General features: G+C 37.4%; 2 protein-coding genes across 5 annotated transcripts in view; both read left to right on the top strand.

Annotated features, from left to right (window-relative positions):
- The first annotated feature begins 412 nt into the window (after positions 1 to 412).
- On the top strand, positions 413 to 6005 carry LOC125235372 (brachyurin-like). The gene is made up of 5 exons (XM_048141922.1): positions 413 to 639; positions 4114 to 4387; positions 4639 to 4737; positions 5428 to 5621; positions 5826 to 6005. Exons 1-5 carry the CDS (start codon positions 424 to 426, stop codon positions 5928 to 5930), a joined length of 888 nt encoding a protein of 295 aa, XP_047997879.1. The 5' UTR covers positions 413 to 423; the 3' UTR covers positions 5931 to 6005.
- Positions 6006 to 58960: 52955 nt separating this feature from the next.
- LOC125235539 overlaps positions 58961 to 60948 on the top strand; it is a 6031-nt gene continuing 4043 nt past the window's right edge. The window contains exons 1-2 of one of the 4 annotated variants that reach the window (XR_007178102.1): positions 58961 to 59467; positions 59722 to 59901. Coding sequence is in view for 1 of the 4 variants with exons in the window: in XM_048142131.1 (XP_047998088.1) it covers positions 59971 to 60128 (158 nt within the window). In the remaining 3 variants the exon portion in view is untranslated. The other 3 variants (XM_048142132.1, XM_048142133.1, XM_048142131.1) reach the window with 3 other exon arrangements.

Genomic DNA, 60948 nt, shown 5'->3' with positions numbered 1-60948 from the left:
GATTAAATCGGTTCTATGAATAATGTAGATAGCAAATAGCGGAACATCTAGAAAGTGATGAAATGCTGAATCGAATTTTACCCACTTTACCAACGGATTAATTCTCAGTTCGGGATGAATTTACCACGAACTACCTATATAGATTCTCGGACTCTTGGATTTTACGCCGAACGCCGACGCTCAAACGCCGGGAATTAGGTAATAGGTATTATCGAGTTAAAATAGATTCCCAGAATTGTGTCAAAAACTAGTAAATATACCTAATATGCTTAATATGGCTTAATTAACAACAGATTAAGTGCAGTCATTGATTTTGCAACCGATTAATCATATCAAATCTTGACATACTTAATCTATAACTTTGATCAGAATTCATCGTTATTAAAGAACTTCGCTCATTCCAAGCGTTTGACAGTTGGCATTATGAAGCTGTTACTGGTGGCTCTGTTGGTAGCGTCCGCTTATGCGGAGTTCTCAGAAGAGACTTCGAGTAGTCTAACTGCGTTCGGGTATTTGACCAGGTTTGGTGTGCCTCGCTTGGAAGCGATCAAGGCGGCTGAAGACGCCTACAACAATAGCCCTGAGCAGTCTAGGATCGTAGGCGGTGCTGCCTCGTCACCCGGGCAGTTTCCTCACCAAGTAAGTCATGCAGTCAACAACGGTCGAAAAGCACCTGGGTACCTATTTTTTGTACCCATACATATATAGTATCCTTTTATACATTTACATATAAAGCACTTCTTGTACATAAAAAACATGGGTACGTATCACAATGTCTTAAGTTAAAAAACCTAACGTTAAATGATCTACGTTCAAAATACCTAAAATCAAAATACATAATGGTGTTTCGACCGAAATTCAAAATACCTAAAGTTTAAAATGGTGCATATTATAATGTCTAAAATAAAAACAACTAACGTTAAATGACCTACGTTCAAAATACCTAAAATTTAAAAAACGAACGTTAAATAACCTATGTTCAAAATACCTAAAATCGAAATACCTAATGATTAAATCCGAAAAGCAATAATGTCTAATAAATGGGGCTTAAATAACCGGTTTACCCTTGAATCGTCGACGGACAATTAATCGAATATTATTTCAAAGACAACGTTTCAAATCATTTCATTTCATCGACAGTTCATATCGCAGAATGATCGATACAAGTCAAATTAAACCGTGGACTTTTACTTCGTAGATAAATTATTCCGAGTATACTTTATATCGTGGTATTTTGTTTTGTGTTCTTACATTTCATTTTGTTTTACATTAAATAACATTTATTTCGCGTAATATTATTTCAATTGTGTAATTGTGTATACCTAAGTATTTCAATTGTAATTTTTTCGAAAATTTTACAATTTGTATATTATTTGTTCTTATGTTTGGTGACAACTAACGTAACCTTCTTTTAACCTAACCTAAACCTAGTAAACCTATTTTAAAGGTCGTGCGTTGATATGTAGGGTCGCAGTTCTAACCTAACCTAAACCTTCTCTGTAAACTGTTTGTTTCTGTGTGTGGTCACAGTACTAACCTAACCTAAACCTAATCTGTAAACTGTTTTTGCGCGTGGTCACAGTTCTAACCTAACCTAAACCTACTTTAAAAGCCGTTCGTTGTTGTGTAAGGGCGAAGTTCTAACCTAACCTAAACCTACTCTAATATAGGATTTAAACCAATTGGGTTCCCTCTATTTGGCATGCCTTTAACTGTCCGAAACGATTTTCGGATAACAGACTTCGCATAATCGATTTTCGACGAATGTTAATTTGGAAGAAAACATATTTAACATAATATAAAATAATACTAATATTACTTTGTACGAAAATTAGTTCGCATAATACTTTTTACGCCGATTGTTTTTTTATGAATAACATTGATTTGCAAAATTGTATTAAGAATATTTCTTAAAATCAGAATAACCACCCATACTAAATGCAGTCGGGAGAGTTAGGTTAGGTTAGGTTAGAACTGCGACCTCAAGAAAAAACATAATCCTCATTGAGTGTAATATTTTGTTAAGAATGCACGAATGTCGCGGTTAGGTTAGGTTAGAACTGCAACATCAATATAGCAGTATTTAGCTATGATAAAAATTCTGCGTGATAAATTTCGACTAAACAATGTTATGCATAAAAACTACTCGACGAAAAACCTTTATGCACAACATATATTCGAACAAACAAAAATATGCCTAGATAAATTATGCGTAATTATGACTTACTTGACTTACTGACTTAATGTCCTGTGTCCCCTAGATGGGGCAGAGGGCATCCACAGTGCGTCGCCATCCCGAGCGGTTTTGAGCTTCGCGCTTTACTTCGCTCCAGGTCATCCCTATCGCCTTCGCTTCTGCAGTGATCGTCCTCCGCCAGGACTGCTTAGGGCGGGCACGTCTTCGCTTTCCTTGGGGATTCCAGTCTAGGGCTTGCCTCGGTATGTGGTCGGGGTCCCTTCGGAGCGTATGGCCAATCCAGTTCCATTTGCGGCGTTTGATCTGCTGGTTGATCGGCGTCTCACCGCAGCGTTCCCACAGAGCTGTGTTGGAGATTTTCTCGGGCCAGTATATTTCGAGAATGCGGCGAAGACAGCGGTTGACAAAGACCTGGATCCGTTGCGAGATGTCCTTAGTGACCTTCCACGTCTCACATCCGTACAGCAACACGGGTTTCACGTTGGACCGGAATATCTTGAGCTTAACTCTCCGAGTCAGTTTCCGCGATTGCCATATAGGACGGAGTCGTGCGAAGGTTGCTCTCGCCTTGGCGATCCTCGAAGCGATGTCCTCTTCGGTCCCTCCAGTTTCCGACACTACACTACCAAGGTACGTAAATTTGTGGACTGTCTCCACACCCTCTGTGCCGATGAGCAACGGTACCGAACTGGTTGCTCTGCACCTCATGTCTTGGGTCTTCCTGGTGTTGATTTTGAGTCCCGTCTCCAAAGCCTCTCGCCGTAGGTCGTCCAATTTGGCTTGCATGTCGGCGCGTGTGTGGCTCAATAGGCATAGATCATCGGCATAGTCTAAATCTTCCAGCACGTTGGACAGCCCCCACTCTATGCCGCGGCGCTTTCTATTGGTCTTGACCATGATGCGTAATTATACTATGCTTAAAATCAATACTTCAAAATACCCTCTTTTACGCTCGCGGAACCTACCCTACTACTTCGGTATTTTGATCGGTTAATCATTTTAGGTATTTTGACCATAGGGTATTTCAAATGTTGGTGTATAAAATTTAGGTTACATAGTTTTTGGTATTTCAAACATTAGGTATTTAGTCCAATAGGTATTTTAAATTTCGGTAGTTCGTGCGTAGGTGTAACTTGCTTAGGTATTTAAAATCATTAGGTATTTTGATTTTAGGTATTTTGAACGTAGGTCATTTAACGTTAGGTTTTTTAATTTTAGACATTGTGATACGTACCCAAAAAACATACATGCAAACACCGCGTTTTTTTTTCCCGTTAAATTCGACTCGCAGTTAGGTTCAATTAATTAGTGTGAGAGGACCTTAATCATAACATTAAAGTAATTGTCACGTGTTTGACGGCACATATCAAAACAAATAACATTAGGAAGAGGTAATTAAAAGGGATAGCACACACGTGTTCAGTAATTAATTTTTTTTTTTAATAATTCGATAGCCGTAAGAGTTAAGAGGCTAGTTTCTTAGAGAAATTGATTGTATTGGAACTATAGAATTTTCCCTTAAGTTAACGGAATGCAATAAAAACAGGGTGTATAGTCCCATGTACATATTTGGATGCCTGGATGATGTCAGTGTCATGATCATCGACGGGAAGAAAATAGATGACGAGCATCCGAATAAATAAACTGATTTCAGTCCGATTTTTGGAAAACGTCTTGGGAAAGGGATATGGTAACGCTCGCTGCTGGAGAATTCGTATTCATTTCAATGATATTAAGTAGGTACTTAGGTATTTGTATTAAAAACGTATCTCATCTCTTCGCAAAGGATACCCACTTGTGGTAAAAGGTCAATTTTGATGACATTTTGGTATCTGTAGGTAACTCGCAGATCGTAAATTACTCTGAAGCTCTGAACTCTGATAGTAGGTGTAAACCTAAACCTCTTCCCCACACAGGCTGGTCTCCTAATCGACCTCATCGGCTTTACCGGCCAAGCGGTCTGCGGTGCCGTGCTCGTGAACAACCAGCGGCTGCTGACAGCCGCCCACTGCTGGTTCGACGGCCAGAACCAGGCCTGGCGTTTCACCGTGGTGCTGGGCACCGTGCAGCTCTTCACTGGTGGAACCAGGGTGCAGACAAGTGTTGTAGTGCTCCATCCTCAATGGATCCCGGCGCTCATTCGGAACGATATAGCTGTTATTTACTTGCCGAATGCGGTTCCTACTTCGCGTAAGTGCTCGTCATCGTTATCAAACAAAACACGCGTAAATGCCAGGCATTTTTAAATTACTGAGTAAGTCCGATCATTTGTATCGTTACGATTTTAGATGATAATCCTCGTGGATAAAAATTAATTATCATCAGTAACGCTTCTGTTTTGATCTGCTAATTAGTTCCTTAAGCAGTTTTACTATGATTTCGCGTTGTAGCTAAGTACTGCGTCAATAAGTAGTTGTTCATAAAAATACTGTTATTTTCAGCAACTATTATCCCTGTCGCCCTGCCATCTGGAGCTCAGCTGAACGAAAACTTCGCTGGCGAAATCGCTATTGCTTCTGGTTTTGGTCTCACCTCTGATGGTAAGCTAAAAGTTAACGTGGTAAAATACAAGTAATACAACAGACTTTTACGATATGAATCCGCTTATCTTTTAGATTTAAAACATTCTGAACACAGACCAACCCCTATAGACATCCATTACAAGACGACTCGCGGTCGCCAGCCTTCCTAGTATTTGCACTGATATAAGCGCGGGCGCTCGCCGTGCCCGATCAGTATCGACCAAGTAACAGACCCGAAAGCAGCGCGTGTTCATTTTGAACGACACAAGCCTAGTGCCCGATCAGTATCGACCAAAAAATTGGGAAAGGGTATTTTGATGCCTTAAAGATGTCCACCTGTAGTGTGAAATGGTGTGGAAAGGTAACAAGAAGCTCAAATTTAAAAACAGACGGCATTACATTCCACAAATAAGTCATATTTATAATTTATTCAGAGCCGGCATAGGTCAACTTACATTGGCCACTACGCGTCAGTAGAGGGACAGTCATACTTCTGTCCCTTTTCATCTGGCGCGACTGCCCGCCGTCCTTGAAACGTCCAATCACAGCGCGCTTAACACATTCCCCGCCCGCTCCTCGCACCCCAAACACTGGTGACTCGTATCGCGAACAAAATATACAAGATTGCTACTCTATAGGAGGTTCTCTGTGATTCTGAATTAAGTAGGAGGCAAGCATGCGAATCATAAGTTCCAATTATAATTACAGGTGGTTCTCTCACAACCAATCAGTATCTCAGCCACGTTACTCTCAACGTGATCACCAACAGCGCCTGTTCCATCGGTTTTCCCTTCGTGATCCAAGAGTCCAACATCTGCACCCGAGGGTTCGGCGGCGTGGGCACTTGCAGCGGTGACTCTGGTGGACCACTGATTGTGTACAGGGACGGAAGACCTGTTGTGGTGAGTTGGAGTCGTGGTGAATTTATCCATACCTAAGGTTTAGATAGCGAATTTCAAGGAGACAAGTGAGTTTGTTCGGAAAGAGAAGAGTCGTAAAATTAACGGGAACAAATAGGCATATTATGTATTACGTGACTCTTCACTTTCCGAATAGAGTTATGGTACTTTTACTATTGTTTATTCCTCATTAAATTTATATTTCAGATTGGAATCACCTCTTTCGGTATCGCATTCGGTTGCCAGCTGATTTTCCCTTCAGCATTCGCCAGGGTGACGTCATTTACCGACTTTATCAACACACACCTATAAACAATGTCGAAAGCTACTTCAGCTACTTGTATACCTATTTTTTTTAAATAAAATACACCTACTTATTAAGTTCAATTGTTTTATAAAACTAAGTTTTGGGTACTTGGGAATTTATCTTTAGGAAGACGTTTAAAAATAACTCAATTTTTGTTTTCGTTTTCCTACTTTGGCTTTTGCCAATTTGCACAGGGTGAATTTGCCAATGTCAGTGTTGGCTTGGTGTTACCGAAGTGTTGACTTTCACACGTGAGGAGAATGTTCGGTATTTTTTTTATTATCAACAACTTCAACTCGACTTTTTTATAAATTTACTCAGTGTTGAGTAATTGGAAATTTATCTTTACGAAGACGCTTAAAAATAACTCCATTTATTCTTTGATCTCTTAATTTATTTAATCTGTCAGTCTAAGAACCAAACCCTTCGCAGTAAATTGTCTAAATAGATATTGCTTTTGTTGTTTGTTGTACGATGGCAATGTATCAACCGACATCCGCACAGGGGACTGTCAGTCAAGCATTCGCCTGGAACAACCCAATGTCATTAGACAGCCAATTTGTATGGACCCCCGCATGCACCGTTCGGACCCCTAGCTGATGTCGTAGCGAACCAGTTTGCAATGCAAGGGGTTCAGTATAAAATGGAGTTTAGGCCCACGGCCTGCAGCAAACACCGACAACCTCTTTAGTTATGCCGACAATGTATTCAGATTCAATTCGCATGCTACTCTGTTAGTCTGCCCGTCACTTTTGGGTAGACGTTTTCGAGTGTAAATAAGTGAGTGCATTTATTATGAATTCTTAATTGCTAGTATCTAGATTTTGACAACGAATAGGTAGGTAGGTTTATAGGTACAAATGAAAATAAAATGAATATTTATGTGATGGGCACTTTTGCACCAGGGGTTGCGCGGGGCGGCCTCTTCCAGTAGGTTTTTTTTTATATCAAATGTAAGTTATTTAGTTTTAGAGTTATTTAGGTTTTTTAGATTTAATTTAGTTTTATTGTACAGCCTATTTTATACGTTTAATTAAATAAATTAATAATTAATTATATCAGCGTTTAAAGATAGACCAAATAGGTATTTCATGTTAAGGTAATCAGGCCCCGTAGCCGAATGGAAAAACCGCAGAAATTCAGTCTGGCTCTGTCGAGCCAATACGCAAGAGCGATAGAGATAGATTGCATTGCCATTTGACTACGGGGCCGGTTCATAATCTAAAAATTCTCTTATTCAATTCAGGCCCCGTAGCCGAATGGCATTTCTACGACGCGAAACGAAAACGAAACGCCGCGAAAAGTAGTCTGGCTCTGTCGCGCCAATACGCAAGAGCGATAGAGATAGATATCTTATGAGAGTTTCGTTTCGTGAGCGTTTGTGCCATTCGGCTACGTACCCTGGTTCATATGTGAAATTTCGTAGGCCTCGAGAAAAAAACAAGGTAAAGTAAGGCGCACTCTTACAATAGATAACACTTATTTAGCCTTGGCTATTTCTGCCTAAATATGAATTGACCAATTACTCTGGCATCGACCAATAATTATAGCAATGAATATAGAGTAATAACTCTTAGGAATTTGAAATCTCACCTTAAGTACTATTGGTTTAGTTTAGGCCCACTTGCACCAACTATTTAACTCAGGGTTAGTGGGCTGTCATCTGTCAAATTCCATATGAAATGGTGGGTTAACCCCATCATTTTCGTTGGTGCAAGTGGCCCTAGTGGTTAATATCGTCTTATTAATTTTGTTTTGGTACCGGGCTGTAGTTTAACCAGTCCTGTTGCATGCCTTTCCGTTGAGAATTTGATTGATAAATCGTTGAATATTTAACAGTGCATGCTGAATCGGCTGGAAACAAAGAGATATGATTGGCTGTCTCAGGCTACGACGACTAGGACAAGCTGCGTCGTTCGCATGTTCCCGGTTGACTAACCAAACATGGCCCATACGAAATTCTAAGCAATTTGCTATCGCAAACTCTTATCTAACTTACAAACAGAGCAGAAAAATCTACTTTGTGACTCAAATAATATAGTTGATATATAGGAATGTCTGAAAGAGGTTCGGCGCGGTGTTTGTTTTAGGGAACTATAGGGGCTATGTCGAACCATGCATCGTTGTTCTACCAAGCCAATTAAATGCAGCGAGGAAGTATTGTTCGTATTTTATGATGCATCTGAGACCCCGAGGTAGTATAAATAGGTACTCCATTTAATAATGCATAGCATGATCGCAATAGTAATCATCTACTTTAATCTACATACTGGTGTGAGGTAGGTAGGTACCTAGTATGAATGCATACTTACTTCAACATTTCATTATACTGAGACTGCGCGAAAAAGAAGTTGTGAAACATATCAAACATATTTATGGGATCTAATCTAATGCGTTAGGTCTAATAATTATGAGACTTTAATTTCGCTGTCAACTTAGCATGGTTTTAGTGCCGTTTATAAATACTGATTTGGTTCTAATTGGTTCCGATTTTTTCCCTGTCTCACTTTCCATACAGAACAAACTTGTTATTGATAGAAGAAATTAAGCCATAGACACCGTCCCTCACAAGGGTCCGAAGTAGGAAAGTGCAATCCCGTGTACCAATGATTTTTTAAACAGGCGTTCGTCGATATAACTATGCACAGCTTTCAAATGCAGTTTTGTTTTATTTTATCACGCATAAAACATAAAGGCATAATGAGAGAGTGGATAAAAGGATTGCCGCAACGTTGACTGTTGTATTGTTTATTTTCTTTCGACGGGTAAAAAATCCTTTTGATTTTGCGTGCAGTGTAGGTAATACATTGCTTTACGATTCCTAGAGGTAGATATTTTGACTGGCTTTCTAGGTCTTCCTCTGCCTCTCTTCGCCTCGATTTTTCCCTCCAGGATGCTAATGTTGAGTCCTTCGTGTCTGAGTATGTGGCCTATGCATTTAGCTCTACGTTTTTCTATAACGGACATTAGGTTTCTCTTCTCTTTGGCCTTATCTAGAACCTCTTTGTTGGTACGTTTTTCCGTCCAGCTGATCTTCAGCATCCTGCGCCAACACCACATTTCAAATGCCTCCAAGCGCTGGCGGTCCTTATTTGTAATGTTCCAGCTTTCACAACCGTACAGAACCGTGCTCCAGATATAGGTTTTTATCAATTTTTTCCTTATGTTGATATGTATCTTGCCGTTGTACACATGCCTATTTGTGGTAAATGCCTTTTTTGCCATTGCTATTCTTGTTCTTATCTCCTTCTCGCTTCTCCCTTTCTCTTCGACAATACTTCCTAGGTAGGTGAATGACTTGACTTGTTCCAGCTTCTCAGAATTGAGCGTAATATTTACTTTAGGAGACTGCTTTTTGCTCGTGCACTTTTGCTGTGCACGTTACTAGTTTTTTTTATGGTTTATATGAACACTCTGTTAGGCACTTGTGAAGTAAACTATACAGTGTGTAAATATAATACGGGTAATTTCTAGTTTAAAATATTTAGATACGTAAGTACCTCATATAAATAAAGATTTTTTTTTTAAATTTACCCAGTAGGTACTTAAAAGCACAAGACAGACGTTAAAATCATTTATGATCATAATTTTCATCGAGGATGTGAATTATATTAGGTATAGTAGGTGTAGGTATTATTAATAAGTAGTATATTACATTAAATTAAAGACCCAGAACAATATTATAAAAAAATTGAATGAGTGTCTAGTAGTGAAAAGTCTAGTTTCTCAAGTTACGAAACGCAAAATAAGCTTTTAGTTTAATTAAAGCGGAAATCTCTGTGCCCGGGCCCGCCTTATACCTACCATTTTTTTCTAGCGATTTAAACAAGATTTTCTGTGTGTGCTACCTCAGTTATCGGATATAAATCCCAAAAGAGCTTTCCAAGCGAGACGTCCAAGAATTATAGCAACTGACAAAGAAATTTATGAGATAAATACAGAAGGAGCTTTGTGTCAAAAACTGGAAATTAGTAGCGGAGGTGCGAAAAACCAGGTGCATTATTAAACGACTTTTGAACAAGATTCAATTTAAAACTTTATAAATTAGAAGATTACCCGGCTTAGGAGCTTAAGGCATTTATCCGAGTCCGATTCTTGTTATCTCGGGTTCATTGGCACATTTATTTAACAGTAATATTAAAGCCTGCCAGAAATTAATCCCAAAGAGACTGAAGAATAAAACTTACCCTTTTGTCTTTCAGAAATGTCAAGAAATGTCAGCGATTATGTCCCTTAAGTATATTTATTTATTTATTTACCCATAAGTACATTTATTTATTGTTTTGGGTTATCACTTTTATCAGCTTATATGGTCACCTCCTTTTAATTATTACTTACAGTTAAAAGTGGAAAATGTCTGCCGTGGGTGAGACTTGAACTCACGACCTCTGGATAGATACTCCTGCGTTCTGCCAACTGAGCCACCAAGCCAGCGAAATTTTCCATCACGTAGATCTATTCAAAGCCTAGGGGCGTCGATTGCAGACGTTTCTTCTAATCAAATGTAAAAAATTATTACAGTTATTACATTTAGATCCTGTACAGTAAAACCATTCAAAAATAAAGTGCCTAATAATTTTACGCTCTAAAAACCTCATTGCACATCTAAAAGCCGTGCGTGACTGCTAAAGTCGCTGTACGTCCACGTTTCACGAACGCTTTCCACATTGGAATATTTTCTGTTACGTGCTTTTCTTATGCTCTTATTCTCCTATACGAAATAACCCACATTTATTTAAATTCAATAAGAGCGAACGACGAAAACATAATTTAATTCTTCCGGAATCTGTTCTGGACATCTATCAAAAAGGTCCTTATTACAGCGCAATAAAGATTTATAATAAAATACCGATCGCGTTAAAAACAATAGAAAAACCTAATCTTTTTATGAACTCACTGAAGTCATTTTTACTGGAGAAATGTTATTATGCAGTGTCGGAGTTTATGACTGATGATACTAATTGAATTTTAATAACAAAATGTTTATTGTAACATTTAGGCTAAGTACTTATACTTATAAGATAAGTAAGAAGTATGAATTGCTTAATTGATAAATTGCTATATCCTTATCAGGGTCCATGAGCTGCTGTACATTTTTATTATAACAACTGTGTCAAATACCATGGTCGCAATAAAGATTATTATTATTTCAAATTGAAGCACGTAAGATCTTCTATTGAAATATTTAAATACTTAAGTTCAAGAAGTGTTTTTTGTAACATGCCTTCTTTAGTAAAATTTGTAATTCATTTTTCTTTAATTTTCATACGATATAAAGAACGACCCACCGACATTTAATTAAACAATTATAATATTCTAAAGATATTTATTTTACAAAAGTTTCAGTTTCGGTTTCAGCCAAAACTTGAGTCAAAACCGAACTTTCCGTAGGTAGGGTAAACTCGCCTCATTCGGTGACACGCCTAATTTGGTGATACAAGCTCTGAAGCACTATTCCGAAAGATGATTTTTGGTTGTTTCACCGAATTAGGCGTGTCACCGAATGAGGCGAGTTTACCCTACCGTTTCTTTAATGTTACTGTTTTTATATCCTATACAATTGAAGCACGTAGGACCTTCTAGGTACAGTCACCGGCATAAATAAGTGATTGATTTCTATACCTTGTCACATTAACGTCTTGTGTGAAATGTCATACGAGATTGTTAAACGACTAAAAGCGACGTACTACAAATATCTGAAATATTCAAGCTTTTTAACCGTCGCCTCAAATCTCTCAAGAAGGACGGTTCTCAAGTCGTCTGTATGTTTTTTTATTTTTTATTTTTTATGTTTGTTCCTCGATATCTCCGTCGTTACTGGACCGATTTAAAAAAAAAATTTTTTGATTGAATGTATATGCATACAGATTGGTCCCATTTTTCTCAGAACCCAGTTCTGATGATGGGATCCTGGAGAAATCGAGGGAACTCCTCGAATCTGAAAGGCATACATATGTGATTTTTATGTTTTTAAAGGAACAGCATGCATTTAGGTACGGAACAGTGACATTTGATGCAGTGGAATTGCTGATGATGGCCAGAACGGAACTCTTCAAATCTGAACAGCACGCTTATAGTGATTTTGGTATTTTTATAAGAACAGCATGAACTTACGTCCAGAACAGTGACATTTGGTGCAGTGGAACTGCTGATGATGGTCAGAACCGAACTCCTCAAATCTGAACGGCACGCTTATAGTGACTTTGGTATTTTTATAAGAACAGCATGCACTTTCGTCCAGAACAGTGACATTTGGTGCAGTGGAACTGCTGATGATGGTCAGAACCGAACTCCTCAAATCTGAACGGCACACTTATAGTGACTTTGGTATTTTTATAAGAACAGCATGCACTCATGTCCAGAACAGTGACATTTGGTGCAGTGGAACTGCTGATGACGGTCAGAACCGAACTCCTCAAACCTGAACGGCACGCTTATAGTGACTTTGGTATTTTTATAAGAACAGCATGCACTTTCGTCCAGAACAGTGACATTTGGTGCAGTGGAAGTGCTGATGATGATCAGAACCGAACTCCTCAAATCTGAATGGCACACTTATAGTGACTTTGGTATTTTTATAAGAACAGCATGCACTTACGTCCAGAACAGTGATATTTGGTGCAGTGGAACTGCTGATGATGGTCAGAACCGAACTCTTCAAATCTGAACGGCACTGTCATAGTGACTTTGGTATTTTTATAAGAACAGCATGCATTTAAGTTCAGAACAGTGACATTTATTTAGTTATGTTTGTTAAGCATATTGAGTTTTCAAGTCAAATTTTGTCAAGGTTTGATTTCTTATAATCGGATTCATGAGGAATTGAGGAAACTCCTCAAACCTTAACGTTATACGTATATTCATTTGTGTTGCCATCAAATAATTAAAGCATTAAAAGCAGTTTAAAAAAATACCTACACATTTCTACATAATCCAACATTCGCAAGTAGCTTTCACCGGAAACCCGGCGGCGTTTTTTTTTTCTTAAAAATTATAACATTTATAACATAACAAGCCTTCGAAGAATGAGGAGGCACACTGACATTTTATACCGCCAGGCGGCGCTTGTGCAGGTGCCTATAGACAGGTCACTGTCATTTATGTGTGTGAGTAGGGAATGCAATCTCGACGAGATTGGGGCCCAGGCGAGATCTCGGGAATTCATGAAGCCAATCTCGCGAGATCTCGCCAATTTCGAGATCTCGCGAGATTGGCCGGTTGGTGGGTTTATTCTTGTAAATAATCACAATATAGCAATGAATAACGATAAAAATAATAAGAATGATTGGTATTATGAAACAAATATTTATCTGGACTATTTTTTCATATTTTTAAAATGTATTTTATATTATTTAACATAAATTATATACCTCACAACTCACAATATATTTTAAAAATCTTTGAAGTTTAGATTATCATGTAAGAAAATGAAATTAAATAATTATTCACGAGTGAGTAAAAAAAACGAAGCGTGCCAAAATCGGCAAATTTGAATTCGTTACCATGCCAACCGCAAACAGTACACAGTAGAGACTAATTGAAAATTCCTCAACGTATCACCACACCTCGGACACTAGCGATCAAATATATGAAAGAGGCGCGTTCCTAGCACACAGTCTAAGTTCGTGTAGGTGAACGCGTACTATGCTTGTATGAGTGACATATGACAGGTCGACTCTTCGCGTTTTTGACAGGCGGTAACTGTGAGGTAACCGAGAGGGGGTGGGCGGCACTTTCAGCGGGGAGCGGGAGTGGCCATACTGCTGTACGTTAGTACTCTTTATTATACTGTAGTATCACTTTGTTGATGAAAGGATAAAAAATTAACATTATAAAAGTCAAGGTTATCCCTACCATCAATAAATATACCCACATAAAAACATTAGCTATACTCAATTATAAATAGTTTACTACTAATACATAAAAATATTAGACTACCAATACAATACGCTTCTTAAACCCGACAGTTAAATACGAAACTTAAATAGAAACTAAAAACAGAAATAGATATTTAACAATAACATATTAGGCCATATTACAATATAATTATAGTAGTGGGACTATTTAAATAAGAATTAAAAAATAAAATCAAATGATTTTATTTTTTAGTGTAAAATAGAAATTGTTATTGGTTGCCTAACAAATGACAGCCGAGCCGAAGTATAAGGCTTCTGCTCTCTCGACATCCAACAAACTGCACGAAAAATCGTTACATTTGTTATACACACACCCATAAGTGTTATACCATAAAGAATGGCGAATCATGCAAATTGCCCTGACACCCCCCGAATTCTTTCGAAACGGTCCGAATCTGTCATTCGTCATTCCGAACATTTGACTGAGATAGGTAAATTACTGACTGAAATAAGCGAGTTGAAACTGAGTAGAAATCTAGATCTCTACCGAGTTGACGAGTGCAGTTAAATAATATAATAGTTCATATAAATCACTTACAACTTGCAAACGAAACATGTCTAGTCAGTTTGCAAGCTTTGAATAAGACGTTTTATGATTGAGTTCAATCTCGTTAATCTCGCGAGATCTCGTCAATTTTTCGGCCGAGATCAATCTCGCTAAAAATGACCGAGATCTCGTACAAAAGAGATCTCGCGAGAACGAGATTGCATTCCCTATGTGTGAGAGAAAAAAAATCATCCTCTCGCTCTTACGTACGAAATTCTTTATTTGTGCAATGGACTAATACGGTGGCGCCATCTGTCATAACGTTTGAGTGTTGAGGCACACTCATTGGCATATGTTTCAATTTAAAGTATGTATTCTAGGCCAAATTCTGGATTAATGTGACGTTATTCCTAAAACGGCTATTTCGGTAGTTCCTCAAAGGCTGTGCGGTGTTCGCGTTTCAGTCGCTCTCGCGAGCGGCACATTGTTTCATCTCAGTCGCCGCGTGCCGCTGACGTTTAAGAGCGCTATGACAAAAAAAGGCGATATATTGTAAAATGTACAATATTTATCGGCAAAATTGTACACTTTACTCATACTAAAAGACAGTAAAAGTACTTGTTTCAGTTAGAAAATCTAATTAACTGTCGGTTCATTAAAAAACATATGGAAGAAAAAGCATTTTCAATTAGTAATGATTTTTTTTCTGATGCTCGTTTAGGAAAAACCGCGCGAAGCACAGATTTCGGAGCTCTTATTATGTACAATTTGATAAGCTCACTCTCATAAATGCGGTAAATTTAAATTCCGAGTATCTTGTACTTTAGGCCCATTAAACAATATTTATCATTTAATCCTTTGAAATTGAGAAATTGAAAGTAAAACGAACTCAATTTTGTCTTGAAAATACATCGAAACAAGTGATCATTTCTCCGAAAATCTACATGTTATCGAAGTTATTTTAGTATATAAATAATCTGCACAATGTGCTTAAATTGCTGTTATCCATTTGTCGTTATAATATTTTATCATGATTTTTTGCCAATTTTTTGAAAACTAGCCTTCCTGTCGCTATTTTACCGGCGACGGACGCCTGCGATTTCAGTGCCGCGCCGGAGCTCGAGGAGGTGAGACGTATGTCGCTTCGCTCTCCGAGTTTTCATCGCAAACGTCGAGAATATTTATCGTTGTGTGGGTCGGACGCCTTGTTTATACACGGGCTATCCTCGCATTGTGTGTGTGTAAACAGCGACCAACGAATTTGATCCTAGATCCGTTAAATATTTGCTTTTGTAATATTTTGTTATGTTTGAATGTTAAAGTATTACAACGTTATGATGATAAATATGCGAAAATTACAATACGGTCAAGATGATAAGACACATCGAGATGGTACTGGGGATCTGATGATGGAGCCAGAAGGTGGTCACCAGTACCAGTGAACCATGTAAGTAAACGACTTCGTGTTTAGGCTCGTTGGGTTCGTCTCAACAAGACCTTTGACAAGAGGTGGTATTCAGGGTCTGATGATGGAGCCAGATGGTGGTCACCAGTACCAATGAACCATATGACTAAACCACTTCGTATTTAGGCTCAATGGGATCGTCTCAATAAGACCTTTGACAAGAGGTGGTACTCGGGATCTGATGATGGAGCCAGAAGGTGGTCACCAGTACCAGTGAACCATGTAAGTAAACGACTTCGTGTTTAGGCTCGTTGGGTTCGTCTCAACAAGACCTTTGACAAGAGGTGGTACTCAGGGTCTGATGATGGAGACAGATGGTTGTCACCAGTACCAATGAACCATATGACTAAACCACTTTGTGTTTAGCCTTATTGGGTTCATCTCAATAAGACCTTTAACAAGAGGTGGTACTCAGGGTCTGATGATGGGACCAGATGGTGGTCACCAGTACCAATGAACCATGGAACTAAACCACTTCGTATGTAGGCTCATTGAAATCGTCTTAACAAGACCGTCGACAAGAGGTGGTACTCAGGGTCTGATGATGGAGACAGATGGTGGTTACCAGTACCAATGAACCATATGACTAAACCACATCGTCTTTAGGCTCATTGGGATCGTCTCAATAAGACCTTTGACAAGAGGTGGTACTCAGGGTCTGATGATGGAGCCAGATGGTGGTCACCAGTACCCTTGATCCATGTAACTAAACCATTTAGTAATCAGGCTCATTGGGTTCTTACTTCTTCTTAATAAGACCTTTGACAAGAGGTGGTACTGAGGGTCTGATGTTGGAGCCAGATGGTGGTCACCGGTACCAATAAACCCATGTAACTGAACCACTTCGTTTTTTTATGTTATTCAAATATGCGAGTTGATTTTTGGTGACCACAATCTCTCTCCATCATCAGACCCTGAGTAACACCTTGAAGTAATTAGAATTATATTTGACTTATTTTATCATCATATTAATATATACTTTACTCTAATACTTAAATAAATAAATAAATAAATATTACAGGACATTCTTACACAGATTGACTGAGCCCCACGGTAAGCTCAAGAAGGCTTGTGTTGTGGGTACTCAGACAACTATATATATAATATACAAATACTTATATACATAGAAAACATCCATGACTCAGGAACAAATATCTGTGCTCGTCACACAAATAAATGCCCTTACCGGGATTCGAACCCGGGACCGCGGCGTAGCAGGCAGGGTCACTACCGACTGCGCCATACCGGTCGTCAAGACCTATCATATAACAAAAGCAAACATTTGGGATGGGATCTACTTAAATATGATCACAGTTTATAATTATTACTTTAAATTTTTAAATAAATTTTAACGTAATTAATATTATTTTGCGCTATATTCTAGTCTTTTCGTACAAAATAATGTTTATTAGAAATCAAAAGTTTATATCGAGATAGTAGATTGTGGTTGTTATCAAAATTCCATAGGAAGGATCAAGATTGTTTTGTCCATTATTGTAGTGCGAGCGAGTGATAAGACGTGCTAGAAAGGGTCGGCATATTGGGCTCGCGCGGCGGGTAAAATACCTAATTTCGCCCGACGCCGAAATGTTATAACGCTCTTAATAAACTTGCCGGGAATTATGGAGTTCACGGTGATACGTTTTTGAAAACGAAGACCAGACATTCTTGATGCTTTCCCGAGTAATGTTTGACGCCAGAAACAACGGCACCTGACTTTTTATTGATTTAATATTTATATGATGTCTATTAATACTTCTATTTCGGTCGAAACTAGAGTCGAACCCCAATTTTTGGTTTCAGTATCTGCCGAGACTAGAGTCAAATCCCAACTTTTGGTTTCGGTTTCAGCAAATTAATAATTTCGGACAGAAACTAATGATTTTACACTCCTATGGAAGTGCTTCTATTCTTATAAGTAGTGATACTATCCGTAAAATGGGTGTTTCAGTAGTTCCTCAAGGCCGTACGGCACATAAGGTCAGTATCGGGAAGACCGCCTACCCGGAAAAACCGTCTACTGAATATAACTTTTGTGCCTATTTATATATCTACCACTTCTTACACCTCCGAAGGTATACATTCAGTTCAATAGATATCCCTAGAACCTAGTTAACAATAAACTTGATTCGTGTTTCGAACTCGAACAGAGTTCAACATGGTTACGCAAAAAAATAAAATAAAATAGATACAGTCGGAAAATATGTGTATTATTGTATGTAACGTAATAATTTAATAATTGTTCTTCCTGTCTAGTACTATTAATGCTCTTAAAACGAATTCAATTTCTTGCTTTATGTTCTGAAATATGTAACTTCGAAATTGTGCCGAAATAGTGTCGGAAAGACCGGCATATAAGAGTACAGGCACCTTTTTTAGGCTCTATGGGAAATAAGTTGAGTGTAAGTGGGTAGGTTAATTTTAATTGTAAGTTTCGGCTTTGCTTTTGACCAGACAAAGATCCCGTACGACGTCTTACCTTATAAATAGAAAAATGCTGATATGTTGAAAATATCAACGTTATTTGTTTTAATATTTATCACATTACTCACTGTTATTATATAATATAACAATGAACATGATTTTGATACTTATTCCCATATGAAATTACGCGACAACGAGCACTAGACGGTCTTGCCTTACTCAGCGCGTGGAGACGATCAACCCGAAAAAGTGATTTTTATCACATAAGTTGACTTTAGTTCACCAAAGTATTATAAAAGCTCTATAAAATATAATATTTGCTAGCCCATAGGACCATGCGGATTACTCCAGACTACTTTGATTGTCTAGTTTTATTCACTCAAACTTTATTTCAAATAAAGTATGCCGGTCTTGCCCACACTGACCTTACATATAATGATTTAGTACAATATTTCATCTAAGAATATTTCATCCAAGTATCAAGCATCAAGTATCAAGTGCCACAAGAGGCAAGTTGGGCATGAGTGTAGGCACTCGCGTCTACGCAGGGCTGCTCCGATACTGCTAATTTAATATAAATACATTTGCGATTTACCTCAGTGCTTACTATTACTATTTACGGTGTTTTCAAATCACGATGTTTCGAATCGAAACAATCTACTTTTAACTTTAAAGGGAACAAGTATCAAGTATGACGTAGCCACAAGTGTCGAATTCGGCGCGAGTGTATAGGCACTCGTGTCTATGCAGGGCTGCCCCCATATCGCTAATTAAAACTAAATAATTACCTATGTAGATTTCCTCACTGAATGGGAATATTTATTTCAAGTTTAACTCCCTCACTTATATTTTAGATTTTGGAATCATTATAAAAGTTCAGGCCCCGTAGCCGAATGGCATTTCTCCGACGCCAAACGAAAGCGATACGCCGCTGGCTCTGTCGCGCCAATACGCAAGCGCGATAGAGATAGATATCTACTAGCGCTTCGTTTCGTGAGCGTTTCGTGAGCGATTGTGCCATTCGGCTAGCCACCCTGCTCAGAAGCACGGGCTGTTGTGGAGGAGGATTTTGTTTATGTTTCAAAGTGGAAGAAAAACTTTGGGCCATATTAATAATATATTACAATACAAGTAAGAAAAAGAGAAACTTCAAAGGACCATATTTACTGATAAACGTACCTATGATAAACCTATAATACTTACACGAAGGGAGAGGAATTCGTAACACATGTCGACTTCGTCGTTTGACGACCGGTCTGGCTCAGTCTGTAGACGGTAGACGGTGTGGAGTGACCCTGCCTGCTAAGCCGCGGTCCTGGGTTCGAATCCCGGTAAGGCCATTTATTTGTGTGATGAGCACAGATATTTGTTCCTGAGTCATGGATGTTTTCTATGTATATAAGTATGTATTTATCTATTTAAGTATGTATATCGTCGCTTAGCACCCATAATACAAGCTTTGCTTAGTTTGGGGCTGTTGATTAGTGTAAGGTGTCCCCAATATTTATATATTTATATTTATTATGTCTCATGTCTGTATCGTAATATACTATTTTAGGAGTGCACTGTACGGTCTGTGAATCACATTCATGTCTATTAACATAATATATTTTCCCCTCACTAGATCGGAAACACGTGTTTTGTCCTTTAATACCAGCGGGTAAAAACGCATTTTATCCACTAGTGGGTAAAGTACTTTGACCTTGAATAAAGTCAAATTTACTGATTTAAAATTGATAAAAGTAGGTGAATCTAGAAATAAAGATGATTTACCACCTGTGGAACTACTGGAAGCAGTGATAAACGCATTTTTTGCGTTGTAGTTTCCTCGCTATAGTCAGGGGAAAAGTTTTGTGTTACACTCGGGTGCAACACAAAATTTCTTGTGTGTTAAAAAACTCGCAAGTTCAGGATTCTATTCTCGAACCACTCGCTTCGCTCGTGGTTCAACTATAGAATCCTTTCGCTCGTTTTTCAATTCCACACTCGGCGTTAAAATACAACTTTGCCCCCTTGTATAACAAATAACTATTACAACATATTGTATACTTCTTATATATTACAAAGAGATTATAATCCATCTTATTCATCTATCTAACTCTTAGTTTTACGTGTTATTTACGAATCTACATGTCGAATGTTAAATCCATATCCATACTAATATTATAAATGGGAAAGGTGTGTGTCTGTTTGTTTGTTCGCCTTTCACGGCAAAACGGAGCGACGAATTATCTTGATTTTTTAAGTGGAGATAGTTGAAGGGATGGAGAGTGACATAGGCTACTTTTTGTCTCTTTCTAACGCGAGCGAAGCCGCGGACAAAAGCTAGTAAACTATAAATACGACTCGCAGCCCTAGTCTAGTCGCGAGCATACGTTTTGACGTGCCGCCAATAATATTAGCTCTCTGAGATGTAGGATGTTCATGACAGCACGGTACCAGGAAACTTTTTAATTAAGAAAATAATAATAGTTCTATTAATTTATTTTTGGGACCAAAATATAAAATAAATACAGATACCTTTTACTTAGACATGGTGAAAACATCGTCACTGTGCCTGTGTGGCATACTCGTATTTCGTTTTCCCTTTAGCTTGAAAGGTCAGTCGTGCGATTGGATTATAATAAAATAATGATTGTAATGATTTTAAATAGTTATTTTTGCTTTATGTCTTTAATTTTAAGGTTATATTTTTGTAAATGTATTCTATAAAATTAATGACCAACAGGACCAAAACCCAGCACGCAATTGCTAACACGCAACAAGTCCCAACATTTTTTTTTTCTTTCACTATCAAGAAGCATGGCCAACTAATGTTTAATCGAAACAATTATTTCTTTCATTATCGAGCAACATTGCCAACTAATCTCAAACCAGCGGGCGTAGCACACTATTTCGATAAACTTTATCGCATCTGTGCGTTCCTGTCGCACTTACAAATAGTGCGAAAAGGGCGGCCTGACGTTATATTGTTTATCACGCGACCATGCTTGCCTGCCAGTTTGTGGTAATTGAGTGAAGGGTTTAGGTGAAAACAGGGGTTTTTCATGGAAACCGGGGCAGCATTAGCGATACGGCAATTATCGCTCTTTAATTAAATTTACCCGCCTTATGACTAATTTATCCGATAACGCGCCCTCTCCGCTAGACCAGAACGCTGGTGAAGGACGAACGTGTAGAACTGATTAAGAAAATAGTTTTTTTAACCCCCGACGCAAAAACGAAGGGGTGTTATAAGTTTGACGTGTCTGTCTGTGTGTGTTTAGGTATACGTTAATAGTTATGACTGTGTCTCAAAATACTTGGCTCTAGCTTACATTTATTATGATTATGAAAAATAAAAGACCTGTCTTAGCAAGAGTAAAGAAGAGTAAATCAAAAGGTCTTTGTATGTCTTTTATAAATAGACGCAAGTCCCGAAAACTAAAGCACTCAGCATAATTCTTTACGTATGTAAATAATTTAATTCCCTAAAGGGTACGTGCGCATATCGTATGATAATCCGTTTACCGCGATATTAACATTCGTACCTGCGTATTCGGAATTTAAAATACAATACTAATTCAACGCCATATTTGCTAGGTATGAGATAGTGTCTTTATGCCATTCAGCGTCAGGTGCCGTAGCCGAATGGCATTTCTACGACGCGAAACGAAAACGAAACGCCGCGAAAGGTAGTCTGGCTCTGTCGCGCCAATACGCAAGAGCGATAGAGATAGATATCTACGAGCGTTTCGTTTCGTGAGCGTTTGTGCCATTCGGCTACGTACCCAGTTCTCCTTAACGCATCAACAGCCAAAGTTCTCGTAGCGAGGCTCACTCGTAGCAAATTACAGCGCTTTCCTTCAGAGAACCAATGGGTTTCCGGCAGTCGACGCGTCTTTTGAAAAGTACTAGGTATTCACATTATCCGATCCGATATCGGATGTCGGAAGGATTTTAATGGAAAAAATCCAAGATGGTGCCTGTAATCTATGGGATATCTGGCCTACATCCGATATCGGATCGGATAATGTGAAAACGTACTAAGAGACATTTGTACTGAAAAATAGCCATCGTAGGACAGACAAAGCCCGTACAAAGCGTACCCTTGAAATGTATGGGCCTTTTAGGCTTAAAACTAGATGACGCTGGTTCGCAGCCTGCGTGTTTTTATTTCTTATAAGAACAAATAACATGCTTCTTTATTATAATATCATGATATCACGTCAATACAGATTTTGCAAAAAAAAAAAATTAGGCATCATCAGAGTAATTATGATGGTATTTAATAGGTGGCGCTAAAAAAATGAGGTACGATTCTTAGGTGAGCGCGTACTATGCTTGTATGAGTGAAATATGACAGGTCGACTGTTCGCGTTTTTGACAGGCGGTAACTGTTAGGTAACCGAGAGGGAGTGGGCGGCACTTTCAGCGGGGAGTGGGAGTGGCCATACTGTACGATAATACTCTTTTCCCCTCACTAGCTCGGAAACACGTATTTTGTCCTTTAATACCAGCGGGTAAAAACGAATTTTATCCACTAGTGGATAAAGTAATTTGACCTTGAATAGAGGCAAATTTTCTGCTTTAAAATTGATAAAAGTGGGTTAATCTAGTGATGAAGATGTTTTACCACCTGTGTAATCACTGGAAGCAGTGATAAACGCGTTTTTTGCGTTGTACTTTCCTCGCTATAGTGAGGGGAAAGGTTTTGTGTTACACACGAGTGCAAATGTATTTTACTTCTCGTGTGTTGAAAAACTCGCAAGCTCAGGATTCTATTCTCGAACCACTCGCTTCGCTTGTGGTTCAACTATAGAATCCTTTCGCTTGCTCGTTTTTCAATTCCACACTCGGGGTTAAAATACAACTTTGCACTCTTGTATAACAAATAACTATTATTACACTGTGCTGATATTTTACATTTATCACATAAAACATTGTTACATTTCTGAAATATATTCATTGTATGACTTTTGTGAGTGGCGTGTATTATAAATATCATTGCAATCAGCAATTCAGATGTGTGCAGATATTTCAGATGTAGGTTTTACTTGCTGTATCTATCTGGACCCGGATGGACCCGACAAACGGAACCCGTTTTCCACAAATACGATTCTCATGTCATTATGCTACACTAAATACACATCCCAGAATAAATCCAAAGAAAATCCCTCTCGGGAACAAAGTTGTGAGTATACAATTATCATATTTCAAGACCAGCGAAAATAGTGTGAGACTTGTTGCATTACGAGTGTTTTAAAATATTCAATGGGAATGTAGCACCTGAATATGACTGGAAAACTACTCTACCTTCGCGAGATATTAAAATTTTCTAATATAATGCTTTTTTATGACGAAAAATCCCACATATACCTACACTGGTAAGTTTTCAATTTAGGTACAAACATAAGGTAAGTGGATCAAGAACGATTTTCTATAGATCGAGGCCTTATATATTAATAGCCATATTATCATAGTTACTTGGCTAAAATCCCGAAGTACATTTATTAGGTACTGAAAATCTTGCATCAGGATTGTTGCAATAATTTTCTTGGGCTGCTCAGCAGGCCTAGCACATGATGGCCGCGGGAGTATGTCGCCGCGAGATAGACTACCTGTCCTTATGTCATTAATACAGTTAGAGAAAGACGTGTCATCTATCTCGCGGCGACATACTCCCGCGGCCATCATGTGCTAGGCCTACAGATTTAAGTAATATAACATTCCTCTTTAAAAAAACACAGGAAAAATAATTGCAGTGCTTCGTCGTTCCGCGGTCTATGGTCTAGAGCCGAGTGGGAACCTTTTTAATGGAGTTAGGTGTTGCGCGATGGCTCGGCGCGGCTTCTAATTGGGCCCGGTGTCGGGCTGCGTCGGCCCGTGCGGTGCGCCCGCGCGAACCACTGCGCCCGAACACCATCCCGCCATTAAAATCTGGATTTACAGGTTACAGAAAAAAACCTACGCGTATAGATTGCCAATTAATAGAATGAATCTTTTTGGGATTAGGGCTATTGCTTGCCATGTCCAAAGCCAAGTAATGGTGCTACCGCACTGGGCTGTTATAAATGTTATATAACAGCCAGTGTGGGAGCACCATAACACGAAGTATGAACATACTTAATAGTATATTTTTCACCACCCCAACTGGTAAAGGCTCTCTTTGCTGATCGAGAACTGATAGTAAAATTGCATTTTATCCGCAAGAGTGCAAAGTAGGTAATTTCATACAAATTTTAACTTTATGTCTTAAGCGGGCTGGTAAATTTTACCTACAAATGATGATTTTGAATCATAAATATTGAATAAATTGATGGATTTGATTTAGTTTCATGTTTTATAGTCCGTATTTTGTTCGTGTTGGTGTGGTAAAAAATTCTGTGTTTCACTCGGTGGCAAAGTTTGTTTAACCTTCGTGCCTTGAAACCCTCACAGCGCTCAAGATTCCACTTTTTGAACCACTCGCTACCCAGTAAAAGCAGTATCAGGAAAAAGTAGCTGGGTATTTTCAGAATTTGGGACCCCCCAAGTAAGTTGTTAACAAAAATTAACTCGCTGTCAGTTTTATGACGACAATTAAGCATAAAATCTGTCTAAAAATTTACTTTTTTCACATCCTGAATGTAGATTATCGCTTAAAGTGTATGTAATTAACACAAAAACAATATTTTAATAGAAATTCTTGCTTATTTATCGTCACAAAACTGACAGTCAGTTAATTTTTGTTAACAACTTGCGCTAATTGGGGGTCTCAAATCCTGAAAATGCCCAGCTACGCGTAGAAGTGGAATCGAATGATCATTCGGTTTTGCTTTTAGGAAACTATGGTTTGATTACCTGATAGCAATATGGATCACTTTTTAAAAAAACGCCGCCTCAAATCTCTCAAGGAAGGAAGGTTCTCAATTCGTCTGTTTTTAAGAACAAATGACATATTTCTTTATTTTAATATCATGATATCATAAATAAATAAATAAATAAATATTATAGGACATTCTTACACAGATTGACTGAGGCCCACGGTAAGCTCAAGAAGGCTTGTGTTGTGGGTACTCAGACAACGATATATATAATATATAAATACTTATATACCTACATAGAAAACATCCATGACTCAGGAACAAATATCTGTGCTCATCACACAAATAAATGCCCTTACCGGGATTCGAACCCGGGACCGCGGCGCAGCAGGCAGGGTCACTACCGACTGCTCCAGACCGGTCGTCATGTCAATACACATTTTGAAAACAAAAAAAAATGTAGGTAATTAGGCATCATCAGTGTAGTATACATATGATAGTATTTTAATAGGTGACGCCAAAAAATTGAATACGATTCTTAGTATGAAGATTGTCAATCCTATGAAAAAGCTTTTACGAGTTAGATTTTTACTGGACTAAGAGCCCAGAGCCACCAGCGGCGGCATTAAACGTCGATATGAACTCTATCCCAAAGTTTCATCCATGAGAAAATGAGGAAGGTCTGGCGGCTCTGGGCTTGAAAAAAAAAACAACGAACGTAAGCCTTTAAAAATAATTTTTAATTTCGGCCATGACCACCCCCGCGTGTTCCCGAGATTGGACTACGCCTGATATTTACAATTCAGCTTAGTAAATTTTGTGGGCAACTAAGTATTTATACCTATACAGCCTATAGGTACATTACACAGTTGGGGCTTTTAGGATGCCTAGGGGTATTTTAATCGGCTTAACGACTACCATAGTCTACAATAAACGTTCGAAAAGGATTGTTTTAAAAAAGTACGGAAGCCCTCTGTTAGTAAAATATTTTTCCCCTCACTAGCTCGGAAACACGTGTTTTGTCCTTTAATACCAGCGGGTAAAAACGCATTTTATCCACTAGTGGGTAAAGTAATTTGACCATAAATATAACTGCTTTAAAATTGATAAAAGTAGGTGAATCTAGTAATAAAGATGATTTACCACCTGTGGAACTACTGGAAGCAGTGATAAATGCATTTTACTTCTCGTGTGTTAAAATACAACTTTGCCCCTTGTATAACAAATAACTATAACCAGTAAAAAAACCGTTTGACCAGAATTAATGATTTCCTACAATATTTATAATCTATTTTTATAAGACTTTGATTGACGGATGCCATTAAGTGATTCGGAGGTTGATATGAAAAAAAGTCTACATTTATATCAATTTGGGATCGGTACCACTCTCTTCTATGTTCGGCGAACTGTATCCAAACATTAAGGGCTTTAAGTAAATCAAGTCATATGCGATTATCAACTACTTAATCAAAGTTAATGCCTGCGTGAGAGTCTATTTGGCCCCAGCTCTTCATATCGCAGACAGGTCGGGTAACAGGCGAGGTAAAAGAATTTAACCTCCTAATGGACATCCTTTTAACACATTAATCGGTTTTAAAATTCGTCTAAAGCGGTGGTGAGGCCGAGAGCGGCGTTAATGCAAAATGCGGCTTACTCTGTCGTCCCGTGCGGTGCCCCGGGGGTCTGTTTCGAAAATTGAAACGTTTCCCGTTCCTTTCACTCGCTAGTACAAGTGGTACACGGTAAAAGAGACAGTGAATAGGTTTTTGAATTTTGTTATTTGGCGATTCCCCGCGCGGCGGTTGCGGCTGGCGGCCGCACGGTCGCCAGGGGATTTAAATTCTAGCCCGTTATTTTACCACTATTTTGTTTATACTTAATGCTTCCTATTATTTGATAATGGATGTCCCGACCTACTACCTAGGTACGCGGCTAATTTACCGATATACCCTAATTTAACCTTTTTACTAGCGATTTGAACAGCATTGGTCAAAATGGTAACATTCGTGCATAATAACCAATTTAGTTCGCCTAATTTTGGAGTCAACTTTAGTGACTTTCGCTCGTCACCCGACGAAACACAACTAATAAATTTCTACCCGATAAACTGCAATGTTTATTGAAAATACATAACCAACTGGGTGTACCCTTGTTTCGCCGACAAACTTTTCATCGAATATCATTTCATCGACAACAAATCATCGAAAGTTTAGTTCGAGTAAAATTGTTTCGAGTAATTTGGTTTCAACTACTATTTATTTGAAATTTTCTTAGTTTTAATAAATACTATTCAACTAATATTGTTCATCGCTGATTCATTTCAAAGTACTTCAAATAGCAGAAATACAAAACATCGCAATTCATTTAGTCGACGTATTATTACAAAACTTTCTCATTTGTCGTACTACACATTTATGGATGTTTTATTCTAGGAAACTTCAAATTGTCGATTTTATCGTGGCACATCACATACGTCCATAATTAAACTATGACCATTGGCTTTAATCCTATATTAGAGTACCAGTAGGTTTAGGTTAGGTTAGAACTGCGATGCTACAACACGATGAACGTGTTTTAAACTAGGTTTAGGTTAGGTTAGAACTGTGACCACACACAAAAACGACCAGCTTACAGAGTAGGTTTAGGTTAGGTTAGAACTGCGACCTACACGACAACGAATAGCTTTTAAACCACACACAAAAACGACCAGTTTACAGAGTAGGTTTAGGTTAGGTTAGAACTGTGACCACACAGAAACAAATAGTTTACAGAGTAGGTTTAGGTTAGGTTTGACCTGTGATTTACACAGAAGCAAACGTATTGCAGAGTAGGTTTAGGTTAGGTTAGAACTGCGACCCTACACATCAACGAACGGTTTATACATATAGTAGGTTTAGGTTAGGTTAGAACTGTGACCACAGACAAAAACAAACAGTTTACAGAGTAGGTTTAGGTTAGGTTAGAACTGTGATCACACAGAAACAAACGGCTTGCAGAGTAGGTTTAGATTAGGTTAAAACTGCGACCCTACACAACAGCGAACCTTTTTTAACGTAGGTTTAGGTTAGATTAGAACTGTGACTAAACAAACAGTTTATAAATTGTAAAATTTTAGAAGACATCATAATTGTAATAATATTATTCGTAATGAATTATATTTAATGTAAAACAAAATAAAATGAAAAAACACGAAATGAAACACCACGATATAAAGTATACTCGGAATAAGTTATCTACGAAGTAAAAGTCTACGGTGTGATTTTACTTGTGTCGATTGTTCTACGATATGAACTGTCGATGAAATGAAATTATTTGAAACGTTGTCTTTGAAATAATATTCGAACAAGTGTCTGTCGGCGATTCAAGGGTAAACCAGCTAACTGAGATACCCATATATTTTAAAAATACGTTACATATTCTAGTTATACCTAATAAATGCATTCACTTCATTTTAGATTGGACAGCCTACGCCGGTCCTCCAGTGGCCAACCCTTGAGCCCATTCACAGCTGCCAGGCTAGATAAACACCGGATTGATATCAGTAGAAGCCAGATACCTCATTCACAAAACATATCGTCTCTATTCTGAACTCATCCACTATAACGCGATCTCAAAATCTCTAAATACTATGGCTTTCAGGGATCTCATTATACAGGCTCATCTGAGGCGATGCGTTTATACGTGTTGAATAATAATCTAGGACACACGACGCATGATCGAATAGTTGGATCCTACGGCCTCTCAACACAAGTCAGTACCGTACAGTGTACGACTAAAATTTCACAGCCTAAATCAATAAGAACAACCATACACCAACGGCTTTAAGGCCCACAAAGGAATGCAGATACCTATATGTGTCGAATGTTGTACATATCTATTCTGTGCAAAATGAAGTGAGTGCATCAACCGCGTTGTATTCGGTCATCCCGTCCTCTGCTCCGACCCTCGACATCCCGATCCCGATATCACTCTTGGCAGAGATCTCGAGTTCGACTCCGTACTCCGTACGGCGTAGACAAGTATCGAGTTTAACTCGAGAGGAGGGTAATGTGAACTAACGCATACTTGATCGCCCGTCAGACTCGACTACCAAAATTCGATTAATGTTTGAGCCCGCAGCCACTCGCTCCGGTTCGAGTTGACTGCGACTAATCGAAACTCGAACGGCTCTTGATAATTGGAAATATCTAAATCCCCGTTAAGTTGACACTCGAAAATGTGTACGAGTGATTCTGTTTGACTGCAATTTTTGATAGATAAAAAAATGTACTAGTTAGTTTGAAGTGTTATAGGTACTTTTTGGTTTGACCTAAACGTCTTAATGTAACGTAATAAGCCTTTGTATAAGTACGTTATACGACTACATAATTATACATATTGTAGGTACCTAAGTATTATTAAAGTAAAAGTAATTCTGTCTGTCCACTAACATAAGTATGATATACTTCAATCGCTGAACTGAAGAAATGAAATTACTTATTAATAGCGACGATAGTTAAAGTCCCAGAAAAAAGAAGAAAAATCGCAGAAACGGTCCTTCATGGAAAGAAAGCATGAGCATGAGTGGAATTAATTATGGAAGTGGTACATATACGAAAATATTAATTATAATAGTATGCTGGTTAATTTATGAACAGGAGCTAGTTAGTTACTTATTTTATATTATAAGTCTGTTGCAGAGAAATGTTGAGAAAGTTTTGATCAATAAGTCTAAGACGCAGGATGTTAAAATGGGGAAATCCAAAAAAGAATATCTATTTGATGAAATCCTTGAGATATAATAATAATAATAATGACTCCACGGCCGATTCGGAAACGGCGACTGTTTTCAAGTCCGTTGCTGTCTCAGGTGTGCTCGCAAATGGCTGACGTAGCCGATCTTGTTGGCAAATGTTCGTGGACACTGCGGACATGTGAGCACACCATTAATATAGTTATATTGTATTGCCGCAGGTGGTCGGGCTTTTAATTCGTCGCGCTTGGAATCTAGCTCTCGAGATATAGTGGAATTAGGAAATCCATCTAAACATTAGGAATAATGTATTATGTATGAGACCAATAACCTAGCTTACTCTTTCAGGTGTTAGATATGCAGCCGATCCGATAACTACGAAACCGCATTAGTCTCAGAAAGCGTTAGATTATTACAAGGTCAAAGCTCAAGTATATCGGGATCAACGTAAATCTACTTAAAGACTTATCGTCGGCAGCGGTTAATAACAGCAATTAACATTTAAATTAATTTCGCTGCAAGTGTGCGTGCGTGCCCAATGCCCATGTTGTCGCGACGAAGATTATCGCAGTGAGTCGGGCTTACTGTAGTTTACACAAAACGCCATCGATCTGGCGTGATTGGCAGACTCAGCCGGCTGGTTGGACGTTACTAATGCTTGAACAAGCTCGGAGAAGGTCAGTTCTAGGATAAACCAGTGTAACTTTTAGAAGGCTTTACGAGACTTAGAAACGTCTCGATACCGAACATATGGTAAAAGCTCTTGCCCCGAAATCCCTAGCTTCCATACAAGATGAGATGGTCACGCTGCGTGATACCCCGCGTGCAAATGATTGTGCTGGGACAGCACACCCTGTACCTTCGGCAACCTTCCTTCAGCACTTTCAGAACCTTCGGCAATCGAATCGGTAAATATCAGTATTTTCGTACAAAGATGTTTCTAGTTAGGTAAAACATTGAGTTCTACAGTTTACTTGTAATGCGAATGCATCTAGAGATATACTCAACTGTTGAAAGCACCACGGCAGGTTGCAGTGGTCGAAAACGGTTAGGGACCAATGATGAGGAATGTTGTTCCAACAGCGTTGCACAAATAAGTACGAACGATTTCACTTCCCTTCAGATCCCTCAAGAAGCTTAATCCTGGATTGTCAAGTAATCATAAGACTACCACCTCAGAAAACTTTAAGGGGACAATTTTAGCATCTTGCCTCAGCGATCAACTCGCCCGAACTCTGCAAGCGATCGGAATAGACCCCTGTTGTGCCGCGGCGAACTGTCGGCCTTATTCGATTGATTTGGATTTACATTTTGGGATAATCTAATGGGATGATACGTCCAACCTAACTCTGGGTAGGTATTAACTCACATGTTCAACTACAGTAACTTAAGTAGATTCTCTAGTTTGTTTGGATACTATGAAGATTCATACACACCAACAGGTACATATGTTTATAAGTGGGCTTGATTCTTTCAAGCTGTATCTGTAGTAAGATTTAACTTATGATATGACTAGATAGTTTCGCGAAAAATTGTGACAGACTGATCCTTCCAACCAGATTATTTTTTGTTTTGACGCTCCAATCACTAATTACTTATTTAGTTGGCATCAATTGATTGGTTTCAAGTTTGATCGTTTTCAATGCTGGGTAGTTTCCTTGTACAACACATGAATCCTTCATTTTATAAGTCAAAAAATAAGAGCCGACATACCTACCAGTTTAAGCTAATGTGAAACCAATATAGTGCAGCACCGTTCATATAAAATGTAGCCTCCCTCAATACAAATTGGGCAAGCCGGTGGGCAGCAGCAATACCTACTGTTACCTAAATATAATAGATCTGGTGCAACAGCACGCCGCAATCGATTCCTCGCGTCGCAGGTAATGAATCGGCTGATATGCATTACGCCTCCCGCGCTATTTGTCAACATTCGTCGCCACCCTAATGTCGACTAGCATTTCCAGTGCTGCGGTTCTAATACATACCATACAATTTACATACGTACAATCACGCCTATATCCCATAAATTTACATACATACATACATACAATGACGCCTGTATCCCATTAAGTAAGCAGAGCACATGAACTACTCAAGTTTCAGTGCCACTCTTGGCAAAAAGGGGTTGAAAGAAAACGGAATTGAGACATTACAGTGGCAGGTTGCCAGCCTCTCGCCTACGCCACAATGTAACCCATATCCCACAGTCGACTTCTACAATACCCACGAGAAATAAAAAACCGGCCAAGTGCGAGTCGGACTCGCGCACCGAGGGTTCCGTACAAACCTGCATTTGATATGAATTTCAACTTGATAGCTCTACGCGTTCATGAGGAAAAAAGTAATAAGTTTATATTTATTAAAAAATATATATTTTGTAATGTAACTAAAAATTTAAGGTTTTCGGAATTTTTCCTTTATGTGTGCTATAAAACGTTGCTTCATGCCAAATTTCAAGATTCTAGGTCGACTGGAAGTACCCTTTAGGTTTTGATTCCCTTGCGAGTACTTGCGAGTTTCAAAATATGCAGCTTAAATTGCTGTTTCTTTTGATTGCGTTGACATAGAAGTTTGATTTTGTTACAGCTTAAAGGTATTATAGACCTGAGTATTTGGTATGAATTTCAATTTAATACCTCTACGCGTTTATGAGGAAATGGGTAGTAAGGTTAAAATTATTAAAAAAATATATATTATGTGATGTAACTAAAAATTTATGGTTTTCGTAATTTTTCCTTTATCTATGCTATAAGACGTTGCTTCGTACCAAATTTCAAGATTCTGAGTTCACGGGAAGCACCCTGTAGGTTTTGATTCCCTTGCAAGTGTCGAAAATTTGCGGCATAAACGGCTGTATCTTTTGATTGCGTTGGCTTAGAAGTTTGATTTTTTCACAGCTTCAAGGGACAGTAGACCTGAGTAATTGATATAAATTTCAGCTTCATACCTCCACGCGTTCCTGAGAAAAAGGGCCTTGACAGACGGACGGACGGACGGACAGACGGACAACAAAGTGATCCTATAAGGGTTCCGTTTTTTCCTTTTGAGGTACGGAACCCTAAAAAGAGGGCGATGAACTGATGAAATTCTTATCCCGTTACCATACAATTTATTAGCTTATACCTCTCTATTAAATGTATAAAAAAATAAAATATATAAAATAGCCTATAAAGCTACAGGAGTACCAATAAGTGATTAGTACCTGTACCTACTGGGCGACCGAGCTTCGCTAGGAGTTCTATTTTAATTATAAAGAAAAGCGCATGAAAACCTGACCAGACCTGCAGGCAAGTATGGCCGCGCGATAAATGATAAAACATATGGCCGTCCCTTTCGCACTATTTGTAAGTGCATACTTGTCTGCCTGCATTCAATCTTGACGATTAAAAAAATGTCTCAAAAAATTTTAGTTTCTACCATGTCGCATAATAAGAGAAAACAAAAAAATCGTTTTATTTAATCGTGGCGCAATGCCATTGCATTATTAGGAACATTTTTTTAATGGTGGAATGTCGATTCTGCCGGCGTATTATGCTTCCTTTTTTATCACTTTTTTGCACGTAGATGAGACATCTGCACGGGAAGCATGGTCGCGCGATAGACGATAAAATATCAGGCCGTCCCTATCGCACTTACAAATAGTGCGATAGGGACGGCCTGCTATTTTATCGTCTATCGCGCGACCATGCTTCCCGTGCTGTCAATACTTGCCAAAGCGTGACGGATGCTTTATCCACATAGATAAGTGATAAAATTGGATGCATAATACGCCGGCTGAGTATAAGAGGTGAAATAAACACCAGGATTTGTGAGAACCAGGTTTTGCACAACGCTTTGTGAAACTTCACCCTCAGCTATCACATTTATTCAATTTAGCACTTCTGGGTAGTTTCCCAAAGGAACATTCAGCATAACGTCCGCTTTTAGAAAGATAATCCTGAAAGCAGCCTCTATCTGGGTTTTCATCAGTAAGGAGACTAACGAGAAACTAGATGTAGGCATTATTTATTAACGCACAAATGAACCAAATTACTAAAATCAAAATAATTTGTGTAAAATTGTAAATAATATAATAAAATAAAACTAGGCCAGTTACAGGACTGAAATTTAATCAGAGGTAGCACGAATCAATTATACATAAGTAAGTATATGTATATAATATAGACTTTCAGTACTTATAAAAATATCGTCGTATAAATAAATTGACTTCGGGCATATTCCACAGGAATGATAATTTGATAAAGTTTAATTCTACATGACAACTTGCTTTCACGTCGTACCCCAAACCCCCAGTGCTCTCAAATAAATCACAACCCAAAAATTTTAATACGTGACAAATTAACGTATCCAAAAGGTCCGCTGATCGAGTTAAAAACAAATGCGAAATTCAAAAACAGAACAAAAGCGTAGATTGAAAAATAAATATAATTAAATGCAAGGAGTGTCGCGAACGTGACAGCGGCGGGACGTTATAGATCAAGAGCCCAGGCCCGCCAGACCTTCCTCAAATTCTCAAGGATGAAACTCTGGGACAATGTAGAGTTCACATCGGCGTTTAATGTGTGCATATTTTCTAGTTCGGCCCATCGGCCAATTTTTTGCTATCAAGTGATGAAGTTGAAAAAAAAAAGTGCTTACTTTCCTTAAATTCTCAAGGTTGATTTTTATATATGTGTTAGAGCACGTTGTTAGAAATTGGTTATCATCAATGCCAGACCGTTTCCGCCGGCCATAACTTTTACCAGACGCGACAAAGTTGGCAAAAAACGACTCTAACTTACCTCATTTTCTCAAGCCTGATTTTGATATATGATACGCAGGGACCTATAACTAGACCGTTTGTAAGCAGCCAGACCAATCGGATGGACCCAACCATCCGCCAGACCGACTTAAAGTTTCGATATGAGCATTAGTAGAATTGAAATATTCCGGGTCTATAAAAGCTAAAAACTTGAATTTTCTACATTAAGCTACGTGTATATTGTATACTTGACGTAATAAGCGACTTTCAAAAATTTTACTTCTAAGCGACTTTCAAAAATTTTACTTCTAAGGAAATAAAAAAATGAAAGTTTATATGTGGTGCAAGATTAATTTTAAGCTATGAATTTTATTTACACTGCGTAAGTACATGTGTATTTTATTATAAATATAACTTTTACCAGACGCGACAAAGTTGGCAATAAACGACTCTAACTTACCTCATTTTCTCAAGCCTGATTTTGATATATGATACGCAGGGACCTGTAACTAGACCGTTTGTAAGCAGCCAGACCAATCGGATGGACCCAACCATCCGCCAGACCGACATAAAGTTTCGATATGAGCATTAGTAGAATTGAAATATTCCGGGTCTATAAAAGCTAAAAACTTGAATTTTCTACATTAAGCTACGTGTATATTGTATACTTGACGTAATAAGCGACTTTCAAAAATTTTAACTTCTAAGGAAATAAAAAAATGAAAGTTTATATGTGGTGCAAGATTAATTTTAAGCTAAGAATTTTATTTACACTGCGTAAGTACATGTGTATTTTATTATAAATATAACTTTTACCAGACGCAACAAGTTGGCAAAAAACGACTCTAACTTACCTCATTTTCTCAAGCCTGATTTTGGTATATGATACGCAGGGACCTGTAACCAGACCGTTTGTAAGCAGCCAGACCAATCGGATGGACCCAACCATCCGCCAGACCGACTTAAAGTTTCGATATGAGCATTAGTAGAATTGAAATATTCTGGGTATATAAAAGCTAAAAACTTGAATTTTCTACATTAAGCTACGTGTATATTGTATACTTGACGTAATAAGCGACTTCAAAAATTTTACTTCTAAGGAAATAAAAAAATGAAAGTTTATATGTGGTGCAAGATTAATTTTAAGCTATGAATTTTATTTACACTGCGTAAGTACATGTGTATTTTATTATAAATATAACTTTTACCAGACGCGACAAAGTTGGCAAAAAACGACTCTAACTTAACTCATTTTCTCAAGCCTGATTTTGATATATGATACGCAGGGACCTGTAACTAGACCATTTGTAAGCAGCCAGACTAATCGGATGGACCCAACCATCCGCCAGACCGACTTAAAGTTTCGATATGAGCATTAGTAGAATTGAAATATTCCGGGTCTATAAAAGCTAAAAACTTGAATAACGAATTGAATTTTATATTATAAATAACGTAAACGCAGTGTAAATAAAATTCATAGCTTAAAATTAATCTTGCACCACATATAAACTTTCATTTTTTTATTTCCTTAGAAGTAAAATTTTTGAAAGTCGCTTATTACGTCAAGTATACAATATACACGTAGCTTAATGTAGAAAATTCAAGTTTTTAGCTTTTATAGACCCAGAATATTTCAATTCTACTAATGCTCATATCGAAACTTTAAGTCGGTCTGGCGGATGGTTGGGTCCATCCGATTGGTCTGGCTGCTTACAAATGGTCTAGTTACAGGTCCCTGCGTATCATATATCAAAATCAGGCTTGAGAAAATGAGGTAAGTTAGAGTCGTTTTTTGCCAACTTTGTCGCGTCTGGTAAAAGTTATGGCCGGCGGAAACGGTCTGGCATTGATGATAACCAATTTCTAACAACGTGCTCTAACACATATATAAAAATCAGCCTTGAGAATTTAAGGAAAGTAAGCACTTTTTTTTTTCATCTTCACTTGATAGCAAAAAATTGGCCGATGGGCCGAACTAGAAATTATGCACACATTAACCGCCGATATGAACTCTACATTGTCCCAAAATTTCATCCTTGAGAATTTGAGGAAGGTCTGGCGGGCCTGGGCTCTGGGTCTATTAATGCCGCGGGACTAAATAACGTTAGAGCACCCTTGTTACTGCAATTACGGCCGGACGGCCTAGGGAGGGCCGTGGGAATATTGGCGGGAAAGTAACCTAAAATATTTTTAAGGTACAGCGGGGCAAATCTCGACTGGGGGCCAAATGTAACTGGTAATGTTTGCATTATTAACCGGTTATATATGGGAGGCGTGTTCAGTGGATACATGTAGAACTCAACATCATAGTGTAATAATGGAAAAAATGGATTAGTTGCAATTGCCCCCCAGTTTGCCCCGCTGTACCTTAAGGATTTTTTGAACTTCATGAATACCGTCGCTGACAGGTCTCATTTCAATACAAGTGGCATAAATCATACGGAAATCATAGTTACCTGTCACCCTACTATAATGCATACCAAATTGACTGTACTTTTAGACTGAAAGGGTTTTTTTATACTTTTTAACCCCCGACGTAAAAACGACAGGGTGTTATAAGTTTGACATGTCCGTCTGTCTATCGCATCGTAGCTCCCGAACGGATGAACCGATTTAGATTTCGTTTTTTTTTGTTTGAAAGCCTAAATTAGTAGGGTGCAAGTCGGGAGTGGTCTTAGTCATGTTCAGTGATCGGTTTTTTGGATTCGACATGGGGTGAACGACCTCAATCATTATGTTAGTATGGATATGCCCCGGGAATCCGGGCTTAATGTTGTTAGAAAAGGCAAAAAAATATGTACAATGTCCACAATGCCAAATGGTTTTATTGCTCAATCAAAAATATAAAGCAACAACATTAACATTATAAACTTAAACTAAAAATAGTACATAACGTAATAGGCCTTACTAACATGCGATTTCATAACCACTATAAATCTCTCCAACAATTTAAAAATGTGAACTCTTTAGCTTTGATATTCTTACAATAAAATTTAGAAAAACAATTTAAATTTAATGTTCGGTTTGTATAAATATCATGATAGATGTAAGGTAATACTTTGTGGAGGTTCTAATATATTTTGCTTAATAGAGTGTAGAGATTAGGAAAAGAATAGAAGTTTTTGTCTCAACTGGTTGCCATGTAAGAGTAAAAAACCCCTTAGAGATAATTTCGTCGTATCAATATTAACTTTTCTACTTGATATCCCGCGAGGGTGAATCCAAAAAACCGATCACTGGTCATGTTTGATGGAAATCGGTCCACTATATCGGGGGCTTTTTAAAATTAAATTTTGGAGGTTAGGTTATTAGCTACTTACCAAGCTTAATAAAGTACCAATTTCCTTTTTAAATTTAGTGTAGCAGTATAATCTCTATTCCTTAAACATAAATCCTGTTTTTTCCGACCCACGAATGCCACATCACTATTTTAGTATAAATGTGCAGGCGTTTTAAAGTTTTCCCCCGGATTTAGCAGCATCACGAGGCACAGTTTAAAGCATCAATCAAACCAAACACTTTACGGACAATGTTCGATGGTGTCCGCCGCGATTTATTCGTACCTATTACGTTACGAGTGTGCATGCAGCCGAAATAGGGGAGGAATGTGGTATTATTTTACAGGTTAAGTACGAGTACAGTACAACTGCCGAAATGGGAGGTTTTGTATTAGAACTATTTTGTATGAACCAAATTTAAAGCATACTTTACACTCGATATGTGATTCCGTGTGTGTCGCCGTGATTTATTGCTGTAGAAATAACTGTGTGCAGTCGAAATAAGGATCTAAAGGTACTATTTTACAGGTAAAATTATACAGTCCCTGACCACTAAGATAGTGAACTTGCCTGCTAAGACGATGGTCCTTACGAGTTGGTATACAGCGTGTAAACGTAATAAGGGCGATAAATGAAACTAGGCTTATAATTCAATATTGTTATTATTAATTAAGAGGTGTTCTTGACTTACTCTTAATTTTCACCCCATAGAGAATTTTTTAAAAATTTCCCTGCAGCAATGTACTGTAAACGTGGTTGCGATGACAATCAATGACAACTGTCAACGAGCGTTTAACGCGAGTGTGTTTGCATTACGTTGCGGGCCGAATTAATTTGTATGGATAAAAAAAATATTTCAATTTTAAGTAAAAGTTATCTAATTCCATTTTTTATGTCCTATACCTACTCACCACCATTAAGAGGTTCGCCCGTATTAGGTTTACACCCTGTATACCTACTACGGACACTATCTGCATGTTGGTTCATCTGCTATTCTTTTTACGTGGACATTCATTTTGTTCTCCCTTATACAACAGAAAGCCTCAACAAAAAATTAAACGTCAGACGATGAATGAGCCAATCAATTTGTACATTAAATCGCGACCCTTTTATTGGAATACACCATTGTTTGTACAGCAAGCTACAAATAACGTTGATTGTAACGTTTTCGGCAAACTTTAAGTATTATTTGCAATAAATGTCGCTCATTAACTGCTGCGGTTACGGAATGGGAATTGTTTTTATATGCATTGACTTATATATCACGCTGTGAGGACATGGCATGTGGGCGCCAATAACGGTAGCAGCACCGTTGTACACGTGTGCGAGCCAAGGGTGCAATCTTAAGCTGCAAACACATTATCAAGCCACGTCAAGGGTATCCAAACCCCACCATGTAAGTAAGTGGGAATAATAATATTTTTTTCCTTTTACAGTAAACGTTTGAAATAATGTCACTTTTATACTGTTTGAAATATGATTTGATTAATGGTCAGTCTGCCTTCTTTCACAGAACTATACATATGTTTGTTTACCAATATCAATTTAAATTACTTAATTAAAATAAGTGTTTTTAATACGTGTCTTCATCATTTTACATTAGCCATTACAGTCCACAACCCCGCTAGCTATCACAGTGTGCTAACACTATTAAGCGTCGCGTGTGTGATGCGAACTCGTCAATCATTGCATAGCCTTACATCAAGGCGCATTGAATGAGAATGTTTACTCATATTCATATTCATCTTTATTTGTATACATTGTCACTATACATAATTATATATATAATATGTTAATTATCTTTTCTTGAAATAATAACTAAGATTGTTGCTCTGAAAGAGAATGTTTTATTAAGTACAAACAAATTATACTCTAATTATAATACCTGTTGAAATTATAACAACAAAAATGCTCACCTGAAAGAGAAACAACATTTAAGCTAATATTCCAGTATCTTTTAAACAATTTACAAATAAAACATTATTCGTTGAATAAAGCCTCTGACATTTGATGTGTAAATAGAAATGTCAAAGACATGGCCATGTCATAGACACTCACAAGTCATAGGTTGAATAAGTAACAAAAAGGCTTTATTTACATCTCCCCCTCCCACTCTCATAAATATCATGATGATATTTATGAGAAAATATACTAACTAATACTACTCTACCTAATTAATACTATTTTGATATTGGAACAAGTTTAGTAATGTGAAAAAAATTTGACTCTAATTTCTTATGTCCCGTATTTATTTTATAAATTGAGTCCGATATTTTTTCAATAATTTTATATGGACCAATTTTTAATTCGTCTAGTTTTTTCCTATTTAAACGATTTCCGTTTTCTACATATACTAAGTCTCCTACTTTGAGCTCAGACATTTTCCTATTCTTGTCGAATTGTTTTTTATTATAATTGTGTGATTTTATAGTTTTTTCTAACGCAATTTTTCTATCTTCTAATAAGCTTGTCTTTGTGCTTCCTTGTTTTAATTCTATTGGTAGAATATCTATGCTTTGTCCTTCCAATAAATATTTTGGAGAAAACCCTGTCACTGTGTGTTCTGTTTCATTATACCTTTGCGTGCATTCATGAGCAATAGTTGTCCATGCCAACTTGTCCTTTTTTTCATTAATTTTACACCTGATTTTATTGACCAAAGTTTGATTAAGTCTCTCATTTAATCCATTAGAAAATGGGGCATTTACTGCCGTAAATATTATAGGTATATTTTCAGTTTCTAAATATAATTTAAATTCTCTTGAATTTATACCTGGGTACTGATCAGATAAAATCATACCAATCTTATTGCCCTGAGGAATTTTTTCCACAAGCTTTATAAAATCACTGGCAGTCTGTGTTTTAGATGTCAAGATAAAGGCATGCCTTGTAAAGTGATCTACAAGTAAATGCAAATATGTTTTTGTGGAGCGCGAGCCACCTAATCCACCAATAGTGTCTATAGATACTATTTCAAATGGGAATGTGGCAGGACCTAAATGTGACATTAACCCAAATTTAAATTTTCCTCTAGATTTATTTTTTATACATGTTTCGCAGTTATCACAAAACTCTTTGATATATTTTGATATATTTTTTGCATCATAAAAAGGTTTGATCTTGTTTCCATTTGTTTAATGCCTATATGACAATAATAATTATGTGTCTTTTCAATTATCTTTTTACAAAAATCTTCAGTTAGTATTATTTTATCTGTTTTTCTTATATTTTTATAATACAGTTTATCTTTTAACTTCAGTTTGTCTTTATTTTGTTTTATATCTTCATTATTATCTTGATCATGTATTAAGTCTTCTAGTTTAATAAAGTTTACTATTTTTAGTAATTCATCTTGATTTTCATATGGCTCTAACACCGGATTTCTGCTTAAGCTATCCGCTTCTATATTGTATTTCCCTGGTGAGTAAACCACATCAAAATTAAACTGTGATAGATAGTACGTTAGGTCTCCTAATTCTTCATCCGTCCTAGCCTTTATGTTCATCCTTTCAAGAGGTTTATGGTCTGAAAAGACTGTGAACTTCTTCCCTATAAGCCAATGTTGCCAATATTTGACTGCTTCTTTTATCGCTAAACATTCCAAGTAAATAGCTTTCTTCTTTTTTTGACTGTCATTTAATTTTCTTGAAAAATACGCGCAAGGTTTCTCTTCGGCATTATTTTGCGGTTGTTTCAAAATTGCACCTATGCCTTGGATTGACGCATCTGTGTAAATATGTATTGGAAGATCTGGATCAAAGATAGCTAAAATAGGTTTTGAACATAAAAGTTTTTTTATCGTATCAAAGGATTCTTGGCATTTTTCTGACCAAACGAATTGTTGTCCTTTCCTTAATAAATTATGTAAAGGGTCCAATATTATTGATATATTGGGAACGTACTTTCCGTAAAAGTTTATTTTACCCAAAAATTGACGAACATTTTTTTGAGTTTTTGGTATTGGAAAATCTTTAATGGCAATCAAATTATCTTTCAGTGGAGATATTGTATTGTTTTGAATTACATGGCCTAAATACTTTACCGAATCTTGTGCGAAATTACATTTTGAGAATTTCAATCTAAACCCTTCCTTCGATATAGCCTCTAACAGCAAGGACAAATGTTTTATATGGTCTGCGAATGTTTCTGAAAAGATTAAAATATCGTCTATATAGTTTACAGTAAAATCTGATAACCCGTGTTTTCTTATAATACTACTCAATACTCGCTGAAAAATGGCCGGTGACGTCTTCAAACCGAATGGGAGACAGGTCCATTGGTAATGCCCTTCTTGAGTGACAAAAGCAGTTTTTTTTCTGTCTTCAACCTTCATAGGGATTGACCAAAAAGCTGAGTTGACATCCAATGTTGAGAAAAAATTACACTTTCTAGTTTTTATCATTAAGTCTTCAATTAGGGGAAACGGTTGTGATTGAGGAACTACAATTTTGTTAAGATCTCTAAAATCAATGCACAACCTGGTTTTTCTTCCGTCTTCTTTTTTATACGCTAGTGTTACTGGAGCAGCAAAAGGACTATATGATTCCTCAATCAATTTTTTTGTAACAGCTGTGATACTTGTTGCTCTATTTCTTTCCTATCTTCAATAGTACACCTATAAGGTCTTTTACTACAATATCTATCTACTTGTAAGTCAATGTGAGCCTCATAATCTTTTACTGTACCTATATCGAACTTGTCTTTTGCGAAAAGTGGTTTATGTCTATTAATCAGTTCATCTATTTCGAATTGCTGCTGCGGAGTCAGATGACTCACTGCAGCATCAAAATTCTCAACATCTATGTGCTCATTGAAATTTATTTCATATATTTTTTTTGTTTCATTTTGAGTATCTTCCTTTAAATTTAATTTTTTTCTATTCTGGAAGATACACAAGGATACATTATAGCTTTCTCGTTTTGTTCATTTTTTTGACTGTATTGTTTTTCTAAGATCGGTATATTTTGTGTAATCTCCAAATTATCATGTTGCGTCAGACGAAATTGTTTTATGCAATCTAATCCAATCAAGAAATCATAGTCAAAATTCTTTTCATCTATAACAAACACATTAAGTTCATGTTCCATATCAAAAATATTTATATTTAAAGTTACCATTCCTATAGGTTTTTTAACGCCATTAATCGTTTTTAGGTTAGCAGTGACACCTGTTTTATTAACTGTATTATTTTTAAACCGTAGTAACTTTGAACTTATCAAAGAAACATTAGATCCTGAATCATAAATTCCGAAAATTTCTAAAGTGTTATTTAACAACAGCTTAGTTTTAATTAATGGCGTAATTACAAGTTTTTTGTATCTATTTCATTTAATTCTACCTCTAACTCCGAATGATTAACGCTCCTTATTAGCTCCTGTTTGGTACCTGCGTATTTTTATTTTTAAACCAACAAGAAGATTCGGGGTGGTACCGATTTGGCTTATTTTCTTTCTCACATATCCTACACGGATGATAGTCTTTTTCATTCTTCTCCTTATTCTTATTTTCTAAACTCACCGATTTTTTTCCCAAATCTTCTTACTCACCAAGTGCTCTAATCCTCTCAGACTGTTAAATAAATCTTCAGTTTCCTTTAGATCCTCTCTGTCAATCCTGTCAGCTACAAATATTGGTAATCCGGTAGCAATCAGGTCTATCAATGTATATTTGTCAATTTTTTTATTTATCTCCAGCAGAAGTCTTTCTTTTTTAATAGCATAGTCGAGTAAAGATCCCTGTCTATATTTAAAAAACATTGCATACCTGATCGGCGACCAACCTTTGTCCGCAAAAGTCTCACAAAACATTTTCCTCCATTGACACCAGTCCGAGTCTACTGTAAATTTTATTATCATTGACCGGTACCAGTCCAAGCAAGAATCTTCCAAAAACAACCTAAGTGCCTCAATTTTCTGTATATCCTCTTCTATTTCTACACGAGAACACTCGGTCTCGAAAGTAGTTAACCACTGACTTGCGTTTGTTGTCTTATTGCTAAACTTTTCTAAAACCATTTTTTCAGACAATTTTTTTATGTTGCGCTGTTTCGATATATCTTTCCTTTTTATCAACCAAATTCTCTAAAATCTTTGTCAAAGCTTCTTCTGAGATACCCGCAGCTGGCGCCTGTAGTTGAGGTGTAAGTGTCATTTCTTCTAACAGATATCCTCTGAACTGCATATTATCATCTTCATCCATATAAACACTCATCTGTTCTGAAGTCAAGGATATCCATACTTGTCTCCTATCATGTCTCTTTTGTAAAGTAAGTTTGACTTTTTCATACGCCGCGGTTTTTACAATAATTTCGTGCAGTCTAACTGGTTGTAGTTTTTCCGGAATTAAAAAAATTTGTTTGTCCGCGTTTGTGATTGACGTCATGCAGCATATATTTGTTTTCGGGTCTTCGCCCGCTTTCACAACAAATTCAAATTTTAGTTTTTCCATGGTTTAGCTGTCTAAATGTTGTTTTATAATATGTTAATTATCTTTTCTTGAAATAATAACTAAGATTGTTGCTCTGAAAGAGAATGTTTTATTAAGTACAAACAAATTATACTCTAATTATAATACCTGTTGAAATTATAACAACAAAAATGCTCACCTGAAAGAGAAACAACATTTAAGCTAATATTCCAGTATCTTTTAAACAATTTACAAATAAAACATTATTCGTTGAATAAAGCCTCTGACATTTGATGTGTAAATAGAAATGTCAAAGACATGGCCATGTCATAGACACTCACAAGTCATAGGTTGAATAAGTAACAAAAAGGCTTTATTTACATATATTTACATATGATATATGCACATATAATCTCTTATAATAATAGATTAGAAAATAAAATCAATTAATTACATAAAATATCAAAAAACGATCGATAATGTACTTTTTTTTCAGCTTATTTAATTCGGTCATGAATTCGGTCACGGAATAATAGGCCTTATCAAAATTATATAAATTGCCATATCCTTACTTTTGAAATCATTGATTGAATGCCAAAATAAATGATTGATTAATACTGGGCAGCGATTTTCATCAGAACAATGGCTCTTGCTCGCTTATTTACCATGATAGTAGAATTGCTGAAAATTTACTGAATGTGAAGTTATATTTTGGTTATATTTACATACACATACAATCAACATACATACAATCACGCCTGTATCCCATAAAGGGGTAGGCAGAGCACATGAAACTACTAAAGCTTCAGGGCCACTCTTGGCAAATAAGGGGTTAAAAGAAAACGAAACTGTGGCATTGCAGTGACAGGTTGCCAGCCTCTCGCCTACACCACACATATATTATATTATATTTAGCCGAATAAAATTGTGGTAAAGCTACATTTCATGGAACATTTTTGACAAATATGGAGTGTTTATGATGATTCATTAAGTATCACTGTGTTTACCGCTGTAAGTATTCGTTATGAATTGAATGTGCGATTCGTAATTAAACTTGAGCGGGCTTGGCTGTTGCTAGCGGAAAATGTTACTAGCAATAAATACATCTTATTTTACAGGATTTTTAATTTACATAATTATAAATATATAGTATAACTGCAGGGTACTTACGCCTTACCTATGCTATAACAGCAGTTTGCTGAGTACATATCTGATCTAGAAAATGATAAAAGGCGTTTTTGAGATTAAATGTATACACAGGGTGTATTTTTGATATTACCTCATATTTAAAAGGTTTATTAGTATAATGCATGTCTCGGTGAGAACTGCTGTGGAAATAAATGCATGTTTATTATATACTTAAGTTAGTTTTTTATACAAAACTGTGTACATTTGACTTTGTTTGTTCTCCTAATAAATAAAAATAAAAATAAGTCTTACGGAACATATTTTCATATTATGATTTAATTAAAAAATGCTACCTACTTACTTTTGTTTTTTAAGTTGTTTAACTATTTAAAGAGCCTTAACCTTTCATTTTATTCCGTTGCCTACAAAAATACAAGCAATAACCTAATCGCTAAAGAACGATCGCTTTTCTCCATCTAGACTATTTTGATTTTTGTTCAACTTACTTGCCGTAGTCTGATATTTTCCTTTTAATAGACAAATTATAAGTTTTTCTATTCGGACGTAATCTACATTATTTAGTTAGGCACGTGTAACTATTTAATAAGTAAAATTGTGGGCAACGAAAACAACACTTCAATGACATAGAAATATATATTATACCCATATATTACCTACTTCATAAGGATCCCACGACCCACGAATGTTACCGACCGATTCATTGGCGTCAAAATCCTTTTGATAACTAATAAGTCATGTCGCGACTTGCACAGCAGAAAATTGGTCAAACTTACCACATACTTAAATTAATATCGTAAAATCGTATAAATTACCTATACCTAGGTCATATACGTATGAATAATATAAATCATAGCTGTGTGTAATCAGGGTTTCAATGGACAAAGACCCAAGTTTCTTCTGCACCTAATACTTAGGTTTACTTTGAAGCTCCACTAATTTGTTTCTCCTGACCCTCAGTTTCCGTATTCCGGCTCGACTCCCAAATTCGTGAATGTAAATTTAATTTACCTTTTTATCCGCCACCTCAAATCTCTCAAGGAAGGTGGTTCTCAATTTGTCTATATGTTTTTTTTTTTAATGTTTGTTCAACGATATCTCCGTCGTTACTGGACCGATTTGGAAAAAAATTTTTTGATTGAACGTATATGCATACAGATTGGTCCCATTTTTCTCAGAACCCAGTTCTGATGATGGGATCCTGCAGAAATCGAGGGAACTCCTCAAATATGAAAGGCATACATATGGTGATTTTTGTGTTTTTAAAGGAACAGCATGCATTTACGTACGGAGCAGTGACATTTGGTGCAGTGGAACTGCTGATGATGATTAGAACGGAACTCTTCAAATCTGAACGGCACACTTTGGTATTTTTATAAGAACAGCATGCACTTACGTCCAGAACAGTGGCATTTGGTGCAGTGGAACTGCTGAATGATGGTCAGAATGGCACACTTATAGCGACTTTGGTATTTTATATAAGAACAGTATGCACTTACGTCCAGAACAGTGACATTTGGTGCAGTGGAACTGCTGATGAAGATCAGAACGGAACTCCTTAAATCTGAACGGCACACTTATAGTGACTTTGGTATTTTCATAAGAACAGCATGCATGTTCAGAACAGTGACATTTATTTGTTATGAGATGTGTTGTTTGTTAAGCATATTGAGTTTTCAAGTCAAATTTTGTCAAGCTTCGATTTCTTATAGTCGGATTCATGAGGAATTGAGGAAACTCCTCAAACCTTAACGGTATTATGTATATTCATTTGTATTGCCATCAAATAATTAAAGCCTTAAAAGCAGTTTAAAAAAATACCTACACATTTCTACATAATCCAACATTCGCAAGTAGCTTTCACCAGAAACGCCAGAAACCAGGCGGCGGTTTTTTTTTCTTAAAAATTATTACGACAATAATTATACAACTGTACCTCAACAATTGGAAGTCCTTGACAGTACCTATATTGTTTTCGAGTTGTTTAAACAACTCTTTTCCATTAGATAAAGGTACAGAAAAGCTTTTTAAACTTTGCTTAGAACGAGTTAACTTTTTCATTGTGAACAATTTGAGAGCCGCGAGCCGGTCCAATGTCCTAAACCGATTGCAGTCTTCAAAATAAAGTATTCCTGTCTCGTTCAGGTAGAATTGTTTGAAAAGGACAGGATGTTTATGTTGTTGTCTGTTGTAAGAAAAGAGAAATATAGGGGAAGTATTGTGGGGTGTGTGACAAAGTAAGTAGGGTGTGTGAACCGGTATATAACCTCGAGCGTCCTGACTTTCCGGAAAGTTGTTCCAATCGCTTAAGAGCCAGCGTGTTGAATATTCAGGTAGTCCATTATTGATCTAGCCAGATAGATACACTCCTTATATGAGAGCGCTTTGTTGGGGTTAATTAAGACAAAAAGCGCAATCGCCTATTAAGGTTCGGTTACAGTCTCTGAATCTGAGGTACTGGCTTAGGCCGAAAAAAAAATCGATTAAATGTTAACTCACTGTTGTTGTAAATACTGAAAATTGGAACCTGACTGAAAACCTGAAAACTGAAGTACAAACAAATGAAGTTATTGAATTTTTTTCCTTTTTTTTTACTTTTACTTTATTTGATCTATTCTAGGGCCATCTGTTATATAGTTTGTCTTAATTGTATGAGTGGAACCTGCCATACACCGATTTAAGATAAATTCAAATATTGAAATATTTCAAAATTTAAATATTCCTGTGGCGTAAAGCCAGATAATGTGGACTGTAAATATATTATGTAAGTATAAAGAGAGACAAGTTTCTAATGGGGTGGCAACGCGCATGTGACACTGTTTGAGTTGCAGGCGTCCATAGGTTACGGTGACCGCTTTACATCAGGCGGACCGTATACTTGTTTGCCACCGACGTTGTATAAAAAAAAAAAAAGACTATATACTATGTTAGACGTTCTAAGTTGGCTTACGGGGTGTTACGAGTTGAGCTTGCTGGCAGAAGCCTCTGCGTCGGTAGTTTTTTTGCTGATTTGGGAACTGTATTTCTGCTTTACGCTGTTATTCAAATAGTATTTGCTTGTTGCTTAAACAGATTTTGAGATGACACTGATTTTATTTTGAAGTTTGACATTTTTACTAGCAGGCCAGTAGCCGCGCTAGAACAAATGATATAATAGGTAGTATAGCTTTACCAAAGAAAAAGGTTATATACTAAACAATTTCTTTTTCCCCTCACTAGCTCGAAAACACGTGTTTTGTCATTTAATACAAGCGGGTAAAAACGCATTTTATCCACTAGTGGGTAAAGTAATTTGACCTTGATTAAAGTCAAATTAACTGCTTTAAAATTGATAAAAGTAGGTGAATCTAGTAATAAAGATGATTTACCACCTGTGTAACTACTGGAAGCAGTGATAAACGCATTTTTTGCATTGTAGTTTCCTCGCTGTAGTGAGGGGAACAGTTTTTTGTGTTACACTCGAGTGCAAATGTATTTTACTTCTCGTGTGTTAAAAAACTCGCAAGTTCAACTATAGAATCCTTTCACTTCGTTTTTCAATTCCACACTCGGCGTTAAAATACAACTTTGCCCCCTTGTATAACAAATAACTATTCTAGTTCAGAAACAAGTGCGGTCCCAGTACAGTACGTACACGTACAGTCATACTCGTAAATATAAGTTGATTTTCTCCGCCTTTCAAAACCGATTAGCCGGTGCATTAAAGTCTCGTGAACCCCACTACACTTTGATTGAATCGTAATAAAGTATTAATTTCCTGCAGCGGAGTACTAGGGAGCCTCCAAAGTAACAAGTACGTGCTACGGATATCTATCACTCTAAGGCCGTTTTCACATTATCCGATCCGATATCGGATGTCGGACCGACATCTTACATCCGATAAACGCTTCCGATAGTGTCGGATGTCGGTCCGATAAAACGCATTGTTCCAAATCAATGAAGTATGATTTTGTGTCAAATAATATTTAAAAAATGTTTTATATTTAATAATTATAAGCACTATATCCTAAATATTATATTGTAAAATTAAAATAACGAGCATAAAAAATACTCAGGGTGTCAGGCAAAAAAATAATTTTACATTCCACTATATCTACAAAAAGATGAAAAAACTAGTATCCGCAATTCGGACCGATGCATTACAACCTTTTTTTTTCCAATGGAAATTGTCAACTAATTTGAATTTCGATCATTAGCAGCTGTTTAATAGACGCCATTTTTGTCACGCACACTACTACAAACGTATACATACATTATATACGCACACAAACAAATATTATCGGCCGACAACTGACGGGGGGTCCGGCATGCCAAAAAATGTCGGAAGCGTCCTGCCGATATCGGCAGTTCCATGGTGCCTCGGACAAAAACTGTTGTAGGAGAGTGCCATCGGCATTAAATCCGCAATTTTTGCGTTTTATATCGTTTTTTAGTAATAATGATCTATTAAATACATAAATGAAGACCTGAAAGCGCATAAATCTTACATTTTACATCCTTCCTACATCCGATATCGGATCGGATAATGTGAAAACGGCCTAACAGGATCGCTAATCTCACATATCACATCTATATTTCTTTACTGATAGTACATATATTTTGGTCTAATATTTTTCTAAAACGTGTAATATGTAATGTACTTACCATTATCAGCGTAAATAAATGATGGGAAATTGTAGCGAAAAGAAATTTCACAACGAGGTTTTTTAATTGGAAATATGTAGCTCAAGCATTTGACTAAATACTCATCCAATGGTAAGCGCCGATACTGGCTAGGATGGAGCAAGTTTAGTTACTTACCATAAATAACTTTATAATTCAAAAGATGGAAAGTTAAATGTAACTTAGATTAATGGGTGATGTAAAAAGTCATGTAAATGGAACTGTAACTATTTTTTGACAGACTTAAATAGAATTGCATCATATGAAATTGGCGACTACCAATGCGCCAACTAAGCTCACCAAAATCTCAGCACTCAGCGATCCTACCCCTCACGTCCACTCAAAACGCTCCTAATACTCCTGACAGTACAATTTATCATCATTCATTACCCGTGCGGTCTCTCGCGGCCAGATTAGCAAAAGGGTTTAAGTTCAAGGGATGGCACGTTATCGGCCGGTGAAAGTGATGATGTGAACTTTGCTCATACTTGGTGAGCACCACATTCGCGAAACATTGAGAGAGTGATTTCATCTCGAGTTTATTGTCCGTAGTTCGTGGTAGTCCCGATATCTTACACTGACCTAGAAAATCGCAAGAAAATAATGATTTTGTAAGAGATGCTCAGGACTGCAGTTTATGATTAGGCTTGATAATTAATTTGCTGAAGGAATGGTGGTGTGTGCATGGTTGATAAGAGACTGTTTGTTCGAATATATAGATAGATATAGATAGTTCGAAATAGAGAATCGTAACTGATTCGTGATCACAAATATATTGTGTAAATATATTTGTGATCAGTTATGGTATCCTGGTTTTAATTCCCTGTTTGTTCGTTCTAGGTAATTATGTGTGGTAGGTATGTATAAATACATATAATAATCTTTGGTATTGTAAAATAAACACAGAACACTGTGAAAATAAATCAATCTATGAGTTATTATATTTGTTGGAGACAAAAGTTAAGCAGAGACCCAACTCTTATGTAAAGTTTTTTAAAGCTTAGTTCCTCATAGGTAAGCCATAAAACTAACCCCCTTTTTGAATGTTTATGAATAAATGGGTAAATAATTTACGTCGAATTGGCCTCAATTCAGTACCACATCTGTTTTGATAAGTCAGAGTCATATATCACTCGGCAGCTTCCAGCGATGTGCTCCATAACGGTGGCGAATAGTACCCGAGGTTATGACGGGAGTGTTATCAGAGGGCGGTCGAATGGGCTTACTATACTTTGTCAAACAAGCCTGTCAGTAAATAAGAACAGAGAAAACTATATGCATCCTTTTCTTTAGGGTGCTATAGAAAAGGATACCTATAGTTTTCTTTGTTCTTATTTACTGACAGACTTGTTAGACAGAGTATATGACTATAGACACTATAGTACGTATTTGCGACGTCGTGATTCTGATGATTTCATTTCGTGGTAACTTATATGTTTTAATTTATTTTCTTTTATTTGCTGTTTCTGTTTTTGTACTTGTGTATTTTTTGTAGTTATCACGAATAAATCATTTGATTGGTTGATTGATTTAAGCGTAGTTGATTGAAGTTATTCAGAGACAGGAATTATACTTTTAAGTATCTTGTGTTCACTTATTTAAAGGCGTTCATTCAATCTTGTGTTCACTTATTTAAAGGCGATTTAGAACTGCTAGAAGACATCGACAAAACATACGAACTGAAATGCCACACTATTTTTTCCCTAGAAAATTGTTCGCAAATATTGTCTCCATATAATTTAAAAATCTTAAGTCTAAACATAAGAAGTTTGAATAAGAATTTTGACAACTTTCTCGTAGTAATAAAACGGTTAGGTATTGATTTTGATGTTATAGTTCTAAGCGAGTGCTGGATAAATGCTAGTTCGGCTATACACCAATTGCAAGGCTTCAGCTCTTTTAATTCTAATAAAGCTATTAATAAATCAGGCGGCGTCGTCGTTTATGTAAATAATAGGTGGTCTCCTATTTTTTCTGAACCGGAAGTTGATGACGCAAATTGTGTCCTGGCTGAGATCCCCGGAAGTTTCACTGTGTTGGGAGTTTATAGGTCTCCTAGCTTTCGTAATCTTGATGCCTTTAGCCAATCTCTTGATTCCATTTTAAAGACCTATGATACCAGCCCTTGTCTCATTCTAGCGGGAGATATCAATATTGACATTCTGGACGCGACCCAAACCAACTCCCAGGATTACCTGTGTATGCTAGCCGAACATGGACTGCTCCCAGGTATCAACGCCCCGACTCACTTGAGATCTTGTTTGGATCATATTTTTGTACCAGCAATATCGCATGCAGAGTCGATTGTCTGTACGGCCGATCTGACGGACCATGACGTCACAATGATAGGCGTTTCAATTCAAACAGATAAACCGCAAAGAAAATCACTTTCTTTAAAAAAAATTGATTATCAATCTTTGAGGCTTGAATTAAGCAAAGTCGACTGGTCTCCCATCGTGAGAGGGTCAAATCTCGAGGCTTGTGTTGAACTGTTCTCCACCTTACTAGGTAAAGCCTTGTCAAAGTGCTCTAGGGTTACGAATGTTAGTCGCTCTAAAGTCGTTTTGCAACCCTGGATGACCCCTGGATTGCTTAGATGTTCGAAACATAGGGACAAACTACATCTGGCTGTCCGTAAAGACCCTGGAAATGCTATGAAAAAACTAGTTTATACCCGATACCGCAACTTTTATATTTCATTGCTAAGGAAATTGAAACTTGAGCATGACAGAAAAGACTTATCGAAACATAGGAATAAACCTAAAAAACTATGGAAGGCAATACACCGTATCACCCACAAAAATGCTAAACCATCAGCATCCGATAATCTTTTGAATCATAAGTCCACTCCTGCTGATTCACTTAATGCTTGCAATGAATATTTCACGTCGGTAGGTTCCCAATTAGCTGATTCAATTCTTCAGAGGCTCAATGAAAGCGAACAGTCCTTGGCCCGTCAGGTCGGTAACAAGCCCTCCCTCTGTTCGTTTTTTATTAAACCTACAGATGCTAGAGAAGTTCTTTCACTGATTAAATGTCTTGATGTTGACAGAGCCCCCGGTTTTGATGGAGTAAGTAATGGCCTTGTAAAAGAGATCGGTGAATTTATAGCTGAACCGCTTTCCGCCATTTTTAACTTGAGCATTTCGTCTGGCACTTTCCCACAGGCTTGGAAGACTGCTACGGTCATTCCTATTCATAAAGGTGGTTCCTCAGATATTCCGGATAACTTTCGTCCCATATCTTTATTAGGAGTGTTTCCTAAACTGCTGGAACGTGTGATAAATAAGCGGTTGATTAGTTTTCTGGAATCCAAAAACTTTTATCAGACCGTCAATATGGTTTCCGTCAGGGTAAGTCTACTGAGGAGGCGGTCGTGTTTTTGACGGATACCATTGTATCCAATCTTGACTGTAATCGTCACTGTGTTGGTGTCTTTCTAGATTTGGCAAAGGCATTTGACACCGTGTCTATTCCAATCCTTCTTAATAAACTGGACCGAATCGGCGTTCGTGGAGTGGCACTTGAATGGTTCTCTAGTTATCTCCAGAACAGAAACCAACGTGTAAAGGTGAATGATCTACTTAGTAACCTAGAAACTGTCTCTTTTGGTGTACCGCAGGGTAGTATCCTGGGTCCTACACTATTTACCGTTTACATAAACGATATCTTGTCTCTTGAACTCAGAAACTGCGAAATCCTATGTTATGCTGACGACACAGCCTTGATATTTAACGGTGGATCGTGGCGGGACGTAGTAGCCTCAGCGGAAATTGGCATGAAAAGGGTGGCCGCCTGGCTGGAGAGGAATCTTTTGACGTTGAACGCAGCCAAGACGCAGTTTCTGTGTTTTCATAAAAGTATCCGGTCACGTCCGCCTGCGTCTATGGTTAGTCTTAAAATTCACGCTTCGAACTGTGTCGTTCACCCGTCATGTAGTGAATCTCGAAATCGGATCGATTTGGGCTGCACTTGCGTCAGCATAGAAAAGGCTAATTTTCTTAAATATCTCGGTGTCACCCTAGACGAAAATTTAAACTTCAAAAGACACATAGCAGTGGCGGCGGCAAGAGTACGTAAACTGATTTACACTTTGAAATTTTTGAGAGATATTGCAGACAAGCAGTTATTGAAATTGGTTTACTTGTCACTGTGTCAGCCTATACTAAACTATTGCATCATGGCCTGGGGAGGTTGTTGTAAGACCACCTTAATTTCATTGGAAAGAGCACAACGGGCAGTGCTAAAAGTTTCCCTGCGTAAGCCGAGACTGTTTTCCACAGATATTCTATTTAGAGAGGCTAGCGTTTTTAGCGTCCGCAGGTTATTTCTTATGAGGGTTGCAGTCTACATGCATAAACATGTAATTAACTCCTCATCTTACCGGCATATGTTAACGCAGCGAGTTTTTAGGGCCTCTGTTCCTCGAGTGCGCACAAAGTTTGCCAGACGCTTTAGTTCCTTTATATTTCCTTCCATCTATAATGCTGTACTTAAATGCTGTGATATCAAGACATGTCACCTTGCTGAAGCTAAAATTATAATTAGACAATTTTTATTGCCCCTAACCTATAATGAGTCCGAGGTTATGCTACCCTAATGGGTAATGTTTTTGGTGTTTCGTTATCTCCAAGGTCCTCTACATTGTTCTCTCACCCATAACCCTACACACATACACACTTACACAAATACACACCCATTATTCCCTTACACTTTACACGCTTTACAATCTATTTTCTTTAAATAGGTACACTGACACCTGGTTATTCCATTCTTTTTAGCATTACTCAGTCTATTAAATTTAAATTTGTTGTTTTTGTAGCTTTAAGTGTACATTAGTCCTAATTCAGCATGCTTTTTGTAATTTCTATTTTTTAAGCCGCTATGTCTCTGGAAATAATACAAATGTTAACGACTTCCACGATACAGGCTCAGCCTAGTGTGGGAGTCACTGCCAAGTTTATAGGGCTTTACGAGTATGAAAAGCGGTAAAAGGCATGATAGTTGATAGATAGATGTTTGATAGATGTTTATGATAGTCGGCCAGAGGGTTGTTCAGTTGCTAGGTTCGGTAGTAGGTTCTATCTATCAACTAACTAATTGATAGATAGAAATTAGTACAGTAGTACACAGTAGTACCTACTAATTTCAGTCTAAGTAGAAATTTTATTATTAACCATATACTTATTGAAATTCAATATGAATTATCTAAATAATATCTATTGTCAAAAATGATATTTCGTAAATAGCACAATAATTATTAAGAGTTCGCTACGTATCGATATTATTTGCTGTGTTGTGTAACTAAATTAAATACCTAATTTTTTTCTTGAAAAACACTAATTTCCAAAACAGTCTCCTTCAACAAAAGCATTATTTTATTTTATATATTTTTTAAAAATGTAAAGATATTGCCAAGCCGTAAGTAGTACATATACAACTACCTATCCTTGTATATTGCGCTCTGCGTCTAAGCCTTCAAGTTAACTTTGCTAATGGTTCGGACACCGAAGACGGAACCACAAGATATTTAGGGGTCCCTCGGGACCGCGTCCAAACTACGTGTTCTTTGCTCTGCTAATGATACTACATTGCGAAGTAGAACTATACTGACTGTCGGTGATTTATTTAGATATACTTGAAATTGTTCAGATTATCTACAATCACACAGTGAATACACTAGAAATAGATATGGTAATAACAATTTGTTTAGTAATATAGATTACTAGTAGTGTAAGCAGCCAATCCTGATAATAGTACATTACGATACAAGTGCGTAAAAACGAATGTTAGTTACGAATTTCCTTCTCGCACGTGTATCGTACGACGTTTTTCAGTACAGATGAGCCTCCGAAATTTCGACCTGGCATATAATGAACCACTTCTCGCACTAGTGCGTATAAAAAACACCATCTGTACTGAAAATAATGTAATGTGGCACATTACGATACGAGTGCGGAAAAGAGGAAGTTTGACAAGAGTGGCGAGAAATAAAAACACGATGGAAGGTAGTCAAGTGCTGTAAATTGTTAATCGACGCGAGTTACGAATTTCTTCTTCGCGCGTGTATTGTTCGGCGTTTTTCAGTACATAATGTACATATGGCCCTGTTTCGACATAAAGTACCACTTCTCGCACTAGTGCTATAAAGTAGCAGTGTGTACTGAAAAATAAGTGATAATAATGTAAACAAACCAATTTGCCTCATACTCCATAATCAAAAAAATCATGATCTTGTCAACTTTTTTATGTGCAACAAATATTTTATTTTTATTACCTTCGTATTTTTTGGAATATTAGTTGTATATATTCTAATTAATAATATTTGAAAACTAAGTCCGTTTTCACATTATCCGAAATATTATCGGATGTCGGAAGGATTTCAATGGAAAAAACCAAGAGGGCGCCTGTAATGTATGGGATATCGGTCCTACATGCGATATCGGATCGGATAATGTGAAAACGCACAAACAACTGTTAGTGTTACATAACATAAGTCATAAGGTTACGTTAGCAGACTAAGGGCCAGTTGCATCAACCACATTTGACACATTTGACACTTCATCGTCAAGCAGCAGACGTCTATGGAACTTCCCATACAATAAAATTTAACGAACGCTTTAACGGTGACAGACGGTTTGATGCAACCGGCCCTTAAGCTACCATATTGATTGAAGAACTTCACTTTGTTTGATTAAATTGTTACAATCATTGAGGATAATCATTTTATACCTTTTTCAAGAGAGTTATAATCAACACAATAATCTACATGTTCAGTCTGCTCGTACTTGACGAAATAATCAATTAATTCGTCAATTTAAGTGCTCCGAGCGAACTCGCCTGCAATTGTTTACGGCGACCTATATTTGAAGTGGATCCATTATCTACTAAGATTCCTTCATCGAAACCTATTTCCATCCCTTTCATGAAAACCTGGTGTGAAAGGGATAGATGGTAGGACTTTTACAGACGTTTTTAGATCTAGTAGGTTCACTCGGAGACTATTATTCAGTCACAGGAAGGAATTAAGTATTCGGAACAAGTGCAAATGCTGGACCAGGCTGAATCCTGCGACTGTTTTATTGCTTGATAAGGCGATCTGATTCTTACATAGTTCGAGTGAAATTAAGAATAGGAAAATCCTAATATGATAAAGAGCACGGTTAAAGGGAATGAGAGGTCAGGTCTTAGGGAATATAATTTTTTTTTCACACTCGTAGGCGGAGCGGGAGTTATACAAAAATCGTCCTTTTTATCCTTTTAAATATTTTCCATATTACAAGTACGATCAAAAATATTGTGTGTAACTCGGGGCGCAAGGGTATCGCGAACTCGAGTCTTTAAAACCCCAGGCAAGCTGTCGTGATTTAACTTACTCTCGTTAGCAATATTCAACTTCCGCCCCACGTTGTACAATGTACTATTTATACCTATACTTACACCTATACTATACTGTTTGTGATGCAAAATATTATTTTATAGTATGCATCTTTAAACGATGATTTGTAAAGATTAGTCGGATTTAATTTCTGTCGAAACCTTTTCAGGGTGTTTCATTCCTATCCAGCGCATCCACGTAGGTACTAAGCGTTTTTCATTTTTGCATTTTTTTAGTTTGCCTCGTGGTATGACAGCTCACAGTCATTACTATAAGTATTTATTATATTTAAAATATAATGCAAAATAATTATTAAAAAAGCATTTACAGACTTATGAAAAATGCTTTTATAGACTACACAAACGCATATATATCGTATCCAAAAATATCTATAACAAAATAATATTAAATAACAAATAAAAGAACGGTCTCCATGGGACAATTTTTCAGGACCGGAGCTTAAAAGTCCATAATTCAAATTTCTTAAACTCAATAAATCTTTACAACGGAACGCAATTGGGCAACAGTAAATCTGGTAGCGGCACGCATGGCCGCGCAACCCGAAACACCACTTAGGCGGTATAACTCCGATGAGTAATGGTCGAGGAACGAGGAACCGACCTGGGTCAACCATTACTGCGAGGAGAGGCGCTTCCGACGACCAGGCAGAATGGTTTTATGGAGATGACTTTGTTTCTTTCACGGACTATATAATACCGGGACAAATAAAGCTCGTAAAAAAAAGCGTACCTACCCCTGAAATGTATAGGCCTTTTAGGATTAAAACTAGATGGCGCTGTTTCACAGCCTTCAAGTGGCCAAAATCATATTTTCCCGAAATATTTTTGCGTATTTTTATTTTTTATAAGAACAAATGACATGCTTCTTTATTTTAATGTCATGATATTTCGTCAATACACATTTTGAAATTGTAGGCATTATCAGTGTAGTATGACAGTATTTAATATGTAGGTTCTCCTAAAAAAGAGAGACTGTAAATCCTATATAAATTATCCTTGTTTCAAAGTATATAAATATTGTGACGTTTCTAGATTCTAGATTCTGCACGTTACTCAACGATCGTTGACTCAACTATTGCCACCGGCTAGGCCGGCTGACATCATTCCGCGTATAATACAATACATCCCTCGTACGCTGATTTAAACTTTCACGATTATTACACATCATTATCAGTTCAAGTTGATAATCAAAACCAAGTGCGGGTAGTTCGAAAAACTCGCGCGGCTGTCAGAAGGTGTTGATGTCGCGTACCACTCCAACAGGGCGACCGCGGGGTGAGGTGACAGCGGGGAGCAGCCATCTTCGGGATTGACTTACTTACTAGCCACCGCGGCCATGACTCGGCTCTTTACATTTTTGTATATTTTTTATAATTAAAATCATAGTAACAATTCTTTGGAGTTCATATTCAAGCATCCACAACCCGGATAGCCCCTCAACATTGGTCCTTCGAGCCTCCAAATCAAGAATCAGCGAGTAACTACGAATTAACTGTCCAGCCAACGTGTCCGTGCACCGCCATTGTCACAGCGCAGTTAACTATTCGAAATTACAAGCTAATTACGTCGATTTCGCCGCCAGAAACAAGATAAGTCCACTAAATACCTACTACAAGAAGGGATCTACAAGCCTATATGGACGGATTTAAGGAAACGCAAGCCCAGGATTACTAGAAACCAGCTAAGTTCCCAATCCACTCCCTTTCTTACATTAGTGCCTACTTAGGTATCATACCTACTATAGAAACTAGATTACAAACTAAATCTTAACTTAACTTCATAACAAACAGTGTATTTAATATAAATCCTCATAAGGCGCAGCTATAGATATCTACTTAGCCATCGTTATCTAGTGCCAGCTGCAGCTAACGGTAAAAAATCACATGTTTACGCCGTCAGTACTAGTTGCCGGCTTATCGAAATAACAAGTAAATTAAATCAAAATCAGTGCCTATTGTGATTAAAGTGCAGTTATCTCAATATTTAGTGCATAAAATAAGTACATTACGTGTTTTTTCAACAGATATACTAGTACACAAATATATTAGGACCTAACGAGTACATAGTGCTAATTATCTTAACTAAAACTACGAATTACAAGTAAGTGTCGTTTACATTCATTTCCTGTTGGTTGTTTTGCATTGCAGTGTCGTTTTTAAACGTGAAAAATGACTGAAGCCATTCTAAAAGAAAATATTAAGCGTCGTGGTACCTGTAAGGCTCAGTTGACGAATTTCAATACCTATTTGAGTGAATTACCAGAAAAATTAACTCCTCATCAAAGGTTTGAGCTCGAGCTGCGTATTTCGAGGTTGGAATTAGTGTTTAACGACTTCCATGACGTGCAATTACAGATCGAATGTGCCCATGAAGAAGCTGCCGAGCAATACTCCCAGCGGAATACTTTCGAGGCAACGTACTACAGCAGCATCGCTCGCGCCCAGCTCCTGCTGAGCGAGGCGGAGGGTCCTGCAGGCAGGAGTAGTAAGTCACCACCAGCCGATATGCAGGTGACGGATATGAAGCGCACAAAGGTAAAATTGCCTGAAATCAATCTAAGTAAGTTTGATGGTACGTACAGTCAATGGTTGGAGTTTCGTGACATGTATGAATCTATGATTCATAATGATACTAGCTTATCCGATATTACGAAGTTTCATTACCTACGATCTTACTTAGAAGGCAGTGCTTTACTAGTTATTAAATCGATCGAATTTAGTGCTTCGAACTATCAAATCGCATGGGAGCTTGTGTGTGACAGGTACAATAACAAACGCTTACTCATTTCTAATCACGTTAAAGCGTTATTTAACGTATTTTCCGTACAAAAAGATACAGCCTTTCAGTTACGCAGGTTAATTGATACTTTCATAAAAAACCTTAAGTCCTTACAAATATTACAAGAACCAGTTGATAAGTGGGACACATTATTGACTTATATCGTGTGTACCAAGCTCGACAGCCAAACATTATTTGAGTGGGAAAAATACAAATTAACGTTAGAGGGCGATTCTAACACATTTGACGACTTAGTCAAATTTGTTAGGATGCGAGCCGACTTACTAGAAACTATCGAGCAAAGAAATGTTAGACAAGAGAAGCCGCGAGCCTTGGTCACTTATGATTCGCCTACTAAGACGAATACTATTAATAACAATACTAAATCGTGTCCCGTATGCAATTCGAGCGTTCACAATATTTATAATTGCAAAGCGTTTCTAGATTTGAGTGCACAAGATAGGGAGGACAAGGCCCTAGGTTTAAATTTGTGCCTCAATTGTTTACGTCACGGGCATCCTACTAAAAAATGTCGTTTGAGCCCGTGCAGAGTTTGCAGGAAAAAACACAACACTATTTTGCATACAACTAAACCGTCTGCGAGCGATAACAGTGTACCTAGTACGAGTACCGCGGTACACAGCACCAGCGACATCGCGTTGCCTGCGACGGCCGCGGCCCCTCCCCCTGCGCCCGCGCCGGCCGCGCCCGCGCCTGCTGGCCGGGCGGGCGGCGCGGCCGGCGCGTCTGCGCCGGTCGGACTTGTTTGCGCCGAGGACGAGGAGCCGGAAGGGGTATTGACG

Source organism: Leguminivora glycinivorella, chromosome 17 (genome assembly GCF_023078275.1).
Source record: "Leguminivora glycinivorella isolate SPB_JAAS2020 chromosome 17, LegGlyc_1.1, whole genome shotgun sequence".
Taxonomy (NCBI): Eukaryota; Metazoa; Arthropoda; class Insecta; order Lepidoptera; family Tortricidae; genus Leguminivora; species Leguminivora glycinivorella.
The sequence above is the reverse complement of the archived record's forward strand: the minus strand, read 5'-3'. Positions and strand labels throughout refer to the sequence as shown.

Excerpts from the sequence above, each read along its gene's own strand:
- LOC125235372 (XM_048141922.1), top strand. The coding sequence starts at position 424 with ATGAAGCTGTTACTGGTGGCTCTGTTGGTAGCGTCCGCTTATGCGGAG. Across the intron at positions 640-4,113 it reads CCGGGCAGTTTCCTCACCAA|GCTGGTCTCCTAATCGACCT; the intron begins GTAAGTCATGCA and ends TTCCCCACACAG. Across the intron at positions 4,738-5,427 it reads TTTTGGTCTCACCTCTGATG|GTGGTTCTCTCACAACCAAT; the intron begins GTAAGCTAAAAG and ends TTATAATTACAG.